This window comes from Bos taurus, chromosome 16 (assembly GCF_002263795.3).
Source record: "Bos taurus isolate L1 Dominette 01449 registration number 42190680 breed Hereford chromosome 16, ARS-UCD2.0, whole genome shotgun sequence".
Taxonomy (NCBI): domain Eukaryota; kingdom Metazoa; phylum Chordata; class Mammalia; order Artiodactyla; family Bovidae; genus Bos; species Bos taurus.
The window spans coordinates 17,371,382-17,443,470 of NC_037343.1; positions in this window are offsets into that span (position 1 = coordinate 17,371,382).

Genomic DNA, 72,089 nt, shown 5'->3' on the forward strand with positions numbered 1-72,089 from the left:
ATGTTCAAACTATAGCAACATTGCAGTCATTTCACATGCTAGTTAGTAATGCTCAAAATCTTTCCAGCTAGGCTTCAACACTAGGTGGACTGAAAACCTTCAGATGTACCAGCTGGATTTAGAAAAAGCAGAGGAACCAGAGATCAAATTGCCAACATCCATTGGATCATAGAAAAAGCAAGAGTATTACAGAAAAACCATCTACCTCTGCCTCATTGACTATGCTAAAGCCTTTTACTGTGTGCATCACAACAAACTGTGGAAAATTCTGAAAGAGATGGGACTACCAGACCACTTTACCTGGCTCCTGATAAACCTGCATGCAGGTCAAGAAGCAATAGTTAGAACCGGACGTGGAACAATAGACTGCCAAAATTGGGCAAGGAGGATATCAAAGCTGTATATTATCACCTTGCTTATTTAACTTCTATGCAGATTACATCATCAGAAATGCTGGGCTGGATGAAACATAAGCTGGAATCATGATTTCTGGGAGAAACTTCAATAATCTCAGATATACAGATGACACTACCCTTATGGCAGAAAGCGAAGAGGAACTAAAGAGCCTCTTGATGAAAGTGAAAGAGTGAAAAAGTTGGCTTAAAGCTCAACATTCAGAAAATGAAGGTCATGGCATCTGGTCCCATCACTTCATGGCAAATAGGTGGGAAAACAATGGAAACATTGACAGACTTTATTTTCTTGAGTTCCAAAATCACTACAGATGACGACTGCAGCCATAAAATTAAAAGACGTTTGCTCCTTGGAAGAAAAGCTCTGACAAACCTAGGCAGCATGTTAAAAAGTAAAGACATTACTTTGCTGACAAAGGTTCATATAGTCAAAGCTATGGTCTTTCCAGTAGTCATGTGTGGATGTGAGAGCTGGACCATAAAGGCTGAGAGCCAAAGAATTGATGCTCTCCAACTGTTTTGTTGGAGAAGACTCTTGAGAGTCCCTTGAACTACAAGGAAATCACACCAGTTAATCCTACAAGAAATAAACCTTGAATATTTTTTGGAAGGACTGATGCTGAAGCCTCAATACTTTGGCACCTGATGGGAGTAGCCAACTCATTGGAACAAGAGAGGAAAAGATTGTTGGATGGCATCACTGACTCAATGAACATGAGTTTGAGCAAGCTCCAGGAGATAGTGAAGGACAGGGAAGCCTGGCATGTTGCAGTCCATGAGGTTGCAAAGAGTTGGACACAACTGAGTGACTGAACATCAACAACTTCTTCTTGACATAATGTTACTGCAGAATCTGTGATCATGGGATGCTTTCTAGAATAGAGTGTTCTAAGACTTTTTTCATAGCTAATTTGGAATATTATTTTTCATTTGTGATTTATGTTGCTGTACATTCAGACTGATATATACCTACAAATATAGGTTCCTTATAATTATGCATTGACAGATGCTTGTAAACTTCCTTTGACAATTTCTATGTCAATATGCTAATGTGCTAATGCCATCTTTAAATCTCTCAACCATTTTCAAAGTGTAAGCTTTCCAAATTAATATTATTATAAATATAATAATTTAGGAAGCAACATATACTTAGGCCTATAACTACCCAAACATTTTTTAACATTTATATTTTATTGAAGCAGTTTCTTTAAAACTGAATTTCCTAGATGACTAAATTGAAAACTGTTATAACAATGATTATGTTTTATTTATATTTGAACTGGCACTATCTAGCATGGTCATAAAGACTCAACAACCACCTTTGGATAAATTAATGGTTATGTGGTAGAAACAATCAGCTATGGATTAGTAATTAAAAGTACTAACCTAGTTGGTATATATTTAAATAATCTAGATGTGAAAAGTTTGGTATTATAATAAAGATACCATCAGCCTTCCATTGACTCTTCAGTCCAATGTATTATAGTCATTTTACACTATGTATCTGAAACCTATGTGAGATTACTAAGATCTGAAATGAAGCCATTTTAATGGAATGTGAGTTAATTTACCATATGCCCACTAGTCATGTCAACAAATTTAATTGAAACTTTTTTTTAATCTGAAGAAATCTCCTTCCATCTACCACTTGCAAAAAAAAATTACCTGTATTAACATAGTAAAATAAACAATGATCATGTGAGAGTTAAAATGAATTATTGGAACTAAAGAATATATTGACATTTTACTCTATCCTGAGGAAATAGCCAATTACTTGAAAAAGGAAAACTCTGAGATAAAAATTCAGTATTCCTTGTAAAAACAGTTTTTTAACAATTTATTTTTAAAGTAGTTTCAAATGACCAAAGAGGAGAAAACTATTTTATAAAATCATGGAAATTAATAAATGTGTAATTAAAGTTAATATGATAACACATAGTTTATGTTAGTCTCTATACTATACAGAGTAAACAAAATATAATAAATTCAATTAATATAAGAAGTTAGATTTTTTCTGGTTGTATGTTTCATAAAGTACATTATCAGGCATGTAGTTGTCACTTCTAAATTGAAAGTTTGTTTAATATCACTGACTGATTAAAATCGGGACAATTCACAGAAACAGGTGTAAACTGGGCTCCCAAAATCTCACCAAAAGCAATACTAGAAAGTTTCCTTAATATGAGGAGACCAAATTTCTCCTAATACTTATAGAAACAGGCATTCTAAGAACCTGGACTCCAGAAACTCTGTCTTGTTTAGAAGTTTTACCTTCAACCTAGGTATCTTGAAAATATACCTGGATGTCATTCTCAACCCACTACCTATTATTTAATTTTTTTAAGAGTTGATATTAGGCAAGAGTCTGTATAGCAATTATTTTATTGTGCAATTTATTTTTCATTTGGAACATTTCATGATCTTGAAGGGATAGTCTGTGCTGTGTCAGACACAGGGCTAAGTGTAATTACAGATCAATAGCCTCAAAAAAGGTCACCACTAATTGGGAATGAAATATATAAACTTCATTATGGAAAAATCTGCTGAATGTTATACAATACCCACTTCCTATTTTACCACTATCACAAACAACTCTTCACATCCACATCATCAAGTTCTATGGTGCCTTATTACTTATTTACAAACTTAGTCAAATAAACATTGGTATAATTCAATTGTCTTCCTTCCAAGACTCACTATGGCCCTTTATTTTGTCCCTACTTAAAATAGGGACAAGTTTGTCTTGTTCACAAGTGTAGCCCTCACTTAGTTACACAGTGTCTGCCATAACAGCAAGAATTTCATCATCTTCATAGAAATAGTTTAATTTATATCTTCTTTCTCATTCCACAGTCTCACATCTAAATTTCCACTTCCTTAAACAGTATAACTCCATTCAGCATCTCACGTCCTTTGACGATTGTTTTCATATCTTTCACTTTTTCATAAGTTACAAATCCGTCAGCACTGGATATATTATTGTGTTCTTCTGGACTTATATACCATTATTGATTTATCTATATATGTGCTCAGTCACATCCAGCTCTTTGTGACCCCATGGACTGTATACCCCATCAGGTGCCTCTGTCCATGGAATTTTCCTGGCAAGAATACTAGAATGGGTTGTCATTTCCTACTCCAGGAGATGTTCCGAAGAAATCAGAAAAAAGCCTTACCATTGTTCATATGCATATATATATATATATATATATATATTTTTTTTTTTTCCTTCTGGTTGTTTTCAAGACTTTCTCTTTATCTTGTTTGTCTGTTGCCAAGTCATCTCCGACTCTTCACATCCCCATGAACTGCAGCACACTAGGCTTCCCTGTCTCTTACAATCTCCTGGAGTTTACGCAATTTTATGTCCACTGAATTGCTGATACCATCAAACCACCTCATCCTCTGTCACCTGCTACTCCTCTTGCCCTCAATCTTTCCCAGCACCAGTCTTTTCCAATGAGTTGGCTCTTCACATCAGGTGGGCAAAATATTGAAGCTTCAGCATCAGTCCTTCCAAAAAGCATGCAGGGTTGATTCCCTTAGTTTTCTACAATTTGATTAACTTTCTTTAATGTGCCTGCTGATTATATTTATGCTGTTTGTTTTGTCTGAGCTATGAAATCTAAATGTAATTTTCATATAATTTTAAAGATTTTAGCATTTTTCTTTAATTATTTTTCTGTCCCAGTTACTTTATTGTTTGATATTGTTCCACCCAGGGCCCTGAAACTTGGCTTATTCTTCTTCAATCTTTGTTCCTCTGTTCTTCAGATTAATAATTTCCACACATCTGCTCTAAATTTATTGACTTTTTATTCTGTCCCCTGCAATCTACTAAAACACTCAGTTTTCTAAAATTTTTGTTAGTTCTAGAAATTCTTTTACTTATTACTATCTCCACTTACATGATAAGATTAGCAATTATGATCAATTTGGACCACTTTTTAGTTTAACTATTCAAAGATATTTATAATAGATGCTTTAAATTTGTATTTGCTTAGTCTAACCTTTGTGCCATTTCAGGTTTGTTTTCTGCTAACTGGTTTTTCATGATTATTTGTAATAAGTCATTTCATACATGTATATAATTACATAGCTTTATATTTATAATGATGTCTTTGTATGGTCATTGATTTAGGAGTGAACAACAGCTTTACTGTGATAAACTTAACATATCATATAATTCAACCATTTATTTAAACAACACAATGCTTCTTACTATATTCACAGACTTGTGCCATCACTGTACTCAATTTAAGAACATTTTCATCACCCCTAAAAGAAACCATATACCCTTTTGCAGTCGAGCTCCTCATTTTCCTCCACTAATTTACTCTTATCCTCTACAGATTTGCTTATTCTAGACACTTAATATCGGAGAAGGCAATGGCACACCACTCCAGTACTCTTTCCTGGAAAATCCCATGGACGGAGGAGCCTGGTAGGCTGCAGTCCCTGAGGTCGCTAAGAGTCGGACACGACTGAGCGACTTCACTTTCACTTTTCACTTTCATGCACTGGAGAAGGAAATGGCAACCCACTCCAGTGTTCTTGCCTGGAGAATCCCAGGGACGGGAGAGCCTGGTGGGCGGCCGTCTCTGGGGTCGCACAGAGTCGGACACGACTGAAGCGACTTAGCAGCAGCAGCAGCAGACACTTAATATAAAGGAGATCATATGATATGTGGTCTTTCACAACCATTTTTTTCACTTGGCACGATGTGTTCAGCGTCCATCCATGTTGTAGCACGTGTCAGCACTATATGTTTTGTAGCACTTAAAACAGGAGACATTATTAATATTAATTTTATCAAATAAAGTCATTTAAAATGCCCCAAAGTCTTTGTCACTTTGTACTTCTTAATTTTGTAGAGACATTTTAACACACACGAAAAAGGGAGAAGATAACCAACAAGGCCCTACTGTATAGCACAGGGAACTCTGCTCAATGTTGTGTGGCAGTCTGGATTGCAGGGGAGTTTGGGGAGAATGGATGGATGTATACGTATGGCTGAGGCCCTTGCTCTCCATCTGAAACTGTCACAAAGTTATTAATTGACTATACTCCAATATAAAATAAAAATTAAAAGTAAATTAAAAAAAAAGGAAAAACATAAACTCTAATGAAGGATTGTGATATGTTGATTAAATTTAGCCACAGGAAAAACAGCATTTCTTTCTTACTGTGGGTCATTAAAAAAATTTCATTGACTTACTTTTGTCCCCTACCTTCAGCAGACAGGGTATATATACCTCAACAAAGGCAATATTGTGCTTCTTTAATAGAAACTTAGGTGACATGGGAAAATCCCATGGCTGTTCAAAAGTGTGGGGATCCTGTCTCACCTGTAAAAGAAAAGTTGGACCAGATGATTTATCTATTACTCCACTGCTTCACTTTTCTTTTTTTTTTTTTTTAAATTCCAGGCAGTGAACTAAGCTGGGACTACAAAAAAGAAATTCAAAGATGATGTGCTATAGAGAAGTCATGGGTTATGTGGGTAAAAAATTATTAGTTTCACCATATTATGGGGTCAGGCTTCCCAAAACAGGTGATACCTAGGAAGCGTATGCCAGCCAGGGTAAGACTTCTCAAAGCTGAATTGGAGCCCAGGCAGCTGCACGTAAGTTCTATGCAAAGGAGGGAGGATTGTACCTATGAGGATTGTACCAGCCTATGCAGCTGGGCTTTTCAGCAGAGAAGCAACACTGAGCCTCATCAGGTCAGCCCCACCCAGACTTAGCCAGGCAAATTCAAGGTAGGGACTCCAGCAAAGGTCCAAAGAGAAACGTGCAGCCTTACAGCCTGAAAGGAGGGGCCGAATTCCGGGCAGTTTTGAAGCAGAAACACTAGGAAAGGGCACTCACCACCTATGCAAGCTCCATCAAAGATCTGACTTCTTTTTCAGAGCTGCACCGCCTTTCCTCCCATCATTGTGCCGTCATACCTCCTTTTTCTGATCTTCTTAGAGTTCCGAGTGATATCAGGCCTAGACATCCGCCCTCGGTGGCGTTGTGGTGCTTTCTTTAGGGACAACTGAGTCAGTCAACCAGACAAGTCCTCAGGCAGCCTGAGATCCCCAGTGATCTGGTGAGTTGAGGCCAGATTTGCACAGGTGCATTGGCCCCAGTCTCCTGTTTTTTTTTTTTTTTTTTTTTAAGGAACAAATTAATACGCCTTTGCACTTTCTTCTTGGGTTTATGGTCATTTGCATTGTTTCCACTTCATGACTATTATGAATGTAATGATCGTCCATGTGTAAGTTTATATGAACATGTTCTTTTTTTAATTAATTAATTTGTTTTAATTGGAGGCTAATTACTTTACAATATTATGGTGGGTTTTGCCATACATTGACACAAATCAGCCACGGGTGTACATGTGTCCACCCATTCGGAAACTCCCTCCCATCTCCCTCCCCATCCCATCCCCCTGGGTTGTCCCAGTGCACCGGCTTTGAGTGCCCCGTTTCACGCATAGAAGTTGGACTGGTGATCTGTTTCACATATGGTGATATACACGTTTCAATGCTATTCTCTCAAATCATCCCACCCTCGCCTTGTTCCACAGAGTCCAAAAGTCTGTTCGTTATATCTGTGTCTCTTTTGCTGTCTCATATATAGGGCCGCCATTACCATCTTTCTAAATTCCATATATATATATATATATATGCGTTAATATATTTTATTGATGTTTTCTTTCTGACTTACTGCACTCGGTATAATAGGCTCCAGTTTCAACCACCTCATTAGAACTGATTCAAATGTGTTTTTTTTTTTTTTAATTGCTGAGTAGTAGTCCATTGTGCATTGTACCACAACTTTCTTATCCATTTGTCTGCTGATGGACATCTAGGTTGCTTCAATATCCTAGCTATTGTAAACAGTGCTGCAATGAACATTGAAGTACACATGTCTCTTTCAATTCTGGTTTCTTCAGTGTGTATGCCCAGCAGTGGGATTTCTGGGTTGTATGGCAGTTCTATTTTCAGTTTTTAAACACTGTCTAACACCATACACAAAAATAAACCCCAAATGGATTAAAGACCTAAATGTAAGACCAAAAACTATGAAACTCCTAGAGGAAAACATAGGCAAAACACTCTCCGACATAAATTTCAGCAAGATCGTCTATGAACATGTTATTTCTCATGGGTAGACACCTAGGAATGGTATTGCTAAGTTATATAGTAACTCTCCTTTTTTGTTCATTTGTGTTTTGAAGAATTGCCAGGCTGTTTTTTGGAGAGACTGTGTTATTCTGCATTCCCAACAGCAATGTATGAAAGTTTTAATTTCTCCATCTCTTTACTTGCTGTCTTACTTTTTTTTTTTTTTTCCTCTAATTTTATTTTATTTTCAAACTCTACATAATTGTATTAGTTTTGCCAAATATCAAAATGAATCCGCCACAGGTATACATGTGTTCCCCATCCCGAACCCTCCTCCCTCCTCCCTCCCCATACCATCCCTCTGGGCCGTCCCAGTGCACCAGCCCCAAGCATCCAGCATCATGCATCGAATCTGGACTGGCAACTCGTTTCCTACATGATATTTTACATGTTTGATCATAGCCATCTTATTGGGGGTGAAGTTGTATCTCATTATAGTTTTGATTTGCATTTCCCTGATAGCTAAAGATGTTGAGGATCTTCTCATATGCATATTGGCCATTTGTATTTTTCTGAATATTTATTCAGAATGTCTGCTTCTGTTTAACTGAGAGTTTTGCCTTTTCATTAAGTTGCAAGAGTTCTTTATATATTCTGGATAGACGTTTCCCATCAGAAATATGAATTTTAGTATTTTCTTCCATTCAGTGGATTGTCTTTGCACTTTCTTGATGGGATGTCATGAGGCATAGAGATGTTTAATTTTTTTTTAATCCAATAGATCTATTTTTTTTTTTCTCTTTATTCTTGTGCTTCTGGTGTCATATCTAAGAAATCATTGCCTACTACAAGGTCATGAATGCTTAACCTGTTTTCTCTCAAGTGTTATGTATTTTTTAACATACATTTAGACCTTTGATGCACTTTGAATTGATTTTTGTATTTGATGTGAGATAGGAGTCTAACTTTGTTCTTTCACGTGTAATTATCCAGTTGTCTCACCACTATTTGCAGAAAAGACAATCCTTACCTCACCAAATCATCTTGGCATATTTGTTGGTGATAGTTTTTGTTTTGTTGTTGTTCATTTGTTGTTCTGTTGATAAGTCATGTCCAACTCTTTTTAACCCCATGTAAGCATGCCAGGCTTCCCTGTCCTTCACTATCTCCTGGATTTTGTTCCACTTCATGTCCACTGAGCCGGTGATACCATCTAACCATCTCATCCTCTATTACCCCCTCCTCCTCTTGCCCTCAATCTTTCCCAGCATAGGGTATTTTACAATGAGTCAGCTCTTTGCATCAGGTGGCCAAAGTATTGGTGTTTCAGCTTCAGCATCAGTACTTCCAATGATTATCCAGGGTTGATTTCCTTTAGGATTTACTGGTTTGATGACCTTGCAGTCCAAGGGACTCTCAAGAGTCTTCTCCAGCAGCACCACAGTTCAAAAGCATCAGTTCTTCGGCACTCACCCGTCTTTATGGTCCAACTCTCACATCCATACGTGACTATTGGAAAAACCATAGCTTTGACTAGATAGGCCTTTGTCAGCAAAGTGATATCTTTGTTTTTTAATATACTGTCTAAGTTTGTCATAGCTTTTCTTCCAAGGAAACTCATCTTTTAATTTCATTAAATATTAGACATTTAGGATACTACACTGTAAAAATACAAAATTTCTTATTGAAATTTTTAATTTTAGCTGGAAGTTTAGTTACTCCTGGGTTCCCTTAAATTAATCTGGGCTTATTTTACACTTTGTCGTTGTAGACTCAAGGAAGGCTCAAGGTGTTCACGAGCCTCAATAAGTTGTGATATTCAAATTCCATGTTTCATCTTCCCTAAGGATTTTTTTTTTTTCAGACTTGGATTTGGGCTTTCTTAGGATATCATTAGGAGAAGGCAATAGCACCCACTCCAGTACTCTTGCCTGGAAAATCCCATGGACAGAGGAGCCTGGTAGGCTGCCGTCTATGGCATTGCACAGAGTCGGACGTGACTGAAGCGAGTTAGCGGCAGCAGCAGCAGTCTCATGTTCTTCACATGCATCCCAGCCCTTGTGCCCTGGCAGGTGTCTCACCTTGACCTGTTTTGCCCCCTCCGCATAGGACAGACCTTTCTGATGCTTCCCTGTGTGGACAGTCTCCAGCCACTTCACTCTAGTCACTGTCTCCTTAGCTTTGTAGGATTGTGTGCGCTCTTTTGGGAACTCAACTCTGAGCTGTGGTTCTTGGGAAATTGTCCATAGATGTGAAGATGGGACTTTACGGAGCTAAACTTTTGAGTTTCCCTTTATGTAAGGATCACAGCTATGCGCTTTCTGTTGCACATTGCCTAAAAACAGCTGTCTTCTCTTATCATTACAGTGGAATGGCTAGTCTGGGCACCAATCACTCCATTAAGGCTATCTGATATAGATTAAAAAAAAAAACACTACAATGGGAATATATTTCTTTCATTTCTCTGAATGTTCAGGATCACAAAGTAATATCACTTATCCTGAGTATTCATTCTATGCATCTTTTGTTATAATAAAATATTCCACCATACGTTTAGTATCTTAGAAATTTTTTGATAATTTTGCATTGAAAAGAGAGCTTTGTACATTTTGTAAGATTCTAAGGGAGAGTTATAATTCTGAAGTGGCCTTAAAAATTACAGCATATCTCTTTCTACAGCAAAAAGATCTAAGGTAAACTGAAAAATGCCTGATATAAATTAGCTGAATTATATGAATGCAGTTCAAATTACTACAAATAACTTACTAAAGAGTGCAAATAATAATGTTACAAGAATCATAACGAGGGGGAAATTATTCTAAAGAAGTAGAGTGCTCAGCTGGAGGAGATAATTAGGTAATGAATGGTTAATTGGTAGAGTATGAAGTTGGTATGTAGGTATATTAAAGTAGATTAAAAAGTCTCAAGAGAGTCAAAGCAAAGGAGAAAGCAATCTAGCATATTAACCAGTATCCGCCCTCCACGATTCTTAGACATATATAAGAGCATAATCTTTCAGGGAGAAAATGGATACAATTCATTTATTCACTAAATGGAGAAAACCATGAAAATTATTTGGAAGCATTAACATTATGAAAATAATGTCATTGAGAAATTAATTAAATAGATATATAATTTGACTTGACTCTCATGTCTTTAATAAAGAACACTAAATCTTTTAAAGTAAAAGACTAGCACCCTGAGGTTAAAAAGTTAGCACTGAAAAGAATTACTCAACACAGGCAAGCAGAAGATTCCCATAAATTAAACAAACATCTACACACTAGGCCACAACCATCGTCCCCAAATGCTGGACTGTGATAGAAACAGTCTGCTGCTGCTGCTGCTGCTGCTGCTAAGTCGCTTCAGTCGTGTCCAACTCTGTGTGACCCCATAAACGGCAGCCCACCAGGCTCCCCTGTCCCTGGGATTCTATTCAAGAACACTGGAGTGGGTTGCCATCTCCTTCTCCAATGCATGAAAGTGAAAAGTCAAAGTGAAGTCGTTCAGTCGTGTCTGACTCTTCACGACCCCATGGACTGCAGCCTACCAGGCTCCTCCGCCCATGGGATTTCCCAGGCCAGTAGCACAGAAACATGTTCTCTTCTAGTCATTCCTTTTTGTAGCATTTTCTTATCTATGACATAGTAAATGGTCAAGTCATTCAAAATTCTCTTTGCTAAGGAATGATTTCCTTATATCCCACTCACTCTAGTTTCTCTGAACTCTAAAGTGCTAGCACTCCTGATCAGATCTCCAGGACTTGTGTACAAAATAAGACAGCCTATCTGTAGGGTTGTCAGAAAAATATAGGCAGCCCAGTGTAGGGAAAGAGCAAATTAGCCAAGACAGCAATGGTCAGGCTCTCTCACCACACGTCTTCTCGCTCTCACCCCATGTTTTGTAAATACGTGGTTTTGTAACAGCTGAGCTCACTTTTAGCTCTGCACATGCCCATCACAGGTACTCACTTGACCATGGGCTGCTTTTGTTCTGTAAGGATCTATAAGCTCCACCTGGAAAGCCCTTTGAGGCTGTGTTGTATTGGGGTGTGCTGTGTTATGTCATGTCATGTCACGTCATGTCATGTCATGTCATGTCACGTCATGTCATGTCATGTCATGTCACGTCATGTCATGTCATGTCATGTCACGTCATGTCATGTCATGTCAAGTCTGCTGCTACGGCTCCTGTGCCAGCCAGGTGAGAATAAATCTATTTGCAGTTACTATGGCTCCTTGCAGTTTTCTTCCAGCCTCTTAGGTCATGCCTTGCCTACCATTGGTTCAGTGAACTGTGCACACAGTGAGATACAGCAAGAGACCCAGTTAAACTGTATTTCAGGTAAACAACTTTTGGGGGAAGTGTATAAACATGCTAAATATTACATGGGACACACTTCCACTATAAATTATTCATTGTTTATCAGAAGTTCCAATTTCACTTAATGTCCTATACTTTTATTTATTAAATCTGGCAGATCTACCTATTCAGGAAACATGTGACAGCTTGGTCAGCAGTGACAACTGGAAGTTGAGAATGCAGCTTTAGAGTCATAGAGACTTAGGTTCTTATATAAGAACTGCTTTCAAGTGACCTTTGTTGGGTGTAATTATTTTTTTCAAATGTAACAGGCAAATTTGGCCTTGGAATACAGAATAAAGCAGGGCAAAGGTTAATAGAGTTTTGTCAACAGAACGCACTGGTCATAGCAAACACCCTCTTCTGACAACACAAGAGAAGACTCTACACATGGACATCACCAGATGGTCAACACCAAAATCAGATTGATTATATTCTTTGAAGCCAAAGATGGAAAAGCTATATACAGTCAGCAAAAACAAGACTGGGAGCTGACTGTGGCTCAGATCATGAACTCCTTATTGCCAAATTCAGACTTAAATTGAAGAAAGTAGGGAAAATCACTAGACCATTCAGGTGTGACCCAAATAAAATTCTTTATGATTATTACAGTGAAAGTGAGAAATAGATTTAAGGGACTAGATCTGATAGATAGAGTGCCTGATGAACTATGGACTGTGGTTCGTGACATTGTACAGGAGACAGAGATTGAGACCATCCCCATGGAGAAGAAATGCAAAAAAAACAAAATGGCTGTCTGGGGAGGCCTTACAAATAGCTGTGAAAAGAAGAGAAGCAAAAAACAAAGGAGGAAAGGAAAAATATAAGAATCTGAATGCAGAGTCCAAAGAATAGCAAGGAGAGGTAAGAAAGCTTTCCTCAGCAATCAATGCAAAAAAATAGAGGAAAACAACAGAATGGGAAAGACTAGAGATCTCTTCAAGAAAATTGGAGATTCCAAGGGAAAATTTCATGCAAAGATGGGCTCAATAAAGGACAGAAATGGTATGGACCTAACAGAAGCAGAAGATATTAAGAAGAGGCGGCAAGAATACACAGAAGAACTGTACAAAAAAGATATTCATGACCAAGATAATCACGGTGGTGTGAGCACTCACCTAGAGCCAGATATCCTGGAATGTGAAGTCAAGTGGGCCTTAGAAAGCATCACTACAAAGTGAGTGGAGGTGATGGAATTCCAGTTGAGCTATTTCAAATCCTGAAAGATGATGCTGTGAAAGTGCTGCACTCACTATGCCAGCAAATTTTCAAAACTCAGCAGTGGCCACAGGACTGGAAAAGGTCAGTTTTCATTCCAATCCCAAAGAAAAGTAATGCCAAAAAATGCTCAAACTACCACACAATTGCACTCATCTCACACACTAGTAAAGTAATGCTCAAAATTCTCCAAACCAGCCTTCAGCAAATACATGAACCGTGAAATTCCAGATGTTCAAGCTGGTTTTAGAAAACGCAGAGGAACCAGAGATCAAATGGCCAACATCAGCTGGATCGTCAAAAAAGCAAGAGAGTTCCAGAAAAACACCTATTTCTGCTTTATTGACTGTGCCAAATCCTTTGACTGTGTGGATCACAATAAACTGTGGAAAATTGTGAAAGAGATGAGAATAGCAGACCACCTGACCTGCCTCTTGAGAAACCTATATGCAGGTCAGGAAGCAACAGTTAGAACTGGACATGGAACCACAGACTGGTGCCAAATAGGAAAAGGAGTACATCAAGGCTATATATTGTCACCCTGCTTACGTAACTTATATGCAGAGTACATCATGAGAAATGCTGGGCTGGAAGAATCACAAGCTGGAATCAAGATTGCTAGGAGAAATATCTATAACCTCAGATGGCAGAAAGTGGAGAGGAACTAAAAAGCCTCTTGATAAAAGTTAAAGAGGAGAGTGAAAAATTTGGCTTAAAGCTCAACATTCAGAAAATGAAGATCATGGCATCTGGTCCCATCACTTCATGGGAAATAGATGGGGAAATAGAGGAAACAGTGTCAGACTTTATTTTTTTGGGCTCCCAAATCACTGCAGATGGTGACTGAAGCCATGAAATTAAAAGACACTTACTCCTTGGAAGGAAAGTTATGAACAACCTAGATAGCATAGTCAAAAGCAGAGGCATCATTTTGCCAACAAAGGTCCATCTAGTCAAGGATATGGTTTTTCCAGTGGTCATGTATGGATGTGAGAGTTGGATTGTGAAGAAAGCTGAGCACTGAAGAATTGATGCTTTTGAACTGTGGTGTTGGAGAAGACTCTTGAGAGTCCCTTGGACTGCAAGGAGATCCAACCAGTCCACTCTAAAGGAGATCAGCCCTGGGTGTTCTTTGGAAGGAATGATGCTAAAGCTGAAACTCCAGTACTTTGGCCACCTCATGTGAAGAGTTGACTCATCAGAAAAGACTCTGATGCTGGGAGGGATTGGGGGCAGGAGGAGAAGGGGATGACAGAGTATGAGATGGCTGGATGGCATCACCGATGCTATGGACGTGAGTCTGAGTGAACTCCAGGAGCTCACTCCCGGATGGACAGGGAGGCTTGGCGTGCTGCGATTCATTGGGTCGCAAAGAGTCGGACACGACTGAGCAACTGAACTGAACTGAACTGATGGTATGTTTAATATTCTTGCTTCGAAGGATTCAAATAATTTTTTAAAAAGTAACATGGCAACAATGCTAAGTTCTTACATATAGTAAGCCCTCAGTAAATATAAGCTATTTATAAAATACTACAATAGTTAATATGTAAGTATTATTCATAAAAAGTTAGAAAATATATACTTATTTTTCTTTCTAAAAACCAAAGATCATTTCCTCAACATATTACTTTTCTATTAAGATATTTGGAAATTCCCTTTTACCATCACAATATTTCATTCAAGACTTCTCACAATCATAATCCCTACAAACAGTTTGAGCCATTAAAGATCAAATAATCCTCTCAAAACTGAAGATCAGTGAACTAGGTTCATTTTTTTCCCTCTCTTTTCTTCATGTGAATTTACTGAATTGTTTCTATAAGTCTGTGTGTAACCTATACATTTAAACCAATTGTTATTAAACATAGATCATGAATCTATTAAAATATTGGTTTATCTCAATCTGGCATATGTATAAAGTGTAAAACTATATATAGTGTACAATGAAGTATGTAAATTAATATTTTATTTACCCCTCTAAAACAAAAGGATGGAAAATCAAAAATAGTTTGCAATCAATTAACAACATCTGCTTCAATTCCCTATTTCCACAAGACCCAGTTGCCAGCACCAGAATCTTGCTCTCATTCATGATTCCTCCTACTTCCTCATCCTCTGCTTCTAGGACTCTCTTAATAGACTTTACCAAATATACATATCTGAAGTTTATCAATGTTTCTCCCACCCCCCAACTAAAATAACTTTGTTGCATCGTTCTTATTTTCACATGGCTTGTGTTCACATATAATGACTCTACCAATTCCCCACATGGAAGCCAGAATGATTTGTTCAACTGCCCTGCCTAACACTCTTATGTGTCTCTTCAATACTCCCAAGATAAATTAGCATTCTACATCATGACTTATAAAGCCCTCATAATCTTTTACTTGCCTTTCTCTGCAGAATTATTTCTTAATCTCTTGCCACATACTCTTTCCTCTAACTACTCTTCTTTGTAAAAATTTGTCCAAAATACTGCATTTATGCTAAGATGTTATAGTTGTGTCCAACTCTTTGCAGCTCTATGGACCATAGACCGTCAGGCTCCTCTGTCCTTGGGATTCTCCAGGCAAGAATACTGGAGTGGTTTGCCATGCCATCCTCCAAGGGATCTTCCCAACCCAGGGATTGAACCTGTGTCTATTACATCTCCTGCATTGGCTGGTGGGTTCTTTACCATCAGCACCCACCTGGAAAGCCCCCAAAATACTACAACTCTGATCTATAAAAGTTAAATGAAATATTGGATTGGCCAAATGTTTGGTAAGTTGTTTTCCCATACATCTTATGGAAAACCCTGACCAAACATTTTGGTCAATCCATTAGAAATAACAGATTGTAAACGATTGAAACCAATTTCAAGTCAGTAATAGACAAGTTTGTAGATTATCCTGTATGTATACTACTTCCTTCAATATTTAGACATTTTAAAGTTGTTTTACAATGAAGTAGTCAGGAATCTGGGCTTCCCTAGTGACTCAGTGGTAAAGAATATGTCTGCAAATGGAGGACATGTGGGTTCCAGCCCTGGGTTGAAAAGATCTGGAGGAGGAAATGGCATTCTTGCCTGGGAAATCCCATATACAGAGGAGCCTGGTGATCTATGAGTCAGTCAGATACAACTTAAGGCTAAAAACAACAAGTTAAGAATTATCTTTACTCAACAAAAAGCCTGACTTGAACACTTGGCTCATGGAAAGTTACCTATAAGACCTTTGAATGTCATAATGAGAGTGCCTAATAAGGATGTCTTTCTTTATAGTGGGACCCTGGGCTACAACACATAGTCTTACAGTGTGATTTATGGTAGGGGTTTTGGGTCATGCAGTATTTGTTTACTCTCTGGAAGGTCTGGAAACTGAGGTCAGCAGCACAAGGGAACAACCATGTTTGATCTCCACAATCACTGCAGATGGTGACTGTAGCCATAAAGTTAAAAGACACTTGCTCCTTGGAAGAAAAGCTATGACCAACCTAGACAGCATATTAAAAAGCAGAGACATTACTTTGCCAACAAAGGTCTGTCTAGTCAAAGCTATGGTTTTTCCAGTAGTCATGTATGGATGTTAGAGTTGGACTATAAAGAAAGCTGAGCACTGAAGAATTGATGCTTTTGAACTGTGGTGTTGGAGAAGACTCTTGAGAATCCCTTGGACAGCAAGGAGATTCAACCAGTCCATCCTAAAGGAAATCGGTCCTGAATATTCATTGGAAGGACTGATGCTGAGGCTGAAACTCCAATACTTTGGCCACCTGATGCAAATAACTGATTCGCTGGAAAAGACTCTGATGCTGGGAAGGACTGTAGATGGGAGGAGAAAGGGCTGACAGAGGATGAGATGGTTGGATGGCATCACCGATTCAATGGACATGAGTTTGAGCAGGCTCTGGGAGTTGGTGATGGAGAGGGAAGCCTGACGTGCTGCAGACCATGGAGTTGCAAAGAGTCGGACATGACTGAGGGACTGAACTGAAGTGAACTGAACTGAATAGACTTGATTTTTCTCTTCTTGTCTGAATATTGTTATTTAGTCGCTAGGTCATGTCCAACTCTTTTGCGACCCCCAGGACTGAAGCTCACCAGGCTCCTCAGTCCATGGGATTTCCCAGGCAAGTATACTGGGGTGGGTTGCCATGCCCTCCTCTAGGGGATCTTCCCGACCCAGGGATGGAACTCACATCACCTGCATTGGCAGGTAGATTACCACTGAGCCACCAGGCAAGCCCTCTTGTCTGAATATAAAGTTCATATTTGTCAAAATATAAGATATTTATATTAATGCTTAAGAAAAAATTATTTTATTTTTATTGTTTTTATTTTTTTAAAAATAATTATAAAATTATAATTTTTATTTATTGTATTTATAAAAAGCAATTATTATTTTAAGATCATAGCATGCAATATCTATTTAATATACACAAAACATTAATATTAATAATTCATATGAAAATGAAATTTTAATTCTAACTATATTATTCAAGCCTATAGAAAGATATGTGAACTGTTATAAAGTTTGGGATAATGAAAGGTTAAAACATAAAACTGTTTCATTTTATACATGTTTATGTAAAATTGGCCTTTGGCATAGGCATAGGATATAGAAAAATGAATGCAGCATTAAGCTAGTTTAGATAGAATTCAATCATCCGCCCAGTATTGACATCCTATAGCTAATTTAAACTAGCACATTTACACATTTCTGGCTTTAGACTTCAAAAGTTGATGTGTGTAGACTCTAATTGCATTCTGGCAATTATTCACAAGAAGTTTAAGCAAGAGAGCTTTGAAATCTTTCTGGAATGCTGTTTATATATTAACTAGTTCAACATGTAATGTGATTAAACCAGTGAGTCTACAAATCAGTCTCAAGGGAAGAACATTCTTTGAACATCTGTGAAATGATTTTTCAATCATTTTAAATTTTATTTAAAATTGCATAGAGGTGCCTTGAGAGTCCCCATTTATTCTCTTGTTATTTATTCCTATTGCCATCTCAGTCTGCCTGTCAAGGCCACAGTTCTCTTTTGGTTGTTAATCCGTTTCACTTTGAGATGTCAGGATCAGACAAAATTCAGCGTGTCTGCAACAAATTCACTCTTCTCGGAAATGGAATGCCCCTTCTGAATGTCCACTTTGTGTGCTTTGCCATTACGCAGGATCAAACATAATTTCTGCTGTGCTCTTCTTCATTGCAACATACAGTTAGTTGTTATATCTTGTTAGTTCTTCCCCTACATTCTCTACTGTGTTAGCCCTGGTTGTCCACCATACACATGTAAGGACTCACACACATGCGTGCACACACACACACATACACACACACTCCATACCCTTTCTTCAGTTCTCGTATGAGTAATCATTAATTTTAAATGATTTAGAAGCCTTCGAACTGCTTCTATCTCTCCCCTTTAATTTATCCTGCATGTAACTAGCCTAGGGTAAGACTTTCTTCATGTTTTTGTTTGTTTGTTTGTTTGTTTCTTATTCATACCTAAATAATGGTGCCCATTTAACACTGATCATTTTGCAGTATGATCCCAGGATGGTTTCTAATCAATACATTTCTATACCATATATCCATATAGTCATCCCATTTTGTCCCTCTTCATTTTATACCATAAATGTTGAGCTTCTTAGATCAACTTTTTATCCCAAGTGGTCATGAATGAAATTTCAACTTTTGGCCCTGAAAATTGAATAACTACTAAAAGAAAATCTTAAAGTACAGAAAAGAAAACTCCTCTCTCTCTCTCTCTCTCATAGGACTCAGGAAAGCAATTACTATTTTGTTATCATAAAAAATATCCTTGCCGAGTGGTACTTTTAGAAATAAGCCTTATAAGATGCCTGGGCCTTAGGCACAGCTGCTATATGCAAGAGAATTCTATGATTCTGCCCTTAGACTAGCAACTTTACTTGATAGAATGTATACTTATGTTCACATAAAGCATATTTAAAAACTAGTGGCCCAATCTGGTAATGACCCAAAAATATATCAGTTACAGGATAGATACACTGTACTATATTACGATAACAGAATACTATAGAAGATTAATTAAGAATTAGAAAAATAAAACAACCATGAAGATGAATTTTCTTTAGGCATTGAGCAAGATAAATGAACTCTGTTTGAGTCCATTTATAAAAGTTCAAAAACAGGCAAAACTGATCTATAGTTTTATAAGTGAATATAATGGTTACCCTTGGGGTGAGGAAGAAGGGATGAGAGGAGAGTTGTTACTAGACGTGACTTAGGAGGGGCTGATGCAGATGACACTATTGGCCCCAGTTTTGAAAATCTGATTTTCTTATTGATTGTTTCTTTCCTCTGATACCTACTCTTTCTTCAGTTGGTGACACTTCACCAATTGAAGTAAAGTGCCTTCTGTTGTGGGTGTGTTGTGGGTGTGATGTGTTGTGGGTGTGGTGTGACCTTCTTCTGTTGCGACTGTGATGTATTCAGATGAGGTTTTTAAACAAGGCAGTATAGAAGAGGAATATTTGCAGATATTCAGAATTCTCACACACACACACACACACACACACACAATTCTTCTTTGCCATGTCCTATCCTTCCATAGTGTCATCTATACCTGTATAGACTGACAGCATCATGTCCCCCTATAATTTGAAATGCACTAAGCACACTACTTGGAGTACAAAAATGAAATATCCACATTCAGCATCTTGTTTTATCTGTGACCCTCATGTGAAATACAAAAGCACATAAACTAATAGCAATTTAATAAATTATATAAGGGAAATATGTATAAAGCTATACAGGGATGCAGACAACTTGCCGAAAAGTCTTCATATTGAGATAATATTTGAAAGTGACATTAGACCTCATCAGGAATATGAGATGAAAATAATCCAATCCAGGGAGAATAACAACTTATGTTAAAGGCACAGTTCAGTTCAGTTCAGTTCAGTCACTCACTCAGTCAAGTCCGACTCTTTGCAACCCCATGAATTGCAGCACGCCAGGCCTCCCTGTCCATCACCAACTCCTGGAGTTTGCTCAAACTCATGTCCATCAAGTCGGTGATGCCATCCAGCCATCTGATCCTCTGTCATCCCCTTCTCCTCCTGCCCCCAATCCCTCCCAGCATCAGAGTCTTTTCCAATGAGTCAACTCTTCACATGAGGTGGCCAAAGTACTGGAGTTTCAGCTTTAGCATCATTCCTTCCAAAGAACACCCAGGACTGATCTCCTTTAGGGTGGACTGGTTGGATCTCCTTGCAGTCCAAGGGACTCTCAAGAGTCTTCTCCAACACCACAGTTCAAAAGCATCAATTTTTCGGCATTCAGCTTTCTTCACAGTCCAACTCTCATATCCATACATGACTACTGGAAAAACAATAGCCTTGACTAGACGGACCAGCCATGTGTAAAACAACAGTGTGTTCTCAGAGCAGTGAGCTGTGTTGCATGATGGTGTAGGGGTTAAAAGAGGGGATGAGAGCATAAGATGAATTCAGAAAGGTAAGGAAGTATAAATTACATAAGTTAGGTCTAGAAAGGACTAGCGGCCCAGGTATTCAGTTTTTTCATTTTAAATTGAACCCAGTGTAATGTGGCTTGCCACAGTATATATCAATATGAAGAGAACATTTTAAATAAAAGATAATTTTTGATGTCTTGTTCAAATTTATTCAAAACAGTATATTTTAATGTTACAGTAGAAACTAGGAATATTAATTAGTAAATCGTAATCCCTCACAGTTTAGTAAGAGCGACAAACAAGAAACAAGTAAACACAATAGAGCAGAGCGTTTGTTTCACTGCAATTAATTACCCTATAAAAGAAGTTATAATAATGACAGAAGTATAAAAATAAGAAAAGTTAATGTATGCAGATAGAGAAGAGAACATTAAGGAAGGAAATTATGCTTAATCATAGAATAAAGAAAATCCTCACTTGCTTAAAAAAGACACAAAGTTTAAGACATTTTGGAAATTAGAGAGTATTCCTCATTACAAAATGGATGGCAATGGTGTTATGATTTTAGCGTTTGATTTTAGCCTCAAATGAACCAAATGGCAATTAGTTTAAGCTTATTTGGGTATAGAAAACTCATGCCTCAAAGGTAATCCAGGAAAATAAAGATGAGCTCCATTGGGACTGCCTCTAAGGGATACCAAGTAATTTCAGTGACACCAATGGAAGATCATTTCGGAAGACAGAGAAACGGGCAAGAGATGAGATGATGAGTCTTGATATAAATAAATGGCTTCTATAGTGAGGTCCTCAGCCTGCTTTCTACTCCTAGAAACTGCAGGTCCAGCACCCACTTCCTTCTGGTTTCATTCTCTTTCTGCCACAGTGACAAGTGATATTTTACAAAAGGGCAACCCCACAGTGAGCATGGCACATGTCCAGACCCATCCCACTGAACATAGACATGTAACACTTGCAAGAAGGACACTTTTCTTGTTTTAAGACTCTGGAAAACTAGGCTTTCTTTTGCTATTATATTATAATCTAGTACATTCAAAGCTGTTGTTGTTCAGTCACTAAGTCATGTCCAATTCTTTGAGACGCCATTGACTGCAGCACACCAGATTTCCCTGTCCTTCACTGTCTCCCAGAGTTTGCTCAAACTCACGTCCATTGAGTCGGTGATGTCATCCAACCATCTCATCCTCTGTTGACCACTTCTCCTGCCCTCAGTCTTTACCAGCATCAGGGTCTTTTCCAATGAGTTGGATCGCTGCATCAGGTGGTCAAAGTATTGGAGCTTAAGCTTCAGCTTCACCATCAGTCCTTCCAATGAATACTCAGTGTTGATTTCCAGTGTTGACTGGTTTGATCTCCTTGCTGTCCAAGGGACTATCAAGAGGCTCCAACACCGCAGTTTGAAAGCATCAATTCTTCAGCACTCAGCCTTCTTTATGGTCCAGCTCTCACATCCATACATGACTACTGGAAAAACCATAGTTTTCAACTATACAGACCTTTGTTAGCAAAGTGATGTCTCTGCTTTTTAATACTCTATCTCAGTTTGTCATAGATTTTCTTCCAAGGAGCAAGTGTCTTTTAATTTCATGGCTGCAGTCACCATCTGCAGTGATTTTGAAGCCCAAGAAAATAAAATCTGTCACTTTTTTCACTTTTCCCCATCTGTTTGCCATGAACTAATAGGACAGAATGCCATGATCTTAAGTTTTTCAACTGTTGACTCACCCATTAAGCATGGTAGCCACAATGCCTAAGGGACTTGGAAAAATGTTTTAATTTCTTTAAATAAGATCAGAAGAACAATTAATGCAATCATGTCTGGATTATATTCATGTTTATATCCATGTAGTCACAAAATATAATGAATAGTGCTTTTCTGAAAGAAGACCCTGCAAATGTACTGGAACCATAGAAACCATGGAAACCATAACATGGCCCTGAGCCCCCTCTGAATAACACAGAAATTGACAAACAAGAAGTTGGGAGTGTGGTCTTAACACAAACATAAAATAAATGGAGAGATGGTCTAGGTTTTAAGCAGTGAGGTGGTGAAGAAATTGCAGGAGTGAAGGAAGTTTATTTATATTAGTTGTAAAGTTTGGTAAAAATGATGACCTGTGAGTGTATATCAGAGAAGGCAATGGCACCCCAGTCCAGTACTCTTGCCTGGAAAATCCCATAGATGGAGGAGCCTGGTAGGCTGCAGTCCCTGAGGTCGCTAAGAGTCGGACACGACTGAGCGACTTCACTTTCACTTTTCACTTTCATGCATTGGAGAAGGAAATGGCAACCCACTTCAGGGTTCTTGCCTGGAGAATCCCAGGGACGGCAGAGCCTGGCGGGCTGCCATCTATGGGGTCGCACAGAGTCGGACACGACTGAAGCAACTTAGCAGCAGTGGTAGCAGTGAGTGTATATAAGGCAGTTGGTGAACTTAATGAATCCATAGTGTGTTAAGATTTATTGGCTATGGTTGGCAAACATAGAGGAAAGACAGAGGAACACAAAGGCACAAAAATAGAGGAACTTAGAAGAAAATAGAGGGAATACTAGAGGAAAGATAAACTCAGAAAATGCTCATTCTATTTTAAGCAAGTTAGAATGTTGAGGGTGCACCTGGCAGTGGGGTTGGGACAAAGATTTACACATAATACAAAAACAGTAAATCAAAGAACTGTGTGTAGAGAAGAATGCCGGTGGGTAGGTTTGGCTCTTGGCACATGGACTTGAGTTATGTCTATATATTTGCAAATGGACAGAGGAGTCTGCTGTAGGTTACAGGCCATGGGGTCGCAAAGAGTTGGACACAACTGAGTGACTTCACTTTAGATATTCTAATACATGGAGACAAGTTGACATATTCCAAGGTTATAGTTATTTTCTTATAAAACTCCGTGGCTGTTCCCCACTGTCTCTTGGTACATAGGATTTTAGAAGAGAAACTTGATGGTAGGCATACGAGTTTCATTTTATTTTGCTTGATGTGTGTTTGTATTGTTTTCTTGTGTTTGATGCCTTGATTCATTGTCAAGGATACTGTGGGATTCTCTCTTTAACCATGTAGTCCAATAATTTCTTCATAACATCTTAATTTTGCAGTTCCTACCTCCTTATTTCTTTATAACAGAACCTAGAATTAGAGGTCCTTTGTTTTGTTTTGTAAATTTTATTCCCTTTATTTCATGATTTTTTGTTTATTTTTTGAATGTAGTGTTAATTCAACTTCTTACCTAATTATGCCTAATTTTTGTTTCATTATTTATTTTTGCCTAATTTCTATTTCATTAGTTTTTTAAATATGCCTTCCAGTTTCTTTTTCATGTGGCCCCACTCTATTTCCTCATAAATTTTACATTGCTTACATCTATATTGTTTTTAGTCATTGCAAGTAAGAAGCAATTGTAGAGATGCTTGTGGGCTATTTATATGGGTGTATGTGTGTATATCCATCTTGATCATTTGTTTATCTCTGATTCTCAGAAGCAAAACAACTTTTCTTCTAAAATTTATTTTCCCAGTTAGAATTTTTTCAGAGAAAGAATATATGGCTTGAATGAATGATTCCTTATCCCGCTCTCTCTGCCAAAAGTGCAAGAGTGAGGCCTCAAAGTGGGAATTTCTTCTTTTCCTTGGAGCACATTCATTGCCTAGCCATCACTCACAGCATTTGGATGAGGATTCTCATACCTGGTTTTATGCCCATTTTATAGACAAGACAATTAAGGCTCAAAGAATTAAAATAATTTCCATAATTTTTAAAAAATCTACAACATTATTAGGAACTAAAACTGAGGTCAGTGATCCCATTTTTGCTATATTAATAAATCTATTCACTCCAAACATGTTATATTAATTTAACTCAAATATTTCCCATTAATCCCTAGAGAACCTGTTGTTATGACACACTTATTATTAGAAAGGCCAGAATAGGGGATGTTTAATTAAATTTATTCAAATTTCTCCAAAATGAATATCTTTAGATATTCATATGGCTCTGGATAGGCTCTGAGCCAAGTCAGATATTCTAGATTACATATCCTGAATTTGAACAAAAGAGAGAAGAGTTATAACACATCTTAAGGACAGGAATTTAATCTGAGCAAAGCAATTATAAAGTAAAGTCACCCATGTTTAGTCAAATTGGAATACCAGTTTGCTTAGAGCAAGCCAGAGAGGATATCAGGGCAGGGATGGCAGAGGCAGTCCTAGGATGTAATGTGACATAAGAAATGTATCTAATGAAAAAAAGCCACCTTAGAGAGGGAAATTGGGAATAGAACTGTTATTTGTAAGTTCTGTTATTTCTAAGTTTTCATCGTACCATTACTTGTGGCATTTATGATAGAGAATTCTCTCTGTGTTATTACAACCAGTGTGTACTTAACACCAAGTACATGATTGCTTCAGTCTTTTCCATACCCCCTTCCACTCTTTTTCAGCTTCACTTTTTTCTAGATATCTAGGCTTGGAACATGATAGCATTGACACCATGAATACTGATAATTACTATGTTGGAAAGAATAGTTTGTGTAAGCAAACAAACTCTATTTTGTCACTGTATATATCAGATATTATGCATTATATAGATACACACACACACCAATATTTAGTGATATAAATAACATCCACTTGTTTAGCTCACTATTGTATGAGTCAGCAATTTGTCTAAGCAGTGCATCTGCTGGGCTTGACTTGACTCATTCATGAATTGGCAGTCAGCTAGCACTCCATGCTTTACTTACCTGTTTGGCAGGTGGCTGTCACATGATTCAGCGGTACTGATTGTGTGTCTCTCATCACCCTATATCTGATCATTGAATAGGTTGGTCTGGGTTTGTTCACATACTGAGTGTTACAGGGTTCCAAAAGTAGCAAGCACAAAAGCCCCAATTCTTCAGTGCTTTGTAAATTCCTGCTTTGGTCACAATCTGATGTCTCATAAGCTAAAACAAGTCACATGGCTCTTATCCAAGGGCTACATCCATCCTTTATGACAGGGGGACAATGCTTTGGCCACAAATAGGGGAGCTCTGACTCAAGCTTCAACAGTGAGGGAATATAATATATATCTGATGCATCAAGAAGCCCAGAGATAAGTATCACTCCATGATAACTGATTTGGGAGCCCAGAGATAGTATCACTCCATGATAACTGATTTGGGAGTTCAAGAATGACATTGAACTTCTTTCAGATCCTTTTTACCTCTCCTCTCTGATATCTGCAGTGTTCTAACATGATGACCACAGAACTTCCAGACCTCAGTTTTTACAAAGAAAGAGAAAAGGCATAGAGATAGTCTCTTCTGAGGTCTTGTTATCTGAGGAATAGGAAAAATTATTCAGAGTCTCTCAGAGACCCCCTTGTAGACAGTGTTGGCTATATTGATGTCACAGAACCATTCCTGAAACACTCCTTTCCTCAGACATTTCATTGCCATGAATACCTTAGACTGAACACCTGGCAAGGACTGCACCATAAATTCAACAACTGTTTATTGTGTGTCTGCTATGTGTGAGCATATGCCAAGCACCAGGGATGTAGCAATGAATGAAATATTCTCAGCCCTCATGAAGTTTACATCTGAGTCATAAGGACATGCAGTGAATGTAAATACAAAGAACATACAGCTGATAATAAACAAAATACTGAGAAAAAAAAGTGTTAAGGGGGGTACTGAAAGAGGATGGTGGTAGGGGTTCTAATTCATATAGGAGAGCTAGGCAAGGCCTGATTGGCCGGGTGACCTTTGATCAGAGTCTTGTAAGACGAAGTGTTTTGCCATGGGGAGAGCTGAAGACCTTCCAACAGAAGAGAAAGCACTTGCAAAGGTCAGGCCTTAAGGAGGTTTGTTTGAGAAACTGTAAATAGGAAAGTGAAACTGGATCAGAATGATCTAGGGATAGGCTGAGGGTCAGAATCATAGGCAGCCTGGTAAATGATCATAAGGTTCTTGGGTTTTTCTTGAAATGAAAGGGAAAGCCATTTGAGGATTTTGAACTGATTGGTGACATTTCTTACTTTATTGTAAAATATCCTGCTACGTTTCTACTAGTCAATATGGGGCAGGGGCAGAAGCAGCAGGATACCGGAAAGTCCCAGGTAAGCACGTGAGGTGGCTTTGACCAGGGGGGAGGTGATAGGGAAGTGTTCTGGTTCTAGATACATGCTAACCACAGAACAGAGAAAATATGATGACAGATTTGATATATATCATGCAAGTATCTTTTCTGAGCTGTAGCTTCCTCATCTGTAAAAATAATGGCTACATCACAGTATAGTTGTGAGGATTCTGTGATATACTTTATATAAAATTTCTAAAAGTTTCTAATGCCAGTCTCTCACCTTATCCCAAAACGATTATAATTCATCATGCTTGTACATAGAATTTCTAGCTAATAGGTATTTCACATACCATGTTGTTGGTGTTTCAGTCGTGTCCGACTCTTTTGTGACCCTGTAGACTGTAGCCCGCCTGGCGCCTCTGTACATTGAATTTCCCAGGCAAGAATACTGGGGTGGGTTGCCATGTCCTTCTCCAGGGGATCGTCCCGACTCAGGGATCAAACCTGAATCTCCTGCATTGCATGCAAATTCTTTACCACTGAGCCACCAGAGAAGCCCTCACATACCATAAGTCTCCTAAATAAGGAGATTGGGATGGATTGGGGCAGATCTTGAGAAACAGAACTTGAAAGAAAACCAGGAAGCTCAGACACTATGAACAGAAAACAAGAAAGCAAGTGAAATGTAATAAGATAGAAGTATTTGTCTGTAGCCGACTTTTATTTATTTATTTGTTTTTCCTGTGCTGTCAATGATGGATGAGTAAGCCAGCCACATACAAAAGTTCCTGGACTAAAACATCCTCTTCTCCACTAGGTCTTCTCATTTTGAATAAACCTTAACTTTCCTGAGGGCTCCAAATAAAATACCTAGAAATATCCTGGTGCATATCTAATTCAGGGGCTAATTTCTGTGACCCTTTTGCTACCCCATAGCTTTCCCAGGAAGCATGCTAATGCTGCTGCTAAGTCGCTTCAGTAGTGTCCAACTCTGTGCGACCCCATAGACGGCAGGCCAACAAGCTCCCCCATCCCTGGGATTCTCCAGGCAAAAACACTGGAGTGGGTTGCCATTTCCTTCTCCACCCAGGAAGCATACATCAGTGATATCTTTAACACTACATCACTGCACCTATTGTAAGCTCAGATTTGTGTAATGTTATTTATTTCCCAACACTGATTTTAATAGGACCTTGAACAGCTGAAAATTTTATATATTATTATTTCTTCTAATAAACAAATCATATTTTACACTGGTATACTTCGAGTGTATCGCAAAATCAAGCCTGGCTATTTCTACTCGTGCCTTTAATTATATTAGGATTTCAGAAAATTCTGTTATAAATGTATTCCCATTTATGTGGATTTAGTTTTAAGGTATATCAAAAGATTTGGCTTCAGTATAGCCCTCACTATTCTATGGAATATTTTTCTTGCTTTCAACAATATGGCCTGATTATATGGCCACAAGAATACTGAGATTTAAATGGCTATTAAGTGATACCACATTTTATGGATGATAATTTGATCCATAAAATTTATATTTGTGAAATACACTTAAGAACTGCTTTATACAAGGCATTTTATATCTATTGCTGCTTTTCTTTTTCCTCCTGATACAGAAAACTGGCATGTTATTTTTATTGTAGGCATAGACATGTAACTAGAAAGCAATTACTTTTGTTTCTTTTAGAAATTATTCCAGCCAGGATCTGGTTAGACCAGCTGTTGTATGTGTTTAAATTAGGTCTAACAAATCAGTACTTAGAGCCACTAGCACATTTTAGATTATAGATCATAGCAAATCTTCAGCAACCTGATTTCATATTCAAAGATGGATTTTGGTTACTGACTATACGGTTCATGTGTTGAGATAAAAATGTGGTTATTTAGAAGCTGGCCAGGCTGCTTCAATAGATCAGTGCTGCAAAATATCTTGCAAAGGACTTAAGTAGGCAGCATAACATAAATTCTGCCTTTACATAATGATACCAGAGCTGTGCAACTACATATATTTTAGTGCTTATGGAAAATGTGAAAAAAAATGATGCTACCTTATTTCTAAAATTACATATAGTCTTGTTCTCAAAACTGGAAACAAAAAGAGTAACCATATTTTGTGTATATGAAAATGATTTCAATATTCAAATGTTTATGTATATGTTCTATAAGTTGAACAATATGAAATTGCCAGTATTCGACCATCTTGACCCTCAAAAATGGTAATTTCTTTTGATTCAACTTAAAATCTGTGAAAATCTGGCTACCTGAAAAATCTAGCATTGTATTTTACCTCTAACTTATTAGTTTCTTGATTATCTCAAGTTGGAAGCAAATCAACATTTCAGTCAGGGGCCTGCCTACTCCAAGACCATAGCAAACAGTTCATTACAAGTAAAACACACAGAAGAGGAAGCAGCAGGAGGCTTTTACTTCCTAGGTCATCACTGCCAGATCAGATTTAGGATTTTATCTTAGCCAACTGGCAGTGATTGTATTTTTATAAAAAGCTTCAGTTTAGGCTTTGGTTCAAGATACAGAAAAGATGGAATTCAAGGATGAAAGTTGAGAGAAGTGACCAAGAAAACCACAATTTATTCATTACATATTTGGGCTTTGGTGGTGGCTCAGTGGTAAAGAACCCAACTTCCAATTCAGGAGACAAGATTTTGATCCCCGGATCAGGGAGATCCCTTGGAGAAGGAAATGGCAACCCATTCCTGTATTCTTGCCTGCGAAATTCCATGCACAGAGGAGCCCAGAGGGCTACAGTACATGTGGTTGCAAAGGATCAGACATAACTGATTGACTGAGCAGGAACACACACACATAGATGTATTTATATTTAGATCCTATCCAAATAGTTTCTTGGACCAAGTAGGCAAGGGCCATGCACTTAATTAATAGGGCTGCTTCACTGACTGGACCGGCAATAAGTGACTTGACAAACCAACAGAGGAAAGGCACTTTCCTCAGTGTTTTGATAGTTCCTCTACTGCCTCTGACTGCACTTTATTCCTAGCCTCAAAAATGAGCTTTGTTCTTGAATGTTCTTTATCCCAAAGAGAGTAATGGGGTGACAGTGACCTTATGATGTATGTGAAATGGTCCACAGCCAGCTTAGTGTACTCTGGGGAAACACGTAGAGACTGATGTTGTGCTTTTAGATGCTGGGGAGGCGAGCTGTACTTTTATGCTGATTGAGTGTTTTAGACATGACTTATATCCCATGAATCTAGGGTCATTTTTATGACTGCCTGGACAGTTCCAGTTAACAAAGGTTATTACAGGAGATGTTACCTTTTATATTTTAAGTACTAGCAGGTATTTTTCTTCCATGAGAAAGAGTCATACCCTTATCAAAGCAATTTTAAAACTTATCAATAACTTGGTAGCATAATAAATAGCTAAATATGGTTATAGATTTAGAGGATAAATTGTGTTTACTTTTTTCCAAGAATTTCATCACAGCCAACAACTCAGGTGAGACATCCTTTACTTAATGTGTAAGTCATAAATATGTCATTGTCCCTATACTAACATCCAGACTATGTTCTCAGATATTTTTCAGGGTTGTTGAATGTCCTGTACAATAATTCAGCAAGCTGGTATTAAAAATGCATCTTCTGCTTCTTTTGGGGTCATAACAATGTACAAAAGATATTCCTGCAGAATACAGGCTCCAGTTGCATGTTGGAAAGTTTTTCTTAACAACAACAACAAAAATTATGTGCACGAATAAAAGTAGCGGGAATCATTATGGGTATAAATAAACTAGATAAGATAGTGTGAAAATTCTTTATCTGAGGACATATGCTGAAAAATAAATGTGTCTCCCTATAAAAGAGAAAAGCTTGAATAACTCGATTACTTGCACAAATTAGAATTTAGGATTAAAGCAATGATCTGGAACAGCTAAGAAAAGACTGATTCAGTAGGAAAAGAAGGACCATAATCTTGCCATGGAAAAGAGCCAGTCACTGGTGACAAATCCATCAATTAAAATTCTCCAAATTCCTTGGAGTCAACATGCATGATCTGCAGGTAGCCTGTTTTTAATCAGTTGGATTTGTGACTTTCCTCTCTTAAAATAATAAAATAACAGAAGCCAAAGGAATACTTTTATTTCTAGTAGAGATAATGGGAAAGGTTGTGTAAGTGTCAAGCAAATTGGTTATCTTAAAGTATTTTCAAAGTGATAATTAGACATAGGCCTAGAAAGTAATACAGCTTGCAAATACTGAATCAGGCTACCATTTCCTACTCCAGGGGATCTTCCAGACCTAGGGATTAAACCCAGGTCTCTTGCATCTCCTGTATTGGCAGGTGGATTCTTTACAACTATCACCACCTTGGAAGTCCTAGAAAGTTATATAGCTTGCAAATACTGAAATTTGCAAAAAAATGAAATAACAATTTTTTCCCCTTTTTTATTTCAGTGTAAATGAAAATATATTGTATTTTTGTGTTAAAACTGGACATGTTTTGTGAGTTAAGAATTGGGTTCAGTTTCTATAGATCACTTATATAGCAAATAATTCAAAATATTGTAATATGTAGAATGCTTCTGGTAATAGAAAATACGTTGTTAAGGACTATTTGCATATCTATTGTACTGACTCAAACTTCAGCATTCTGAAGACTATCAAAAGTTTAAATACAGACACAACTGTAGGTTTTACTTTATATTCTGTATTCTAGACACATTTTACATGCAGAACCATCAGTCACAACTCTGTCTTCTTGCATATTTGCATAATACCCTTTCTTTTCCAGTCCATTTAGCAAATAGAACCATGTCTGATATATCATAAACAAGTGGGAAAAAATCAACTGTTTCATATGGTTGATACATAATTTTTAACTTCATTCTAGTAATAGCTTTTGAAAACAGTAGATTGTGAAGATTGTGGATCTTTTTATGAGGCAACAACCTATATATATTCATATACACAAATATCACTTGAACTATGAGGAATTCTTTAATTTTGACCTTTTATATGTGTGTACAGTCATCCCTCAGTATCTGTGGGGCGTTGGTTCCAAGACCTCCAAGGACACTGAAATCTGCAGATGCTTAAGTCCCTTATATAAAATGCCGTAGATTTTATATCACTTATAACATCCTCCCAAACACCTTTAAAATAATCTCTAGGTTACTTATGATACCTAATGTAATATAAATGCTATGTAAATAGTAGTAAACACAATGTGAATGTAAATAATTGTCTTTGTAGCAAATTCAAGTTTTGCTTTTTGGAAATTCTGGAATTTAAAAATCTTTGTTCCCCATTTGGTTGAGCTTGTGGATGGCATACGGGGAACTCGCAGATAGGGAGAGCCAACTGCCCTGCCTTTCTGTGTCTCTTACTTTCATTTATATGTATGTATATTTAATATATATATAAATATTTATGTATATTTTATATATTTAGATAGTGAAATTTCTCCTTGATTTCTATCTCCTTTTTATCCATCTCTCTTTACCTACTTGTTGTAGACAAAGTTTTATGCCAGCAGGTTGCATAGAATTTTAATGGTTGCATCATATTCTAAAAGCAAAATTTTCATTCTTAATTATTTATTTTTTCATATACCATTTTTTGCTAACTTAGGAATAGTTGATGCAGTATTTATTTTGCTTTTATTTTCTATTTGCTGATGGGATGCTGGCTGACTGAGCTGGCTGTACACCTTTATTTTGTTAACACACTTCTGACTTCTACTGTTTATCAGCTGGATTTCAGAATTTTCCCAGTAGGGTTTTTTTTCTGACTTATAGAAGTCTTTCATTCGTGTTAATCTTGTCTTGGAAAAAATTTGTATATATATATTTAGTCACATGCATTCACAACTATGCGTCTTGATTGTAAACACTAGTGACACAAACCATGAAATTACACATAGAAGATCTCAATAAATCTTGACTGAATGAACGAATCATGTCTTCATTGTGCTTAAGAATACATAAGTACATAGTAAATCTTATAAAAATAAAAATTATATATGCATATCAATTTTTCTTCAGCATCTTGAAGACAGTATTAGTTTGGTTTTCCTTGATAATTTGAAAGATTATAATTTTAAAAGAGTAAATCTTTCTATTTTACTAACTTATGGAGGCCAAAATCATCCTACTACTCTTGTTGTTTATGAATTTTGCATTCCATATTACTCTGCAATATCAAGTCACTTCTCGGGTATCTTTTAGGGATTGGATAAAGAATTACCAGTTGACACTAAATTTAGCTTATTGCCATGACTGAATCAAGAAATAGTGACAAACAAGTTTTCTAATCACTTAAATGTAACATAAATTGAAAGTTCTAAACTGTTTCATTTCAATAGAAAGTTTCATACATGGCTGTCATTTACTATTGTGTAAAAAGATCCTGGTCCGTCTAGTCAAGGCTATGGTTTTTCCAGTGGTCATGTATGGATGTGAGAATTGGACTGTGAAGAAGGCTGAGCACCGAAGAATTGATGCTTTTGAACTGTGATGTTGGAGAAGACTCTTGAGAGTCCCTTGGACTGCAAGGAGATCCAAACAGTCCATTCTGAAGGAGATCATCCCTGGGATTTCTTTGAAAGGAATGATGCTAAAGCTGAAGCTCCAGTACTTTGGCTACCTCATGCGAAGAGTTGACTCATTGGAAAAGACTCTGATGCTGGGAGGGACTGAGGGCAGGAGGAGAAGGGGACGACAGAGGATGAGATGGCTGGATGGCATCGCTGACTCGGTGGACGTGAGTCTGGGTGAACTACAGGAGCTGGTGATGCATAGGGAGGCCTGGCGTGCTTCGATTCATGGGGTCGAAGAGCCGGACAGGACTGAGCGACTGAACTGAACTGAACTGAAAAAGATCCTGATTAAGAGTAAAGATATATAATTTCTAATATCAGTTTTGTTACTTAACTGCAAATTTTAAATTTCCTCACATGAAAACAAAACTCAATACTATTCATCTTAGTCACTCATAGTAATTGGGAGAGTTTCTGATAACTCATTTTGGAGAAAGAACTTTGAAATGAGTATTACTAAATAATGACATAGAAAATGATTTTAAAAGAAAATAAAATGTGTAATTCAATGTCATGCCACATAGGTAAATATGAGTTTTGTTTAGTTTTATTTTATGTGAATTTAATACAAAAAATATTCATCTCCCAATATTTCCAATAATTTGGTTCAGAAACTAACAATACTGATGACATCACAATTTGAAAGTCTTACTTAAAACACTAATGTTTAAAATTATTCAAAATAACCATGGTTGCTTCAAGAGCCAAAAAAAATTAAAAAAAAACAATAAAAATAGTATATGATTCTTGTGAATCACACTTGTCAGAAGGAAGAAATAATGTCTGCTATTTTACAAAGAATAAGCAATAAACACAGGAAATGTGTGGACACTATAAATAGTGAGCATGTTCTGAAACTAGAGATATATTGAGTATGTATATATATATATATATATATATATGTAAAGTGTGCAAAATAATAATTGGCCAATGTGTCTTACTTTCAACACTTGGAGTATAGGAAAATATGTTTTCATATTTTGGATGGATGCTAGTCCCATCACTAGCATATACTAGGGGATTAATTAATCATTTCTTAGGTAATAACAATTAAAAAAAATTAGCACTAGTCATTTGACACAAGACTGCCATTCTCATGGGGAGGAAAATACATAAAGTATTTTCTAGAAATAGTAAAAACCAGCCTCTTTATTAAATTTATACATTACCTATACATATTTGATAGGTACTGCAAGTCAATTTCATTAAATTTTTGCAATTATGTCATATACATATAAAATTAATTAGATCAAAAATCATCTTCAGTTGAAATTGTAAAATGAAGAATGCCTTGTGGATTTACTTACAGACATATTTTATAAGCTATATTAGGTGACTAGTTATATATATGTAAATAATTCAAATCTCCTTTGAATACAGTTTATTTTCAGTAAGCATTTTACCAACACATGCGTGTGTATAGGAAGTTGCACAGATCGTAAATATGCAGTTTGATAAGCTTTCACAAAGTGGCCACCTATGTGTGACCAAGGCTCAGGAAACAGAGCATTACCAGCGGCCCCACTGTGTGCCTCTACCATACTGTCCAATCTAAGTCCTGTAATAGTTAATCTTACCTGTCAATTTGACTAGGCCACAAGGTCCCCAGATATTTGCTCAAACATTATTCTGTGTGTTCCTGTGAGGTGCTTTTAGATGAGGTTAACATTTAAATCAATAGATTAAGAATTAAGCAGATTGCCCTCCTGCTGGGATGGGTACCTCATCCCATCTGTTGAAATCCTGCTGCTGCTGCTGCTGCTAAGTCGCTTCAGTCGTGTCCGACTCTGTGCGACCCCATAGATGGCAGCCCACCAGGCTCCCCCGTCCCTGGGATTCTCCAGGCAAGAACACTGGAGTGGGTTGCCATTTCCTTCTCCAATGCATGAAAATGAAAAGTGAAAGAGAAGTCGCTCAGTCGTGTCCAACTCTTAGCGACCCCATGGACTGCAGCCTACCAGGCTCCTCCATCCATGGGATTTTCCAGGCAAGAGCACTGGAGTGGGGTGCCATTGCCTTCTCCGTTGAAATCCTGAATAGAACTAAAAGGTTGACCCTTCCCTGAGTGAGAATTCTTCCTGTCTGAACTTGGTCTTTCCTCTCCTTAAAACTCAAACCGAAACTTTGGCTTTTCCTGTATCTTGAGCCTATAGGCCCTAGGACTGAAGCTAAACCATCAACTCTCCTGGGCCTGCAGCTTGCCAGCTAACCCTGAATATCTTGGAAATTCCCAGCTTTTATAATCATGTGAGCTGATTCTATATAATAAATCTCTCTCTCTGTCCCTCTCTCTCTAACACACACACTGTATTTCTAGAAAAACCTAATACAAATACTATTTTAATTTATGCCTTAGAATAACTTTGCCCATTTTTGAACTTTATATATGTGGCATCATGCTACGTGTATTATCCTATGCTTGGCTTCGTTCACTCATCAATATATTTGTGAGATTTATTTACAGTATTGCTAGTTGCTTGAATGTCAGTTTATTTTTATTACTGTATAGATTTTTAGTCTGTGTGTATATAATTCATTTTCTGTTCCAATTCACTGTGCAATAATTTATATTGGGTTTCCATTTTAGGGCTGTTATGAATACTGGAGTTACATAATTCTACTACATGTGTCTTGATGAACACTTTTGAGTATATACTTAAAAGTACAACTGCTAAATAGTAAAAAAGAAAAGGTGTATTTTCAGTTTGAGTATATGACTGTATTTATTCACACTCTTATCAACATTTTAAGGGTGTTTCAATTGCTCCACAGCCTCTATAAATTTTTTGGTTGTTTAGAGTTCATGGATTGGTATTACATTGCATTTTAAAATTTCATGTCCCTGATTACTAATAACATTGACTTTCTTATTTATTTATAGATCCTATTTTATGGCATACTTGTTAAATATTTTTCCACTTTCCTGTTAGATTGTCTAACATTTTTTTCTTATTAATTAGAATAGACTTTTAAATATATTGGATAGATTTTTTTTTCTCAAATGTATGTGTATATCCTTTAGAAGTGAAGGAGAAATACTTTTCTCAAACAAAAATTTAGTGAATGTGTTGCCCATAGACCTACCTTGAAGGAAATGCTAAAAGGAGTTCTTCAGTGAGAAGATAGGTCAAACATACAATCTACATGAAGAACGGAAGAGCATTGAAGGAGAAATAAGTGAAGATGAAATTAAAAGTTTTATCATATTCTTAATTGATTTGACAAGCAAAAGGACTTTTTCATATTAAATGTATTGCAACAATATATTGCATTTTATTTGCTTGTGGATATCTCTTATGTATGCCTATATATAAGGGCAATGAATGAGAAAAACATCATAGAAGGTATAAGTGGAAATATTTAAGAATATTTAGTTACTATAAGGTACTCATTGCCAGTTAAGTGGTTTAGTGCTATTTGAAATTGAACTTTGACCATTTTTAAATGTACAATGCAAATGTTTTTCACGGAAAGAAAGTGGTAAAAAGCATAATTAATATGCTAAGAAGAGAGAATGGAATCATATAAAATATTCAATTTAACATACAAATGGCAGAAAATGAATGGAAGACAAAAATAGGAACAAAAAAAAACAAGAGAAATAAGTAAAAAACAGTGATAAATATGGTAATTATATGTCTAACTTCATCAATAATCATTTTGAATGCCAGTGGTATAGTGCATCAATTAAAGACAAGGATTGTCACAGTAGATCAAAATCCACAGCTCAACTGTATGTTGTCTAGAAGAAATTCACTATAAATATGGAGAAACATATAAATTGAAGCTACATTGATGGAGAAAAATATACCATAGTAACATAAATCAAAGGAAAACAGGAATAGCTATATTAATTTCAGATTGAGCAGACTTCAAAGTAAGGAGAGTTAAATTACCTTATCAGAAATAGGAAGGGACTTACATGATGGTGAAGGGGTCAGTTCTCCAAGAATATATAACAAGTGTTAATGTGTATGCACCTAAGTGGCAATAACATGAGGCAAAAACTGATGAAATTGCAAGGAAAACAGATAAATCCAACTACTCTGGTAGTTGGAGACTTCAGCACCTCTTGACCAGAAACAGACAGATCCAAGAGGCTGGAAATCAGTAAGGACATGGTTGAACTCAACAACATCATCAATCAGTGGATGTAATTAACATATATAAACTCCCTCACTTCCCAGGTGGCTTAGTGGTAAAGAATCTGCCTGCCAGTGCAGGAGATGCAAGAGACACAAGTTCAGTCCACGGGTCAGGAAGATCCCCTGGAAGAGAAAATGGCAACCCACTTCATTTTTCCCGCCTGGAAATTCGATGGGCAGTGGAGCCTGGCAGTCTATAGTCCATGGGGTTGCAAAGAGTCAGACATGACTGAGCACACACACACACTTCATCTAACAAGAGCATATACACATTTTTCTCAAGCTCACATTGATATTTTACCGAGATCACAATCTAGGCCATAAAATACACCTGAACAAATCTAAAAGAATAGAAGTCATCCAATGGCTGCCCACAAATCACAATGGAATTAAACTAGACCTTAAATGGATTGACAACTGGAAAATCCCCAGTTAAGTGGAGATTAAACAATACACTTCTACGTAAAACTTGGCTCAAAATAGAAACATGAAGATAAATTTTAAAAATCCTGTATTAAATGAAAAGGAAAACACAACTTAAATTTTGTTTTAATGAAGCAAAAGCTTAAAGGGAAATTTGTAGCATCAAATATTAAAAAAAAAATAAATCTCATAACAATTTAAGGTTTCATGTTAGGAACCAAGAAAAAAGAATAAATTACATCCAAAGTAAGCAGGAGAAAGGGCAGGGGGGAAGCAGAAATCTGTGGAATTGAAAACAGTTAGTCAATATAGGAAATCCGAAAGTTGATTCTTTGAAAAATCAGTGAAATTGATAACCTTTCAGCCAGGTTATCTAGGGAAAAAAGAGAATACAAACTACTGGTAGATAAAAGGAAACCATCACTACAGATCTTATGAAATAAGAAGGATAATAAAGAAATATTATGAACAACTTTGTCCTCACAGATTTTATAACCTAGATGAAATAGATCAGTTTCTTGAAGTATGCAATCTGTGAGGAATCATTCAAGAAGAAATAGACAGTATGATAGACCTTTATCTATTTTGAAAATTAAATCAATGACTAGTAACCTTCCAAAGCAGTGAGCACCAGGCCCAGATTGGGTCACAGATAAACTACATCAGACATTTAGGAAAGAAATTACACCAAAAATATGCAACATCTTTTGAAAGATGGAAGCAAAGGGAATATTTCCTAACTCATTTGATGAGGCCAACGTTACCCTGATACCATAGCAACACAAAGACACTATAAAAACAGAACAGAAAAGCTCAGAAATAGACACCTATAAATATGGAACTTTTTCTCATGTCCTCTTTTTCTTGTATACTACACAGTTAACATGCACGGGACTAGATATCAGTACTTCCCTGATGGCTCAGCAGGAAAGAATCCACCTGCAATGCAGTAAATGCCAGTTAAATCCCTGAGTTGGGAAGATCCCCTGGAGAAGGAAATGTCAACTCACTCCAGTTTTCTTGCCTGGGAAATCCCATGGACAGAGAAGTCTGGTGGACTACAGTCTATGAGGTCACAAAAGAGTCAGACACGACTGAGTGACTAAACAACAACAAGACTAGCTAGTAATGTTTACTCACAAGGTTATTGATATAAACAAATGAAGATTACAGCACAATAATTCTAAATTTATTTTTTCTCTTCTTAGACAATAAAAGACCTTATGTTTATTAGGCTGTCATGAAACATTTATTGAGATCTTGTAGGCAGTTAAAGCTTTATGGGAAAAGATCATATATAGTAGTTTATGTGATAATAATGCAATTAATAAAGCCATAACTAGGAAATTTTCATAATTACAAGCTTCAAAACACAATTAACCCATGTGTCGAATAGGAAATCATATTAAAAATTATGTAATGTTTAACTAACTAAATACTATTGGGAAAAACTATGTAATTGGAAAGATCTGATTGTTTTTAAATGTCCTGCATTAGACACAGTCAAATGTGTTCAAAAACAGCTTGGAAATAGCAAAATAATAAAGTCTTATTTGTCACGAACATCAAAGTTCAAATGCTTGCATTATGCAAATTGTGTATATGTATGGTAGCACATAAAAGCAACCACAGAAAATAATAAATTATAATACTTATTATATTGTACAGTTTCCAATTAAATAAACCACAAAACTAGAATTGTGAGTCAAAGAGTGTTTGCCATTTGATTTGAGCCCTACAACTTGCAGTAAACAAGTTGTTTATTTTCCATGTAAATTGCTTTTCTGAATGCTCTAACAGCATATGCTAAAAAGAAACAAAAATATAAACAGAAACCTCAATAAGCATAACTTTAAAATGTGGATAGTTTTCTGTGCATATGTTTTAAAGTCAGATTGAAATATTTTCATTTATTTCAGGAGAGTTCTGTTTTAGTCTAGCGCACATAAAATACCCTTTCATCTTATTGCAGTTTGAAATGCGCTGTAGTGTAACAATTAAAGGAACTTCATAATAGATATTGAACTGAATAAAATTAGAAATGCTGATTCAACAGTCTTGTAATTTGTGGCATCTTATTAATTTCTAAATGGTGAAAAAATTGAGCATTAGTCAACAGACTGTAGTTCTAAAATACTCATCGATTTACATTTTCATTATGTACAGAATATGTTTAAACTGCTTAGTAGTGAAGGTTCACCAACACTATCGTCAATTTTATTTAAAATAAACCCCACTAAAAGATTAAATTAGCATAAGAATAAATTTTCAGTGTAATTTTGCTTTGGCAAAATGAAAAGTTTCAATAGAAATATAATAACTTAAATATCTAAAAGCTAGAATGTCAAGAAAGTTCATGTTCAAAGTTAAAGAACTGTGAATATAAGTGATGGCATTTAAAATTCATTTAAAATATACATTTTATTTGAGAAGTTTTAGATTTATGATAAAATTGTCAAGATAGTACAGAGACATTCCATATATCCTACAGAGTTTCCCCAGTTATTAACATGCTACATAAACAGAGTATGTTGTTGAGTCACTAGGTCATGTCCTGCTGTTTGCAACCCCATGGACTGTAGCACGCTAGTCTTTCCTGTCCTTCCCTAACTCCTGAAGTTTTACTTGGCATGATTAAAGAATGAATATTGATATTTTATTTTTAAACTGAAGTCCTTATTTTATTTAGGTTCCTTTCCTTTTTACCTAATACATTATTCGGTTTCAGAATGATATCCAAGATACTACAACTGCATTTAAGAGTTACATCTCATGATCCTTCTCTTTAGAACAGAGTTATGTGTTTTGGGAAGAGAACAGAGGTAAGGTGACCTTGTATCATAACATATTAATGATACAAAATATTAACATGACTTATTGCTTTTGATTTTAATCTTCATTACTTTACTAAAATAGTGTTTATAAGATTTCTGCAAATTCATTGTGTGTCTGATAGTCACTCAATCATGTCCGACGCTTTGCGACCCCATGGTATGAAGCCTGCCATACTCCTCTGTCCGTGGAGTTCTCCAGGCAGGAATACTAGAGTGGGTTGCCATTTCTTTCTGCAGGGGATCTTCTCAACTCAGAGATCAAACTTGGTCTCCTGCACTGCAGGCAGTTTCTTTACCTTCTAAGCCATCAGAGAAGCTCCTTGAGCGAGAAGTATCAATATAAAGTATTTGGAATTCTTTTTCTCAAGAGATTTGTCTATTCTCTTACGTTTATTTATTTATTTAAATCACTATGACTCATGATATTTGTTTCATTATTTGGGTTATGATCTAATATCATTTTATTTTGTTGTTAATGCTGTCCCAGTCTTGGCCATTGAGACCTCTTTGTGTTGGCTCCTCTCTCAATTGTCTCTTTGATCTACTCCAATCTGTGTGTGTGTGTTTACATTTTCTTAATTTGTGGATGCTTCAGGCTTATTTTGCATCCACTCTTATCTTCCAAGTTATCCTAGAATCAGTTATTTAACAGAGGACCCTTGCTCTCTTTTAATGAAGAATAACATTAGAGCATACTGCCAGTTGTGATCATTGTCACCAGATCGCACTGGCTCTAGATCATCTCAGCTAAGTAGGGGTATAGATCTATACACACTAACCATCATACATAATAACACATCTGTAATACTTTATTTCAGATTTTTGCATTTATAGTCATGGGTGATATTGGTCTTGTTTTCCTTTTCTTAAAAAGTGTCTATCTGTTTTATGTATTTAAAGTCACTTGTGTAATGCTATGGAGAAGGAAATGGCAACCCACTCCAGTATTTTTGCCTAGAGAATCCCGTGGACAAAGGAGCCTGGTGGGCTGCCATCTATGGGGTCGCACGGAGTCATAGACGATGGAAGCAACTTAGCAGCAGCAGCAGCAGCAGTGCAATGCTAGCCTCATATGAGTAGGTAAGTGTTCTCCTTGTCTGCTCTGGCAGAAAGTATATAGAATTTGTACCATTTCTTTCTTAAATGTTTGATGAAACCTGTTGGGGCCTGGTGCTTTCTTTTATGAAATCTCTTAATTTTTTATTAAACACATTTAATAAGCATGGTAAAGAATCTGCCAGCAATGCTGGAGGGCTGAGTTCCATCCCTGGGTTGTGAAGATCCCTTGGAGAAGGGAAAGGCTACCCACTCCAGTATTCTGGCCTGGAGAATTCCATGGACTATAGCCCATGGGGTCACAGAATCAGACATGACTGAATGACTTTCACTTTCAATAAGCATGTGGCTATTCATGTTATTTATTTCTCCCTGTGTTGGGTTTGGTAGTTTACATTACTTTCAAGGAATTGATTTCTTTGGTATGTTATTGTGTGTGCACACATATTTTTCATGGTATTCCTTTATTTTATTTGTAATGTCCATGGAATCAGTAGTGGTGACTCCTCTTCTGATATGTTTAAATTGATGTTTTCTCTCTCTCTGTTTCTCTGTTTATCAATCATATTCCTCTTTTCAAAGAAGCATTTTTTTTAAATTTTAATGTTTTTCCAGTTGTTTCTTGTTTTTAAATTTATTTTATACATGTTTATACATTAATGTAATTATATATGCTATTTTAATTTGTTTATTATAACTTCCTTTCTTTTCCTTATAGTAGGACTAAATTACACTTTTCCCCTAGTTTCCTAAGAAAGAAACTCAGGTTATTCATTTTATATATTTCTTCCTTTCTAACATATTTATTTAATGCTATAAATTTGCTTTCACTGAATCCCACACATTTTGGCAAGCTGTGGATTTATTTTCATTTTGTTTAAAATATTTCTTAATTCTCTTGAGACTTCAACTAAGACTCATATGTTATTATGAAATGTGTTATTTAATTTCTAAATATATGAGGGATTTTTTCACCTATATTTCTGTCACCGAGTTCCAGTTTGATTCAGTTTTTAACTGATGAAAATATGATTATCATGTTTTAGACATGTTTTAGACATGTTTTAGACAGTGTGTTTTTTTTTCAAACAGTTACTTTTTTTTTTTTTTTTTGTCTGTATCATGCAGCAAGCAGGAACTTAGTTCTCCATCTAGGGATCAAACCCACACCCCGTGCATAGGGAGCATGGAGTCTTACCCACTGGACCACCAGGAAGTCTCAGTTAGTGTGTCTGATGACCCCTCATGTTGTCTGTATTGATATATACTACACTTAAGAGGGATGCATATTTTGCTGTTGTAAAAGAAAAAAAAATTCTGTTAAGTGTCCAAGTATATCACATTGAATGCATAATAAGTTGCTTCAGTCATGTCTGACTGTTTACAACCTTATGGTCCATAGCCTGCCAGGCTCCTCTCTCCATGGGATTCTCCAGGCAAAAATACTGGAGTGGGTTGCCATGCCCTCCTCCAGGGAATCTTCCAGACCCAGGGATTAAACCTGTACCTCTTTTGCCTCCTTCATTGGCAGCTGGATTCTTTACCACTAGCGCCAACTGGGAAGCTCGTAACATATAGATTGATAGTGTATTCAGGTAAACTATATCTTCACTGACTTTCTTCTGCCCAATATAAAGTTAATAAGAGATATGTTGAAGTCTCTAATCCTAGTAATAGATTTTTTTAATTCTTTTTTTTTAGTTCTGTCACTTTTTGCCCTACTATATAGACCCTCTGCTTTTGGGCACCATACACCATTAGATTGTGAAGTCTTCTTGCAGTATTTATCCCTTTATCATTGTGTAATGCCTCTATTCTTGAACGTTTCTTATTTTGTTCTACAGTATACACTAACATTTTTCAGTGTTAAATTAAAACATAAATATGTGAGAGAGTATAAATATAAAAGATACCTAATTATTTGTTTTTGTTAAGAGGAAATCTTACCACCATTTAAGTTTTCTTTCTGTAAAATGTGGGAGAAAATATGAAGATATTTTATTGCATAACTACAGTATTGCACATGCAAATCCAAGGTTAAATGCAATTTAAATAATTTTCCTTTTCCAGCACTTTTCGTCTCTTAAGATTGAACAGCCTCAACTCTGGTAGGTCTCATTTATAAACATACAAATAGCACAATACGTCATAGTTTCTCAATTAGAATAGAAGTAAAAATATTTTTATGACACTTAGACAAAAATGTTTTTCCTACATGTTCAGCATGCTTAATTGTCTCATTTTTTATGACATTAACACAATTCCCCAAGGTATTGCAAAAGATTTTTTTTTCATTTTTTTACTCTTTAAGCAAGGACCCATTTAATGTATGTAAATCGTCTACATATATTAATGGTGTAATCTTCTGAAAGAGATGGGAATACCAGACCACGACCTGCCCCTTGAGAAACATGTATGTAGATCAGGAAGCAACAGTTAGAACTGGACATAGAAACACAGACTGGTTCCAAATAAGAAAATGAGTACATCAAGGCTGTATATTGTCACCCTGATTGTTTAACTTATATGCAGAGTATATCATGAGAAATGCTGGGCTGGATGAAGAACAAGCTGGAATCAAGATTGCTGGGAGAAATAGAAATAACCTCAGATATGCAGATGACACCAACCTTATGGTAGAAAATGAAGAACTAAAGAGCCTCTTGATGAAAGTGAAAGTGGAGAGTGAAAAAGTTGGCTTTAAGCTCAACATTCAGAAAACTAAAATCATGGCATCTGGTCCCATCACTTCATGGGAAATAGATGGGGAAACAGTGGAAACAGTGGCAGACTATTTTGGGGGGCTCCAAAATCACTGCAAATGGTGACTGCAGCCATGAAATTAAAAGACATTTACTCCTTGGAAGGAAAGTTATGACCGACCAAGACAACATATTAAAAACCAGAGACATTACTTTGTCAACAAAGTTCGGTCTAGTCAAGGTTATGGTTTTTCCAGTAGTCATGTATGGATGTGAGAGTTGAACTATAAAGAAAGCTGAGCGGTGAAGAATTGATGCTTTTTTTTACTATTTTTAAAAAATTTATTTATTTTAATTGGAGGCTATTTGCCTTACCATATTGTAGTAGGTTTTGCCATACATTGACATGAATCAGCCCTGGGTATACATGTGTTCCCCATACTGAACCCCCCTCCCACCTCTCTCTCCATCCCATCCCTGAGGGTCATCCCAGTGCACCAGCCCTGAGCACCGTGTCTCATGCATCGAACCTGGACTGGTGATCTGTTTCACATATGATAATATACATGTTTCAATGCTATTCTCTCAAATCATTCCACCCTCACCTTCTCCCACAGAGTCCAATAGACTGTTCTATACATCTGTGTCTCTTTTCCTGTCTCACATATAGGGTCATCATTACCATCTTTCTAAATTCCATATATATGCGTTAGTATATTGTATTGGTGTTTTTCATTCTGACTTACTTCACTCTGTATAATAGGCTCCAGTTTCATCCACCTCATTAAAACTGATTCAAATGTATCCTTTTTAATGGCTGAGTAATATTCCATTGTGTATATGTTCCACAGGTTTCTTATCCATTTGTCTGCTGATGGACATCTAGGTTGCTTCCACGTCCTGGCTATTATAAACAGTGCTGTGATAAACATTGGGGTACAAGTGTCTCTTTCAATTCTGGTTTCCTCAGTGTGTATGCCCAGCAGTAGGATTGCTGGGTCGTATGGCAGTTCTATTTCCAGTTTTTTAAGGAATCTCCACACTGTTCTCCATAGTGGCTGTACTAGTTTGCATTCCCACCAACAGTGTAAGAGGGTTCCCTTTTCTCCACACCCTCTCCAGCATTTATTGCTTGTAGACTTTTAGATAGCAGTCATTCTGACTGGTGTGAAATGGTACCTCATTGTGGTTTTGATTTGCATTTCTCTGATAATGAGTGATGTTGAGCATCTTTTCATGTGTTTGTTAGCCATCTGTATGTCTTCTTTGGAGAAATGTCTGTTTAGTTCTTTGGCCCATTTTTTTGATTGGGTCATTTATTTTTCTGGAATTGAGCTACAGGAGTTGCTTGTATATTTTTGAGATTAATTCTTTGTCAGTTGCTTCATTTGCTATTATTTTCTCCCATTCTGAAGGCTGTCTTTTCACCTTGCTTATAGTTTCCTTTGTTGCGCAGAAGCTTTTAATTTTAATTAGGTCCCATTTGTTTATTTTTGCTTTTATTTCCAATATTCTGGGAGGTGGGTCATAGAGGATCCTGCTATGATTTATGTCAGAGAGTTTTTTGCCTATGTTCTCCTCTAGGAGTTTTATAGTTTTTGGTCTTACATTTAGATCTTTAATCCATTTTGAGTTTATTTTTGTGAATGGTGTTAGAAAGTGTTCTAGTTTCATTCTTTTACAAGCGGTTAACCAGTTTCCCCAGCATCACTTGTTAAAGAGATTGTCTTTTTTCCATTGTATATTATTGCCTCCTTTGTCAAAGATAAGGTGTCCATAGGTGCGTGGATTTATCTCTGGGCTTTCTAGCATCACCAACTCAGTGGACGTAAATTTGAGCAGACTCTGGGAGGTAGGGAAGGACAGAGGAGTTTCTCATGCTACAGTCCATGGGGTTACAAAGAGTCAGACATGACTTAGCAACTGAAAAACAACAATTGTTGTAAAGTTATATAGAAACAAGATTTTTTTTTAATATATAGCCGGTTATGATTTATTTTGTTTGTCTTTAAGGATTTTCAACCACACCACTGAATCAATGGACAAGGCAAGTAGCTTTTGAAAAACTTTATACTGCACAGTCCTCACAAGGAAAGTCCCAGACTCTGATCCACAGAAAAATCTGAAACGTAGTTGGCCAGAAGACCGTAAAACAGGGGCAGATTTTCATCTAGAATTTAAATTTCTAGCGGGGAAGAATCCATGATATTCTGCTAGAGATAATAGCTTTGGATAAGGAGCAAATATACTTTGAGGAGGCAACAAAGAGAAACCTACCAAGACGAACAAAATTGTAAACATGTAGTCAGTAAATTATAACCTCTATCTCCAAGAATGCCAATCTCTCACCTTATAGAAGCATTGGAAAATTAATTTAATAAATCGACTTTCTACAGATATTCTGTATTTTGACAATAGTGTTTGAATGCAGTGAAATGGTTACCTGAAGTTCTGAATATGTACCACGCGTTGCAATGAGGTCTATTAAGTTAAGGCACTCAATCCTTGCAGAAAGCTGCAGAAGTGTGATATTAATTTGTAGAAACATGAATTGGAAATGTGTTATCACTGTGTCTCATTCTAGATTCAGTCATTATCATTGGAATGAAGTCTTATTATTTCATTTTCAGGTTTTCATTAAGAAGCTTTATAATATGGATGAAACATTAGCATTTTAATGCTTTTGTGAATAAAATTGTTGTTGCACTTGCTCTTGGATGTGGATGCAATCCTGTTACAAGTGCTGACTCTCCATTGTAATTAAAGATTGTCTCCTTGACGAAAACCCTGATCTCTGAAATAATAGATAACATTGCTTTTGAGTATAGTATCATTATTCAGAGAGCATTTTGTATCTATTTTTACATTTCTTTTAATATCGTCCCCAAATTATCAGCATCCATGCTTAAACCCAATGGGAATTTTTCAAATCTTATCTTTCTCATCATCTCAGTTATCTTTGACACTGATGACTTCCTTTCTCATGAAATACTCTCATCTCTCTTCAGTGAACATTCTGGATTTCTTTATGCATATCTGGATACACAATAATTTATTTTGTTTTTATTTTTCAATTCTCATCTCCCAAGTTCTGGTTTTCTTCAAGTTACTGTCCTGCTGCTGCTGCTGCTGCTGCTAAGTCGCTTTAGTCATGTCCAACTCTGTGCAATCCCATAGACGGCAGCCCACCAGGTGCCCTCGTCCCTGGGATTCTCCAGGCAAGAACACTGGAGTGGGTTGCCATTTCCTTCTCTAATGCATGAAAGTGAAAAGTGAAAGTGAAGTCGCTCAGTCGTGTCCGACTCTAGCGACCCCATGGATTGCAGCCTACCAGGTTCCTCCGTCCATGCGATTTTCTAGGCAAAAGTATTGGAGTGGGGTGGTTACTGTCCTAGAACCTCATTATTATCACTATCATTCACTGTAAAATACATACCAGATCCTGTAAGCACTTTACATAGAGCATCAATTCTCACTTTCATACCATCAAGTAGTGTGTAGCCTAACAACTTCATATAGATGATAATTTTCATAGCTTGCCAAAGTAACTTATTGTGACTAGAACTCAGGTCTACATGAAATAAAGATTGAGTTCTTAGTGTCTGCTGAAAGTTTCACCATACAAATAATTCACATAAAATAGCCTATACATAAAATACCTTACCTGTAGTACATATGGATGCAGGGAGACACTCCAACATGAAGCTAATACCCAACCTCTTCAGTTAAATACAGATATCTGAAGTTCAACATAAAGTTAAATGATTTAATAGACTATTTCCCTAACTAGCACTATTTCTTTCCTCCTGCTTTTTCTTTTCACTACCAAATTCACTTTACTGCCTCCATCCAACCTATCATCATCATTCCTTAAATTTCATCTTATCAATATATGGTGCATCCATTTACTTCCTCCCTTTTTTCTACTGCAATTTAAATGATCAAATTCACCATCTTCTCACACCTGGATCAGTTCAGTTCAGTCATTCAGTCGTGTCCAACACTTTGCAACCCCACAGACTGCAGCACTCCAGGCCTCCCTGTCCAACACCAACTCCAGGAGCTTACTCAGACTCATGTCCATTGAGTCCGTGATGCCATCCAACCGTCTCATCCTCTGTGGTACCCTACTCCTCCTGCCTTCAGTCTTTCCCAGCATCAGGGTCTTTTTCAATTGAGAGAGTCAATTCCTAGGCAAGCTGATAAGAAGTCTGGGATCCCTGAGGAGGAGAAAGGGGCCTAAGTTTCTCAAGAAGGAGATAGGGGTCTGGAATTCTCAAGAAAGAGGAAAAAACAATTTTTTTTTTTCTTTCTCTCTCAACATTTCCTTAGTCACATAAAATGTTTTTTCCTTTAAGCCCAAAACTGATGATTACACAACAAACAACTAAGTTTAAACTCTGTACTAGGGATTATATAACAACAATGTATCCTGCTTGAGGGCAGTTTCTCTTTCCTGAAAACCTTCTGACTAATCCTGATATTTTAGAATGTATATTATGGGAGTGGGTCTGATAAGATCTTTCTATTATTAAATTCTAATCCTGTTATCTTAAAATGTAAACTGTGGGAGTGGGTATGGTAAAATTTTTACAACCTTGAGACATTCTTTTGATTTATTGTAATAACTAATTTAAAAAGTATATAATTCCCTCACTAAAGACTAGCTAGGGGAGCACTCTCCATCCCCCTTCTGATGTCTATGTCAGAAGCTTGCTCTTTCCTTTTTCACTTTAATAATACTCCTATACACAAGCTCTCAAGTGATCAAGCCTGGTCCCTGGTCTCGAAGTTAAATCTTCTTCGGAGATCACAAATCCTATACCATTCACCACAAGCTGTCACAATGAGTCAGTTCTTTGCATCAGGTGACCTAAGTATTGGAGTTTCAGCTCCATCAGTCCTTCCAAAGAATACTCAGGACCGATTTCCTTTAGGATGAACTGGTTGGACCTCCTTGCAGTCAAAGTGACTCTCAAGAGTCTTCTCCAACACCACAGTTCAAAAGCATCAATTCTTCGACGCTCAGTTTTCTTTATAGTCCAACTCTCACATCCATAAATGAGTACTGGAAAAACCACAGCTTTGACTAGATGGAACTTTGTTGGCAAAACAGTATCTCTGTGTTTTAATATGCTCTCTAGGTTGGTCATAGCTTTTTTTCCAAGGAGCAAGCAATACATTTACCTAAGATTCCCCTTTCACATAGTTTGTTTTTAATTAAATGTAATTGTTATATGTCCTTTCCTATTTCCAGACAGCAGAAAATGTCTCTTCCCTTTAACCTCCTTCACTTGTGAGGCTAAAATCAAATCATCTTAAAGTAGGTGACAAGATCCATATGTCTGAATATGGCATAAAGTAATTCTCACATTACTTATTAAGTATACTTGAGGAATAGTGATTTTTTCACATTCAGGTTTTTGCTTTGCTTTTTATTTTATCTAAAAGAGTGTTGCCTACATTCATTACTTTCCTTGTTTATTTCTTTCAAACTGAAACATTTGTTACATCTTAAGTTATAATTTTTTGTTGTGCTTTTTTTTTTTAATTGATCATGGCATCTAGTCCCATCTTCCATAGCAAATAAACAGGGAAAAAGTGGAAGCAGTGACAGCTTTTATTTTCTTGGGTTCTGAAATCACTGTGGATGGTGACTGCAACCACGAAATGAAAAGATGCTTGCTCCTTGGAAGGAAAACTATGATAAACCAGATATTCTGGATATTAACCTTCCATTATATGATTTGAAATACCCCATTCAATCGGTTGTCTGTTCATTTTGTTGATTATTTTGTTCTTCTTGCAGAGCATTTAGTTTGATGTAGACCCATTTATTTATTTTGCTTACGTTGCACTGGCCTGTAGAATTATATCCTAAATATATTGTTGATGCTGATATAAAGGAAATCATCCTCTGTGGTTTTATTTTTTTAGTTAGGAGTTTTACAAAGTCAGGTCTTACATTCAAACTTTTAATCTATCTTTATGTAGTTTTTGTAGCCCAGAGTAATTTTTTGCATGTACTAATAGCTCTCCAGTTTTCCCAACACCATTTATTGAAGAGACTTTTTCTATTGGATATTCTTGCCTCCTTTGTCATAAATTAATTGAGCTATCAGCATGGATTTATTTCTGGGCTTTCCATTCTGATCCATTGATTTATGTATCTATGTTTGTGCCAGTATCACAGTATATCCAACACTATAGCTCTTAGTGAAACAGAAAGTCACTTAGTCATGTCCGACTCTGAGACTCCACGGACTATACAGTCCATGGAATTCTCCAGACCAGAATACTGGAGTGTGTAACATTTCCCTTCTCCAGGGGATCTTCCCCACCCAGGGATCAAATCCAGGTCTTACACACTGCAGGCAGATTCTTTGCCAGCTGAGCCACAAGGGAAACCCACTAGAGCCCTTAGGATAGCTTAAAATCAGTGAGCACGATACCTCCAGCTTTGTTGTTTTTCTAGATTACTTTGGTTATGCAGTGTCTTTGTGGTATAAAACAACATGAGTATTGTGATAGTAATTCCATTACATCTGTAGATTGGTTTGGGTAGTATTATATTTTAAAAGTATTATTTTTTCCAATTTATGAGCATAATACACCTATCAATAAATTGGTGTCATCTTCAATTTCTTTTGTCAATTTTCTTCTAGTTTTTAGAGTATGGGTATTTTACTCACTTGGTTAGAATTATTTCTAGGTACTTTCTTCTTTTTGATGCAATTGTTAATGGTGTTATTTTCTTAATTTCTGTTTCTGATAGTTTGTTCTCAGTGTATAGAAACACAACAGATTCCTATTAATTTTGACTTCTGCAACTTTACTGAATATTTATGAGTTCTAATAGCGTTTTAGTGGAGTCTTTAGGGCCTTCTAACTGCACATGGAACAACAGACTGACTGGTTCCAAATTGGGAAAGGAGCACATCGAGGCTGCGTATTCTTACCCTGCTTACTTAACTTCTATGCAGAGCACATCATGGGAAGTGCTGGACTGCATGAGGCACAAGCTGGAATCAAGATTGCTGGGAGAAATACCAATACCCTCAGATACGCAGATGACACCACCCTTACGGCAGAAAGTGAAGAGGAACTAAAGAGCCTCTTGATGAAAATGAAAGAGGAGAATGAAAAAGTTGGCTTAAAGCTCAACATTCAGAAAACTAAGATGATGGCATCTGATCCCATCACTTCATGGCAAATAGATGGGGAAACAGTAGAAATAGTGACAGACTTTATTTTTTGGGGCTCCAAAATCACTGCAGATGGTGACTGCAGCCATGAAATTAAAAGACACTTGCTCCTTGGAAGAAAAGCTATGACCAAACTAGACAGCTAATTGAAAAGCAGAGACATTACTTTGCCAACAAAGGTCCATCTAGTCAAAGCTATGGTATTTCCAGTAGGTATGTATGCATGTGAGAGTTGAATTTTAAAGAAAGCTGAGTGCTAAAGAATTGATGCTTTTGAACTGTGGTGTTGGAGAAGACTCTTGTGAGTCCTTTGGACAGCAAGGAGATCCAGTCAGTCCATCTTAAAGGAAATCAGTCCTGAATATTCATTGGAAGGACTGATGTTGAGGCTGAAAAGCCAATGCTTTGGCCACCTGATGCGAAGAGCTTCCTCATTTAAAAAGACCCTGATGCTGGGAAAGATTGAAAGTGGGAGGAGAAGAGGATGAGATAGTTGGATGGCATCACTGACTCAGTGGAAATGAGTTTGAGTAAACTCCGGGAGTTGGTGATGGACAGTGAGGCCTGGCATGCTGCAGTCCACGGGGTTGCAAAGAGTCAGACATAGCTGAGCAACTGAACTGAACTGACTGATATACAATATCATGTCATCTGCAAATAGTCTTACTTCTTTTCAATTTGTTTTTTATTGCTTTTTATCAACTAATTGCTATGGCTTGGACTTCCAATACTATGTTAAAGAAAAGTGCTGTGAGTGATCATCCTACTCTCGTTTCTGATCTTAGAAAAAAAGCTTCAGCTTCTTACTGTTGAGCATTATGTTAGTTGTGAGCTTGTCATATATGGCCTCTATTATGTTGAGGTATGTGTCTTCTATACCCGTTTTATGGAGAATTTTTATCACACATCAATGTATTTTGTCAAATGCCTTTCCTTTTTCTGTTATGCTGATCATACGTCTTTTATTTTCCATTTTGTTAATATGGCATATCATTTGATTTATTGATTTGTGAATGTTAAGCCATCATTGAATTCTTACAATCAATCTCACATGAACTAGTGTATGATCTTTTTTAATGAATTGTTGAATTAAGTTTGCTAAAGTTTTGATCAGTGTTTTTGCATTTGTGTTCATTGGTGTATCAATTTCCACATCTGTAAGATAAGGATAATAATAATATGTGCTTCATTATTTGTTATAAAGACCACATGCTTTAAGGCTTTAACTGAAACAAAATTAGCACTTAGGCTGGCTGAGGAAAAGACTCTAAACAAGAAAGACTGCATCATTACATGTCACAGCAATCAAAATCCTAACATATATTTGGCTATGTATTTTCTAAAAACTTTAAGTGTATGTTATATTGCAATAAATAAGTGAGAAAAAGTAATGATTAAATTCAGTTCAGTTCAGTTCAGTCACTCAGTCGTGTCCAACTCTTTGTGACCCCATGAATCTCAGCACGCCAGGCCTCCCTGTCCATCACCAACTCCCGGAGTTCACTCAGAGTCACGTCCATTGAGTCAGTGATGCCATCCAGCCATCTCATCCTCTGTCGTCCCCTTCTCCTCCTGCCCCCAATCCCTCCCAGCATCAGAGTCTTTTCCAATGAGTCAACTCTTCGCATGAGGTGGCCAAAGTATTGGAGTTTCAGCTTTAGCATCGTTCCTTCCAAAGAAATCCCAGGGCTTATCTCCTTCAGAATGGACTGGTTGGATCTCCTTGCAGTCCAAGGGACTCTCAAGAGTCTTCTCCAACACCACAGTTCAAAAGCATCTATTCTTCAGTGCTCAGCCTTCTTCACAGTCCAACTCTCACATCCATACATGACCACTGGAAAAACCATAGCCTTGACTAAACAGACCTTTGTTGGCAAACTAATGTCTCTGCTTTTCAATTAGCTGTCTAAGTTGGTCATAACTTTCCTTCCAAGGAGTAAGCATCTTTTAATTTCATGGCTGCAGTCACCATCTGCAATGATTTTGGAGCCCAAAAAATAAAGTCTGACACTGTTTCCCCTGTTTCCCCATATATTTGCCATGAAGTGATGGGACCAGATGCCATGATCTTCGTTTTCTGAATATTAAGCTTTAAGCCAACTTTTTCACTTTCCACTTTCACTTTCATCAAGAGGCTTTTTAGTTCCTCTTAACTTTCTCCCATAAGGGTAGTGTCATCTGCATATCTGAGGTTATTGATATTCCTCCTGGCAATCTTGATTCCAGCCTGTGTTTCTTCCAGTCCAGCGTTTCTCATATTAAATAAATGTTAGAAAAATAAACAGCTATACAAACATGTTCTATGACATTTCAGTAAAAGATGCTAACAATCCTGGCTGAAAATCAAATGATCAATTTTGTTATTCTCACAGCATATATTTCTGTATAAGACCAGTACTTGGAAAAAAAATTGCAATTGAAAGAGTAAATGATATGCTCAGTACTGTTCTGTTTAGTTGGTGAAAGTATAGCAACATTTCATGTAAATAGCTTTTGAAAACAGGGAGTCATTTTTGGTTTTATAATATAAGGCAATTTTATATTTTTCTGGATTTATATGAAATATATAAAACAGAAGTGAGCTTCATAGATGGCACTAGTAGTAAAGAATCTGCTTGCCAATGCAGGACACACAAGGGACGTACATTTGATCCCTGGGTTGGGGAGATCACCTGAAGTAGGAGGTGGCAACTCACTCCAGTACTCTTGCCTGGAAAACTCCATGGACAGAGAAACCTGGCGGGCTGCAGGCCACGGGGCCATAAAGAGTCAGACACAACTGAGCCACTGAGCACATATATAGTAGATGTAATGTTTTCAAGTGTATGTTAAGATACTTTGAAATGAAAACTTGATATAGATTTTATATAATGAGAGAAGCAAGTACGACATGTATTTAATTATTTAAGTTAAAGCATAACAGTTCTAGAGTGTACTGAACTGTGCAACAAATGCCACCTATCCAAATAAAAATAATTATGAATTTAATTTTCTCTTGGTCCTATTGAGTATTGGTGCATGCACCCTGAAAATGAGAGTGATTAATTTCTTCATAGGCTAGTGCAAATTAAAAACTGAGGCTTTTCAAAAGAAAGGCTAGAACTAATATGATCTGTTCTCAAATTTTTATCCTCTTTAGTTGAAATTTCCATTATTCCAAGTCAGCAGGGAGAGTGCTAATTACTCACTTAGGGATGCTAAAGTGGCCCTGGGAGGTAGATGAGAAGAGGTAAGACCCTAACTAGAAAACATGTCCCCTACAGGGACTATTTTTAGCAACTCTTTCCTTTGAAACCCTCAGAGGGAAAGTTTTTTATCGTCAGTTAAAAAAAAATTCAATTAGCTTATAAGTAGAAATAACAAGCATTATTAAAATTTTAATGCAAAAGTTACTTCATTAGGACTTTCCATTGACCCCTAGAGCCCTTAATCTTGCCACACTGGGTAGCAAGTTCAGCAGGTCCCATCTACAACCCCGCAACTTGGACCAAAGCCATCTACTTGTGAACACTGGAGATGGATGAGCAGAGATCCCCTGCCAATCAATGCCAGTAGTGCTGTTTTCAAGAACAGTACTCAGAGAAAGGACAGAAGAAGAGAAATGACAGAGCTGCCTACTGCTGCTACTGCTAAGTCACCTCAGTCGTGTCCAACTCTGCGACCCCAGAGACGGCAGCTCACCAGGCTCCCCCGTCCCTGGGACTCTCCAGGCAAGAACGCCGGAGTGGGTTGCCATTTCCTTCTCCAGTTCATGAAAGTGAAAAGTGAAAGTGAAATTGCTCAGTCATTTCTGTCTCTTAGCGACCCCATGGACTGCAGCCTACTAGGCTCCTCCATCCATGGGATTTTCCAGGCAAGAGTACTGGAGTGGGGTGCCATACTCAAGAAACTGATCAGATGCAGCCATATAAACAGCACCAGCCAAGTGGAAACCCTGAGAGGGATGCAAATTGTCTCCTCTGCTCAATGAACTCCATTGAAGGGCTGGAATGAAACCACAGCAGCTTCTCCAGGGAGTCTACATCACGAGCCTGAACTGTGAATCTAAAGGCAAGAAAATGCATTGCCTCTGATGTCCTTTTCCTCCCCCACGGAAGCTGATTGCCCAGTCTCGGTTCTGCACTGGTGGTAAAAGAGCTGCCTTTGTCTTGGCCATCCTCTGCCAAACACACACTGGCAATTCTTGTGTCTCTCCCCAGTGTATGAACTGTCCTTCAAACAGGAAACATGAGTCAACAGATCACAGTGGCCTCTTCTTGGTCATATCACATCATGTAGATTTCTGGAACTTAAGTAACCTAGATGACTACATTTGTGCCTGACTGAGCAACCACCTTCTATCCTTCTGAACAAAAAAAACCTTTGTTCTCTAATATATCTTTGCTCTCTAAAGTAATCCTCTTACCTGAAATCTCCAGCATCTTTTTTGCAGCTTAATCTGCTGTAGATCCCTAAGGGCATTATTATTTTCTCATATTCACATCTCTGTCTTTTAAAATTTTTCTTGAACTCCTTAGCAAAAATTTAATCAAGCAAATTTTATGTTACCAGGATGGAAAAGAATTTATCTTCCAGGTAGCAAGCATAAGAAACCTTCAATGACTACACTAATACAAGACTAATGCACACATGTTTAGTTGCTCAGTTGATTCCGACTTTGCAGTCCTTTGGACTGTAGCCCTCCAGGTGCTTCTGTCCATGGGATTCTCGAGGCAAGAATACTGGAGTGGGTTTCCATTGCCCCCTCCAAGGGATCTTCCCAACCCAAATCCCGAAGTAGGGATCGAACCTACTTCTCCTGTACTGCAGTGGATTCTTTATCCAGTGAGCCATCAGGGAAAATGTAAGACTAGATGGACTTTAAATTTAAAAAAATGAAAACAAATTGTCAGAGACATAATCAGGAACATATTACAATGAAAATTACATATTTCTTAAGGAGTAATTTTTTAATGTGTTGGGAAGGCAGTTTAAAATCAATCTTGAATTTTTATATATTGTCACTTAACTTTGGCTGAAACTTTTTTTTTTTTTTCCTGGTCATTCTGGATGATGGAATAACAAACAAAAACAACCGAGAAGCAACGATGGGCACTGGTGGAGTTTATTGTGGTTCCATCCATTAGGTTAAACTCAAGCTGAGGCAGAGGTTTTTCATTCATTAAGCCCTGCCTGTTAGAATTCAATACTCAAGTTAGAGAATACAATTGAGGTTCATTTACCAGTATGCTTGCTTAGCCTTTTTCTTTGTGTATATGTGTGTGTGTGTGTGCATACACACATTTCTTCTAGAATTTTCTCTGGTAGCAACTGTAGGAATGGTTGTCTAAGTTTAAAGGTGTAGAATTCTTAACACTTGTTAAAAAGCAGAGACATTACTTTGCCAACAAAGGTCTGTCTAGTCAAAGCTTTGGTTTTTCCAGTAGTCCTGTATGGATGTGAGAGTTGGACCATAATGAAAGCTGAGCACCAAAGAATTGATGCTTTTGAACTATGGTGTTGGAGAAGACTCTTGAGAGTCCATTGGACTGCAAGGAGATCCAATCAGTCAATCTTAAAGGAAATCAGTCCTGAATATTCATTGGAAGGACTGATGCTGAAGCTGAGGCTATAATACTTTGGCCACCTGATATGAAGAACTGACTCATTGGAAAAGACCCTGATGCTGGGAAAGATTAAAGGCAGGAGGAGAAAAGGACGACAGAGGATGAAATGGTTGGATGACATCACTGAATTGATGGACATGAGTTTGAGTAGGCTCCAGGAGTTGGTGATGGACAGGGAAGCCTGGTGTGCTGCAGTCAACAATATCTCAGAGTTGGACACGACAGAGTGACTGAACTGAATCTATGTCCATTTGTTTTAATCCTTTAATTAAAAAAATTAATTATATACATGCCTAATGATTTTAAGGGCTTCCCAAATGGCACTAGTGGTGAAGAGCTTGTCCTCCAATGCAAAAGACATAAGAGACAAGGGTTCCATCCCTCAGTTTGGAAGATCCCCTGGAGGAGGGCATGGCAACCCACTCCAGTATTCTTGACTGGAGAATCCTATGAATAGAGGATTCTGCTGAGCTACAGTCCATAGGGTCATAAAAATTCAGACTCGGTATACAGTGATTTAAAAAAAATTTTTTTGGTCTATTTATTCATTGACATATGGGTGCTTGTAACAGGAGGAGGTTTACTGCTGCTGAAATGCTAGATCCAGTAAAAAAAAGATTTGAGAAAGCAAAGCAAGCAAGATTATCTTACTGGAAGCCTTGTTAAATTGCTTGTTATCTAATTTTGGTTGACCAAATTAGATAAAGTCAGAGAATCATTAGAATTTAATGTGCATTTTAACTGTATATGAGATTATCAATCAGTTATTAAAACAGCTTGAGGTTTATAAATTCCAATTAGAGACAAACACTTAAAAATAATTTTGGATGTTAAATAAGAGATCCCAAACATTTTATTTTTATTCTGAAAGAATATCTTAATGAATTTAAAATGATTTGAAACACAAACAATAGAATGAACATTTTCTAGAAGCAACAGCATATTATTTAAAGACAAACTACTTTGTTTATAAGGTAAATATAATTTGTACTACTAATAATTTACTTGAGGGTAATATGTTTGTAATCATGTATGTATTTATATTTCTTTAAAACAAAGTTTCTTGGTATATGATCTATAGTTTTGTTGTTTAGTGCCTCATTCATGTCAGACTCTTTCCAACCCCATTAACTAAAGCTTTCCAGACACCTTTGTCCATGGTATTTCCCAGGCAAGAAAACTGGAGTGGGTTGCCATTTCCTTCTTCAGGGGGTCTTACTGACCCAGGGATCAAACTTCCATCTTCCTATCTCCTGTACTGCAGGAGGAGTCTCTGACACAGATCCACTAGGGAAGCCCAATCCATAATTTTAGAATTCACTAAAAATTGTTGAGAATTGCTGCAATTTTCCAGATCAGTTTTTCTCAACCAGGGATGGTTTTGCTTCCCAAGGAATATTTGACAATGTCTGAAGACGTGTTTTGTTCTTGCTGGGCTGGTACCCTACTTGGATCTGGTTGGTGGAGGTCAGAAATGCTATTAAACATTCTACAATGCGGGACGACTTCCTGCTACAAAGAACTATCCTATTCAAAAGCCAGCACTACCAAGGCTGAGCAACTTTGCTCTAAATTGTACAGTATACTAAAAAACAACAATAACCCAATGGATTTGGGCCAATATGAAGGTCAAAATTTAGTATAGAACATTCTTCCTTACCTAAATTCTGTATTTTTTGCTTGTTTTTCTAATGAAACCTGATCTAATGATTATTTTATAGAAAAAGAAACTAAGATGAAAGATTTTTAAAAAAAATTTTTGTCTAAAATGAATATTTTAGATAGCCTATTTAACTTATATGCAGAGTATATCATTAGAAATGCTAGGCTGGAAGAAGCACAAGTTGGAATCAAGATTGCCAGGAGAAATATCAATAACCTCAGATATGCAGATGACACCACCCTTATGGCAGAAAGTAAAAAGGAACTAGAAAGCTTCTTGATAAAGTGAAAGAGGAGAGTGAAAAAGTTGGCTTAAAGCTCAACATTCAGAAAATGAAGATCATGGAATCTGGTCCCATCACTTCATGGGAAATAGATGGGGAAACAGTGGAAACAGTCAGACTTTATTTTGGGGGGCTCCAAAATCACTGCAGATGGTGACTGCAGCCATGAAATTAAAAGACACTTACTCCTTGGAAGGAAAGTTATGAACAACCTAGATAGCATATTCAAAAGCAGAGACATTACTTTGCTAACAAAGGTCTGTCTAGTCAAGGCTGTGGTTTTCCCAGTGGTCGTGTATGGATGTGAAAGTTGGACTATGAAGAAAGCTGAGCACCAAAGAATTGATGCTTTTGAGCTGTGGTGTTGGAGAAGACTCTTGAGAGTCCCTTGGACTGCAAGGAGATCCAAACAGTCCATTCTAAAGGAGATCAGTCCTGGGTGTTCATTAGAAGGAATGATGCTAAAGCTGAAACTCCAGTACTTTGGCCACCTCATGCGAAGAGCTGACTCATTGGAAAAGACCCTGATTCTGGGAGGGATTGGGGGCAGGAGGAGAAGGGGATGACAGAGGATGAGATGGCTGGATGGCATCCCTGACTCGACGGACATGGGTTTAGGTGAACTCCAGGAGTTGGTGATGGACAGGGAGGCCTGGCATGCTGCAGTTCATGGGGTTGCAAAGAGTCAGACACGACTGAGCGACTGAACTGAACTGAACTGAATATGTTAGAAGAAACCATAACGTTTTCTTCTGTGTAAAGTAGTGTTAACAAGTCCAAGCTCACTTTGCTGATGCACAATAGGTCAATGAATCCGAGATGTGAGGGGCTGAGGCAAGGAAGAGACTTTAATAGGTAATCCAGCTGACCAACAAGATGGCAGGCTAGCACATCAAAATAACCATCTTATCAGGGTCTGGATGTGTTTCCTTTATAGATCAGAGGTCAGGGGAGGTAGGGAAGTAAAGTAAAATGGACAAACTTCCGTATGGTCAAAGCTATTGTTTTCTCAGTGGTCATGTATGGATATGAGAGTTGGAACATAAAGAAGGTGGACAGCTAAAGAATTGATGCTTTTGAACTGTGATGTTGGAAAAGACTCTTGAGAGTCCCTTGGCGTGCAAGCCACAGTCAGCTCCTGGTCTTGTTTTTGCTGACTGTATAGAGCTTCTCCACCTTTAACTACAAAGAATATATCAGTCTGATTTGGGTGTTAGCCATCTGGTGATGTCCATCTGTAGAGTCTTCTCTTGTGTTGTTGGAAGAGGGGTTTTGCTATAAACTGTGCATTCTCTTGGCAAAACTCTATTAGACTTTGCCCTGCTTCATTCATCCAAGGCCAAATTTGTCTGTTACTCCAGGTCTTTCTTGACTTCCTACTTCGTATTCTAGCTCCCTATAATGACAAGGACATCTTTTTTGGGTGTTAGTTCTAGAAGGTCTTGTAGGTTTTCATACAACCATTTAACTTCAGCTTCTTCAGCATTAGTGGTTGGGGGCTGACTGTGGCTCAAATCATGACATCCTTATAGCCAAATCCACATTTAAAATGAAGAAAGTAGGAAAAACCACTAGACCATTCAGGTATGATCTAAATAAAATCCCTTTGATTATACAGTGGAGTGAGAAATAGATTTAAGGGACTAGATCTGATAGAGTGCCTGATGAACTATGGATGGAGGTTCATGACATTGTACAGGAGACAGGGATCAAGACCATTCCCAAGAAGAAGAAATGCAAAGAGGCAAAATAACTGTGTGAGGAGGCCTTACAAATAGCTGTGAAAACAAGAGAAGTGAAAAGCAAAGGAGAAAAAGAAAGACATACTCATTTGAAAGCAGAGTTCCAAAGAATAGCAAGGAGAGATAAGAAAACCTTCCTCAGTGATCAGTGCAAAGAAATAGAGGAAAGCAAGAGAATGGGAAAGACTAGAGATCTCTTTAGGAAAATTAGAGATACCAAGGGAACATTTCATGCAAAGATGGGGTCAATAAAGGACAGAAATAGTATGGTCCTAACAGAAGCAGAAGATGTTAAGAAGAGGTGGCAAGAACACACAGAAGAAGTATACAAAAAAGATCTTCATGACCCAGATAATCATGATGGTGTGATCACTGACCTAGAGCCAGATATCCTGGAATGTGAAGTCAAGTGGGTCTTAGGAAACATCACTATGAACAAAGCTAGTGGAAGTGACGGAATTCCAGTTGAGCTACTTCAAATCCTAAAAGATGATGCTGGGAAAGTGCTACATTCAATATGCCAGCAAATTTGGAAAACTCAGCAGTGGCCACAGGACTGGAAAAGGTCAGTTTTCATTCCAATCCCAAAGAAAGGCAATGGCAAAGAATGCTCAAACTATGACACAATTGCACTCATCTCACACATTAGTAAAGTAATGCTCAAAATTCTCCAAGCCAGGCTTCAACAATATATGAACCATGAACCTCCAGATGTTCAAGCTGGATTTAGAAAAGACAAAAGAATCAGAGATCAAATTGCTAACATCCGTTTGGTCATTGAAAAAGCAAGAGAGTTCCAGAAAAACACTTATTTCTGCTTTATTGACTATGCTTAAGCCCTTGACTATGTGGATCACAAAAAAAAATGGTGGAAAACTCTGAAAGAGATGGGAGTACCAGACCACCTGACTTGTCTCTTGAAAAATCTGTATGCAGGTCAGGAAGCAACAGTTAGAACTGGACATGGAACAACAGACTAGTTCCAAATAGGAAAAGGAGTATGTCAAGGCTGTATATTGTCACCCTGCTTATTTAACTTACATGCAGAATACATCATGAGAAACTCCGGGCTGTATTAAGCACAAACTGGAATCAAGATTGCCAGGTGAAATATCAGTAACCTCAGATATGCAGATGATACCACCCCTATGGCAGAAAATGAAGAACTAAAGAGCGTCTTGATGAAAGTGAAAGAGAAGAGTGAAAAAGTTGGCTTAAAGATCAGCATTCAGAAAACTAAAATGATGAAATACGGTCCCATCACTTCATGGCAAATAGATGGGGAAAGATTGGAAACAGATAGAGATGACAGAAGGTGAGATGACTGGATGGCACCACCAACTCAATGGACATGAGTTTGAGTAAACTCCAGGAGTTTGTGATGGACAGGGAGGCCTGTCGTGCTGCAATCCATGGGGTTGCAAAAAGTTGTACATGACTGAGCGACCGAACTGAACTGAACTGGACTGCAAGGAGATGCAATCAATTATTCAATCCTGAAAGAAATCTGTTCTGAATATTCATTGGAGGGACTGATGCTTAGGTTGAAGTTCCAATAGTTTGGCCACCTGATGCCAAAGCTGACTCACTGGAAAATACCCTGATGCTGGGAAGGATTAAAGGCAGGAGGAGAAGTGAATGACAGAGGATGAGATGGGTAGATGGCATCACCACCTCAGTGAAGATGAATTTGAGCAAACTCCAGGAGATGGTGAAGGGCAAGGAAGCCTGGTGTGCTGCAGTACATGAGGTAGCAAAGAGTCATACATCACTGAGCAACTGAACAGCAATAAATCTTGAAAACCTCTCTCAAAATGGCAAGTCTCAGGCAGGGGATGTGCTAATTTCTTCCTGCCATCTACAGGTGAACAGGGTTCTGAACAAAGGCACTTTAACAGTCAAGCAGAGGGGTACACATGTATAAATACACACATGATCCTCAGCAGATTTGGAAAGAAGGGAGGATAGAAGAAAGAAAGGAAAGAAGGAGAACTTTTTTGTTTAATCAAACAAAAAAATTCCTCAATCTCCCTATATCAGTCAGTGTCAAAGAAAAAGAGGGAAATTTGATTGCATATGAAATTAAAATTACTGCTGTTGTGGGAACTTCAATAGTGGTTCAGTGGTTTAAGAATCTGCTTTTCAGTGCAGGGGGCATGGTTTTGATCCCTGGATGGGGACCTTCATGGTCCCGCATGCAGACCAACTAAGTCAGCACGCTGCAAGTAGAGAAAGCCTGCACAACCCTCTGAAGACCCAGTTTAGTCAAAGTAATAATAATAATTACTGCTGTTTGAGCCACTGCTACTGTTGGGAAGATTGCTGCAGCCTTATAAAAAAGAGATTCTGGGGTCAACACCATTGACACCTCTGGAACTGACCACAGCTAGTAGGATTTCTCTTCCTTCTGCTTTCTAACCTCGTGTGGATGTTTTCTAATCAGATTCTTCATGTTAGATATCATAAAGGACATAGGTTAGGCAGAGACATCTGATTAGTGAATCAGTATCTTTATAAGGTGATAACAGTGGTCTGATGTGTATATATGTATATATAATATATATATATATATATAACTATTATCAAATGAAAGAGCAAAACACAAAACTTTGAATCATTATGTCAGGAAAATCTTAACAAATTCTCCAATATTAATTGATTTCTAGAATGTAAACAAAAAGTGTGCTCCCTTTATAGATTCAAAATGTTTCTTTTCTATTGAAATCTCTGTTTTAACAATAATAACTTGTATATTTGTTTCATTTTCATTTAACTTTGTATTTTCCACTATTCTGAAGTTTCAAGAAAGCCAACAACTGTGTTGTCAGGAAACATGCATGCATCTTTAGGAAAGACTGAAATATATAATGATAAGCAATATACAGAATGGTATCAAATAAATAATTTTTCTGTATTCCATTGCAGTGAAAATCCTCTATAGTAGAAGATATCAAAAGAACATATCTCATTTACTACTTTTTGTATGTGTTACTTGAAATATAACATTCCCTGTAGATAAACATGAACAGTTCAGAGATGTGAACATTTGTAAGATTTGATCCAAGGTCACTTTTGCCTTTAAAAAGTACGAAAGCTTCTACACATGATACTTTTCCATTATAATAGTAGAATAATTTTAAGGTCACCAAACAGCATTGATTCATTTTTTAAAATAACAATCTAAACTTTATAAGAACAGAAATGCTTGAAGATATCAATAAAGAAGGCATTTTAGGATAAAATCCCTAAAGGATGGTCCCATTGTGTAAAAAGTAGTTGTTGCTGTTGTTGAGTCACTAAAGTTGGGTCCAACTCTTTTGCAATCCCATGGCATGTGGCCCCCGAGGTTCCTCTGTCCATGGGATTTCCCAGGCAAGAATCCTGGAATGATTGCTATTTCCTACCCTAGGGAATCTTCCCAGCCCAGGGATCAAACTCACATCTCCTGCATGTGCAGGTGGGTTCTTTAGCCATCAGTGGAATCCCTGATGGGGATTAGAGTTTGTAGGATTAGAAAAGTTTTAATTATTTCTTTCTTTTCAGTTAGTTCTGAGAAATCTTGAGAAAATTAATTGTATGCTTACCTATGACAAAGGTTTCTTTCTTTATGTATCTGATTTTTTTAATGAGAATAATTTTATTCTAATTTTACTTCACCACACTAAAAAATAAAATTAGAGCAAAATATCCCTGAATACATGTGAATTTATGTATATGTATTCTAAAACTTTATAAAGTAAATCTCATACATCATATTATATCAATAATATTTCATTATTTTAAGTGCAATGACTATAATTTTATATGTAAATATACATATACCTTTATAAAAATGGCTGTTCAAATTAACATTGTTTTCTGAGGTTAGACATGTATATATTCCTTATGAAAGCCATGAGACAGATAAATCTATCTATTCATCTATTTATCTATGACATTTTCATGAAGAAACAATTTTTAAGGATAGATATTTTAAAAAGAAAATCTATCTTACATGACACCTTTTATAAATAAAAATATGTTTCCATACAAGTCTATTTATAAGTAGCAGTGGACATATTCACACAAATTTATTTAGAATTTGATATAACAGCATTCGATTGTCAGAAACTGCACCTCTGTGCCTGTGTTATTCTCCATACTGTGGAAAGTCACATTGCTTTTGTCAGTACAGCAAGCTTAAAGCTTAAAGTAATAACAACCCCTGAGGAGGAGCAGCCCTCAACCAAAAGATATATATATATATATATATATATATTTCAGAATCACATGCTTTACACTGTTTCCCAGTGCCTCCTACAGGAATAAACTCAGTCACTTATAGTCAGCTGGCTTAATAATGAAAACTTCAATGGCTCTAATTGGATATTTTAATTCCTTTATCAATTCCCCATTGCACAACTTATGTTTCTTGCACATGCCAAATAAATTGCTTACACGTATCCTTGCGTAAGGTTGAATAATTTACCAGCCTACTGACAAAAAAGGACAATATTGTTGATAAATATTCTGTGATCACAGGATTTTTATAACTTCACAGTTGATAAAATCTCCAATATTGTGCAATATGATGATATGGTAAAAAGTTAAACAATATTTTATTATTAGATGTAAAAGATATGGGGAATATCTAGCATTTAAGGGGTAAGCTGGCAGTGGTAATGAAAAGAACATGTAGTTTTTGGATTGTTATAGTTAAGTATTATTAATGCAATGAAAAAAAAAAAAACTATAGGTCTAAATCACCCAGCGATCATCATCTCACACATCTCTAAGATTGTGTGAATGTCATACAGCCTTGATGATAATATAATAAGACTTATCAAGTGCAATTGAAAGGCTGCTGCTGCTGCTGCTGCTAAGTCGCTTCAGTCATGTCTGACTCTGTGCGACCCCATAGACGGCAGCCCACCAGGCTCCCCTGTCCCTGAAATTCTCCAGGCAAGAACACTGGAGTGGGTTGCCATTTCCTTCTCTAATGCATGAAAGTGAAAAGTGAAAGTGAAGTCAGTCAGTCGTGTCTAACTCTTAGCGACCCCATGGACTGCAGCTTACCAGGCTCCTCCATCCATGGGATTTTCAAGGCAAGAGTACTGGATGGGGTACCATCGCCTTCTCCAAATTGAAAGGCAGATTGTCCCAAAAACTAGTTCCATAACTGATTATGAGCAATAGAAGAGAATGTTCAATTCACACCTCTGGTAAGTTTCCTGAACCAACAGAACATGCTGAGGAATGGGTTTTGAGGGATCTAGATGAGAGGGAGGATGCAATGACACATAAGGAGATTTTAATTTTAATCAATGTTATTTCCATCAGTGGTGCATGACATTTGGGGTGCCCCACATCTTTGATTTATATTTGGTCTTCTCTGAAGCTTTCATTTAAGCATTTTGGTGGGTAGAATATAGCCTTGTATTTTGATTTTCTTTTTAATTTCTTCTAATGGCTAATGAATTTGATCACCATTTTTTTCTTTCTTTTTATTTTTAAATTATGAAAGTATGATACAACATTTAAAGGATTTGGAAAATAATAACAAAGTTACACATAGTTTCACTATATATTACAATTATTATTTAAATAGATAAATTAAGATTTTTAGTTGGAGTTTCAATATCAAACTCTCAAAAAGTAATAGAATGAATATGCAGAAAGGTAGAAGGATAATAGTAGACATGAAAAGCAACATAAACCAATTCAACATAACTAAAATTAATATACTTTTCATGCAACAGTAGGATACAAGTTCTATTCATGTTCCCATAGACTATAAAATAGGAGACACTGGAACATATCCAGGGGAATAAAAAGAGATGGGAAAATTTCATGGTCTAAAGGTATTGAAACCTGGCTTAGAGAATTTTGAGCATTACTTTACTAGCGTGTGAGATAACTGCAATTGTGCAGTAGTTAAAGCGTTCTTTGGCATTGCCTTTCTTTGGGATTGAAATGAAAACTGACCTTTTCCAGTCCTGTGGCCGCTGCTGAGTTTTCCAAATTTGCTGGCATACTGAATGCAGCACTTTCACAGCATCTTTCAGGAATTGAAGTAGCTCAATTGGAATGCCATCACCTCCACTAGCTTTGTTTGTAGTGATGCTTTCTAAGGCCTACTTGACTTCACATTCCAGGATGTCTGGCTCTAGGTGGGTGATCACACCACTGTGATTATCTTGGTCATGAAGATCTTTTTTGTACAATTCTTCTGTGTATTCTGGCCACCTCTTCTTAATATCTTCTGCTTCTGTTAGGTCCATACCATTTCTGTCCTTTATTGAGCCCATCTTTGCATGAAATGTTCCCTTGGTATCTCTAATTTTCTTGAAGAGATCTCTAGTCTTTTCCATTCTGTTGTTTTCCTGTATTTCTTTGCATTGACTGCTGAGGAAGGCTTTCTTTTCTCTTCTTGCTATTCTTTGGAACTCTGCATTCAGATGCTTATATCTTTCCTTTTCTCCTTTGCTTTTCGCTTCTCTTCTTTTCACAGCTATCTGTAAGGCCTCCCCAGACAACCATTTTGCTTTTTTGCTTTTCTTTTCCATGAGGACGGTTTTGATCCCTGTCTCCTGTACAATGTCACAAACCTCCGTCCATAGTTCATCAGGCACTCTGTTTATCAGATCTAGTCCCTTAAATCTATTTCTCACTTCCACTGTATAATCATAAGGGATTTGACTTAGGTCATACCTGAATGGTCTAGTGGTTTTCCCTATTTTCTTAAATTTAAGTCTGAATTTGGCCATAAGGAGCTCATGATCTGAGCCACAGTCAGCTCCTGGTCTTGTTTTTGCTGACTGTATAGAGCTTCTCCATCTTTGGCTGCAAAGAATATAATCAATCTGATATCAGTGTTGACCATCTGGTGATGTCCATGTGTAGAACCAGAGATCAAATTGCCAACATCCACTGGATCATCGAACAAGGAACAGTTCCAGAAAAATATCTATTTCTGCTTTATTGACTATGCCAATGCCTTGACTGTGTGGATCACAATAAACTGTGGAAAATTCTGAAAGAGATGGGAATACCAGACCACCTGATCTGCCTCTTGAGAAATTTGTATGCAGGTCAGGAATTAAGAGTTAGAACTGGACATGGAACAACAGACTGGTTCCAAATAGGAAAAGGGGTACGTCAAGGCTGTATACTGTCACCCTGCTTATTTAACTTCTATGCAGAGTATGTCATGAGAAACGCTGGGCTGGAAGAAGCACAAGCTGGAATCAAGATTGCCGGGAGAAATATCAGTAACGTCAGATATGCAGATGACACCACCCTTATGGCAGAAAGTGAAGAGGAACTAAAAAGCCTCTTGATTAAAGTGAAAGAGGAGAGTGAAAAAGTTGGCTTAAAAGTCAACATTCAGAAAATGAAGATCATGGCATCTGGTCCCATCCCCTCATGGGAAATAGATGGGGAAACAGTGGAAACAGTGTCAGACTATATTTTTCTGGGCTCCAAAATCACTGCAGATAGTGACTGCAGCCATGAAATTAAAAGATGCTTACTCCTTGGAAGGAAAGTTATGACCAAAGTAGATATCATATTCAAAAGCAGAGACATTACTTTGCCAACAAATTTCCATCTAGTCAAAGCTGTGGTTTTTCCAGTGGTCATGTATAGATGTGAGAGTTGGACTGTGAAGAAAGCTGAGCGCCGAAGAATTGATGCTTTTGAACTGTGGTGTTGGAGAAGACTCTTGAGAGTCCCTTGGCCTGCAAGGAGATCCAACCAGTCCATTCTGAAGGAGATCAGCCCTGGGATTTCTTTGGAAGGAATGATGCTGAAGCTGAAACTCCAGTACTTTGGCCACCTCATGCGAACAGTTGACTCAATGGAAAGACTCTTATGCTGGGAGGGATTGGGGGCAGGAGGAGAAGGGGACGACAGGGGATGAGATGGCTGGATGGCATCACCGACTTGATGGATGTGAGTTTGAGTGAACTTGGGGAGATGGTGATGGACAGGGAGGCCTGGTGTTCTGCGATTCATGGGATCACAGAGAGTTGGACATGACTGAGCAACTGACCTGAACTGAACTGAAAGGTATTGAAATCATACAGAGTCTGTTTTCTCATCATTGTGGAGTTATGTTAGAAATCAATATCAAAAGATATTTGAAAATAACCCACATATTTTCAAGTGCAATGTGACATTTACCAATAGAGATTTTTGACTTAGTCATCGAAAGCCTCAATAAAGTTAGAAGACTGAAAAAACACAGAGGGTAATTGCAGAGAAGAAAGCGTTAAATGAGAAATTAATATCAAAAATACTTTTAAAACCCCTTGTATTTGGAAATTAAATGTGCATTTTTAAATGGTGAATTTATCTAAGAAGCCATGACGGGGGAAATTAGAAAATATCTGTAACAGAATAAAAATGAAAAGAGAATTTACCAGAATGTATTGCATGTAGCTGAAGCTGTTCAATGCAAACAAATACCGTCTGGAATCCTGAATATGAAAACAAATAATGGACATTAGCATACAATTTTGTGAAATTTGAACAAAATCTGTACTTTAGTTAATAATACTGTATCATATACTAATTTCCTTTTTCTTTAACAACAGTATTTCTGTTTATTCTCAGAATTGGATTAAAAGTTTCAAACCTCATTCAAAAAATTTTTTTAAATCACTAAGGTAATAAACTAACTGGACTTTTAACAGTAATATTAGATTTCAAAATACACAGAATTATATCAAAGTTTTGAGTGAATATAAATTAGAAATCTACCATTCCATTTATACTAAGTCAAACAAGTAGAATAAAAATGTCATAATTGTTTTTAGCTATGCCAAAATTCATAGGCTTTCTAAAATATATATATTATACATTACTATATATATATATATACACAAAAGTTTTTCTACTATTCTTGATAAAGGCTTACTACCATTTAATAGGAAAACCTGTAATCACTTTTTAAAATCCAGATGCATATCAGAAATATCTTGGAAATTTTTGAAACTACAAATGTCTAGATGTTGCTTTTTTTGTTGTTATTCTTTCTCAAGCCTTGATCGCCTTTTTATGCATTGTGATAAGTCGTTGTGAAATCAACAGAGCAGAGTTTAAAAATCCTTTGCCCATTTTTCTATTTAAGAGTCAGCTTTTTTATTTCCCTTTTTGATTTATAAATTCGGAATATGAGTCTTGTTGGGTGTATGCATTACAATTCTTTTTTCCTTATGAAAGGTGTGTTCTCACTTAAATTATATTTTTTTGCATCAGTTATACAAGATTAGATATTTGAAAGTGCTCACAAGACCCTCCAGTGTTTACTTATCTAAGCCTCTAACAAAAGCAAAGGTTAGAGAATTTCTTCATGGAACGTATTCTCAAGTGACTCAGGATTTTTTACACATGATAAATATACCTGGAGCCAGTATCATTACACAGCTGGAGTTTCTACTTGAAGCATAGAAAAATCAATGGCTTACAATTCATGAAATAATGATAATATTGAGATGACAGAATACTGAAAATAGGTTAAAAAAAAAAACACACACACAACAAAAAACTCAACAAAATGAGGATGTCAATATTAATAAATCACATAAGACCAGAGAACAGATAACTGTGTTTGAGCGAACTCTGGGAGATATTGAAGAACAGGGAAGCCTGGCATGATGCAGTCCATGGGGTCTCAAAGAATCAGACACAACCTAGCAACAGAACAACAATAAAGTTTTCCAGGAAGCACTAGAGACACGTTCTTCAATAAAACCAAGAGTAATGGTTCTCTTATAGGGGCATGGGCATCACTGACAAGCCAGCATTGATGGAAGGGGGTTGTTATAGCACTTCAGTTCAGTTCAGTTCAGTTGAGTCGCTGTGTCATGTCCGACTCTTTGCAACCCCATGGACTGCCGCACGCCAGGTCTCCATGTCCATTACCAACTCCCGGAGTTTTTCAAACTCATGTCCACTGAGGTGGTGATGCCCTCCAACCGTCTCATCCTCTGTCAGCCCCTTCTCCTCCTGCCTTCAATCTTTCCCAACATCAGGGTCTTTTCAAATGAGTCAGCTCTTCACATCAGTATTGGAGTTTAGCTTCAGCATAGTTCCTTCCAAGAGTCTTCTTCAACACCACAGTTCAAAAGCATCAATTCTTCAATGCTCAGCTTGCTTTATAGTCCAACTCTCACATGCATACATGACTACTGGAAAAACCATAGCTTTGACTAGATGGACCTTTGTCAGTGAAGTAATGCCTCTGCTTTTTAATATGCTGTCTAGGTTGGCCATAACTTTGCTTCCAAGGAACAAGCATCTTTTAATCACATGGCTGCAGTCATCATCTAGAGAGATTTTGGAGAGCAAGAAAATAAAGCCCATCACTGTTTCCATTGTTTCCCCATCTATTTGCCAAGATGTGATGGGATCGGATGCCATACTCTTCATTTTTGGATATTGAATTTTAAGCCAGCATTTTCACTTTCCACTTTCAATTTCATCAAGAGGCTCTTTAGTTCTTCTTTACTTTTTGCCATAAGGGTGGTGTCATCTGCATATATGAGGCTACCGATATTTCTTCTGGCAATCTTGATTCCAGCTTGTGCTTCATCCAGCCCAGCGTTTCTCATGATGTACTCTGCATAGAAGTTAAATAATCAGGGTGACAATATACAGCCTTGACGTACTCCTTTTCCTATTTGGAACCAGTCTGTTGTTCCATGTCCAGTTCTAACTGTTGCTTCCTGACTTGCATACAGATTTCTCAAGAGGCAGGTCAGGTGGCCTGGTATTCCCATCTCTTTCAGAATTTTCCACCATTTTTTGTGATCCACACAGTCAAAGGCTTTGGCATAGTCAATAAAGCAGAAATAGATGTTTTCTGGAGCTCTCTTGCTTTTTCGATGATCCAACTGATGTTTGATCATCTGGTTCCTCTGCCTTTTCTAAAGCCAGAGTGAACATCTGGAAGTTCACGGTTCACATACTGTTGAAGCCTGGCTTGGAGAATTTTGAGCATTACTTTGCTAGTGTCTGAGATGTGTGCAATTGTGCAGTAGTTTGAGCATTCTTTGGCATTGCCTTTCTTTAGTATTGGAATGAAAACTGACCTTTTCCAGTCCTGTGGCCACTGCTGAGTTTTCCAAATTTGCTGGCCTATTGAGTGCAGCACTTTAACAGCATCATCTTTTAGGATTTGAAATAGCTCAATTGGAATTCCATTACCTCCACTAGCTTTTTTCATAG